The sequence below is a fragment of the Haematobia irritans genome, chromosome 3 (genome assembly GCF_050003625.1).
Source record: "Haematobia irritans isolate KBUSLIRL chromosome 3, ASM5000362v1, whole genome shotgun sequence".
Classification (NCBI taxonomy): domain Eukaryota; kingdom Metazoa; phylum Arthropoda; class Insecta; order Diptera; family Muscidae; genus Haematobia; species Haematobia irritans.
The window spans coordinates 141,293,486-141,365,574 of record NC_134399.1 but is presented as its reverse complement, the minus strand read 5'-3'; the positions used below and the strand labels follow the sequence as shown (position 1 = coordinate 141,365,574).

General features: G+C 31.9%; 1 protein-coding gene across 3 annotated transcripts; it reads left to right on the top strand.

Moving 5' to 3' along the window:
- Positions 1 to 12,461: 12,461 nt before the first annotated feature.
- LOC142230090 (uncharacterized) lies at positions 12,462 to 49,887 on the top strand. Of its 3 annotated transcripts, none has more exons than XM_075300724.1 (4): positions 12,462 to 12,569; positions 39,439 to 40,172; positions 40,245 to 40,391; positions 48,526 to 49,887. In XM_075300724.1, coding segments are annotated over exons 1-4 (1,437 nt in total). In that variant the 5' UTR covers positions 12,462 to 12,568; the 3' UTR covers positions 49,081 to 49,887. The 3 variants fall into 3 exon arrangements, with proteins under 3 accessions (XP_075156839.1, XP_075156841.1, XP_075156840.1); XM_075300726.1 differs by lacking the exon at positions 12,462 to 12,569 and adding an exon at positions 34,725 to 35,029; XM_075300725.1 differs by lacking the exon at positions 12,462 to 12,569 and adding an exon at positions 34,725 to 35,241 and having other exon boundaries at positions 48,526 to 49,886.
- Positions 49,888 to 72,089: the final 22,202 nt, after the last annotated feature.

The window sequence follows — 72,089 nt, the reverse complement described above, 5'->3', positions numbered from 1 at the left end:
ACGCCGTTTGGACTCTGCTATAACAAGTATATACGGCCGTAAGTTCGGCCAGGCCGAATCTCCACCATGGATTGCATAGAAACTTGTACTAAAGACTGTCATCCACAATCGAATTACTTGGGTTGCGATAACACTTGCCGCTGGCAAGGTATCTTAAAACTTCTTAACACCGTCTTCTCAATTGTAAGTTAGTCCATAAGGCGTATATATTAAACAAAACAAGTATATACGGCCGTATGTTCGGCCAGGCCAAATCTTATGTACCCTCCACCATGGATTGCGTAGAAACTTCTACGAAAGACTGTCATCCACAATCGAATTACTTGGGTAAATACGTATATCATTTAGGTTGACAAAATTTTCAATAGAAAAAAAAATTGACAACATTTTCTATAGATGTAAAATTTGGACAAAATTTTTTATAGAAATAAGATTTTAACAAAATTTTCTATAGAAATAACATTTTGACAAAATTTTCTATAGAAATAAAATTTTGACAAAATTTCCAAAAGATTTAAAATTTTGACAACATTTTCTATAGAAATAAAATTTTGCCAAAATTTTCTATAGAAATAAAATTTGACAAAATTTTCTATGGGAATAAAATTTTGACAAAATTTTCTATAGAAATAAAAGTTTGCTAGATTATTTTTGACTCGATTGGCAACCATGATTATGAACCGATATGGACCAATTTTTGTGTGATTGGCGATCGGCTATATATAACTATAGACCGATATGGACCAATTTTAGCATGGTTATTAGCGGCCATATACTAACACCACGTTGCAAACCTGAACCGGATCGGATGAATTTTGCTCCTCCAAGAGGCTCCGGAGTTCAAATCTGGGGATCGGTTTATATGGGGGCTATATATAATTATGGACTGATATTGGACAAATTTTTGAATGGTAGTTAGAGACTATATACTAATACCTTGTACCAAATTTCAGCCGGATCGGATGAAATTTGCTTCTCTTAGAGGATCCGCAAACCAAATCTGGGAATCGGTTTATATGGGGGCTATATATAATTATGGACCAATATGGACCAATTTTTACATGGTTGTTGGAGACCATATACTAACACCACGTACCAAATTTCAACCGAATCGGATGAATTTTGCTCGTCTAAGAGGCTCCGGAGTTCAAATCTGGGGATCGGTTTATATGGGGGCTATATATAATTATGGACCGATATGGACCAATTTTTGAATGGTTGTTAGAGACCATATACTTATACCATGTACCAAATTTCAGCCGTATCGGATGAAATTGCTTCTTTTTGAGGCTTCGCAAGCCAAATCTGGGGATCGGTTTATATGGGGGCTATATATAATTAAGGACCGATGTGGACCAATTTTTGCAAGGTCATTAGAGACCATATACTAACACCATGTGCCAAATTTCAGCCGGATCGTATGAAATTTGCTTCTCTTTGAGGCTCAACAAGCCAAATCGGGGGATCGGTTTATATGGGGGCCATTAGCGTAGCTAGACAATTTTCCTAGGGGGGGCTATAGCCCCCCTAGCTAAAAATTTATATTTCATTTATTTATATTTCAATTAATGATTTATTTCATAAAAATGAATAAAAAAATTAGACATCAAAATAACTCGAAAATTAATTTATAATAAAGCAAGTAAAAGTAGTTACACACATTTCCCAGCAAAAAAAATTTGAAGTTCTTCCAAAGGCACAACTTTAAAAGCACTTCCAGAAGATGTACTCCCAATGATGTTCTTTATTTTAACTACTCAGGAAGTTCTTTAAATTCAATTTTTTATAACTTGGTTTTTTCATACTTTGAACCGGGAAATTTTAATTTTTTTGTTTCAAATACCTTAAAAACGAAGTAAGAATTCATAAAATGCTACAAATAATATAAATTTTGTCGAAAAAGTTTTTAAATCCAATCTGAAAAACTTGTGAATTTTTGAAAATATTTGAGGTCAAACGTTTCCGACAAGCATTAGAATCCATTAAAAATTATAAAAATTATTTATTTGACAAAATATAACAGAATTTTATAATTTACATTCAAAATATTGAATTCGGATCACACCTAAAGAAGTAATGCAAATTGAGTGCAACGGCTGTTGAAATGGAGGACTTCCGTCCTATGACAAGCCCATGTTAAATTCATCGCTTCTTCGCCAATTTTGCACCACTTCCGGATCCAAAAATATAATTTTCATTACTTTTTTGGCGACGCTTATTTGGCTGGGTTTGTTTATTTTTATAAAAATGGAAAATCGTAAATAGGTTTTCAAATCCTGGGGGGGCTAAAATTTTTCTGGGGGGGTCTAAGCCCCCTCCCCAGAGGCCTTCCTACGCTTATGATGGGGGCTACATATAATTATTGACCGATATGGACCAATTTTTGCATGAGTGTTAGAGACCATATACCAACACCATGTTCCAAATTTCAGCCGGATCGGATGAAATATGCTGCTCTTATAGGCTCTGCAAGCCAAATTTGGGGGTCCTTTTATATGGGGGTTATACGTAAAAGTGGACCGATATGGCCCATTTGCAATACCAACCGACCTACGTCAATAACAACTACTTGTGCCAAGTTTCAAGTCGAAAGCTTGTTTCGTTCGGAAGTTAGCGTGATTTCAACAGACGGACGGACGGACGGACATGCTCAGATCAAATCAGAATTTCACCACGATCCGGAATTTATATACTTTATGGGGTCTTAGAGCAATATTTCGATGTGTTACAAACGGAATGACAAAGTTAATATACCCCCCATCCTATGGTGGAGGGTATAAAAAGGCCAATTAAATACGTATATAATGCAGTTTGACAAAACTTTCTATTGAAATAAAAATTTGACAAATTTTGATAAAATGTTGACAAAATTTTCTAAGAAATAAAATTTTGGCAAAATTTTGTATAGTATTAAAATTTTGACAAAATTTTTATAGTAAGAAAATTTTGACAAAATTTTGTATAGTATTAAAATTTTGACAAAATTTTTTATAGTAAGAAAATTTTGACAAAATTTTTTATAGAAATAAAATTTTGACAATTTTTGCATGGTTGTTTGAGACCATGTACTAACACCACGTACCAAATTTCAACCGGATCGGCTGAATTTTGCTTTTCCAAGGGGCTCCGGAGGTCAAATCTGGGGATCGGTTTATATGGGGACTATATATAATTATGGACTGATATGGATCAATTCCTGCATGGTTGTTAGAGACCATATACTAAAACCACGTACCAAATTTCAACCGAATCGGATGAATTTTGCTCATCCATGAGGCTCCGGAGGTCAAATCTGGGCATCGCTTTTTATTGGGGCCATATATAATAATATAGCTCCCACTAACACCACGTACCAAACTTCAGCCGGATCGGATGATATTTGCTTCTCTTAGACGCTCCGCAAGCCAAATCGGGGGATCGATTTATATGGGGGCTTTATATAATTATGAACTGATGTGGACCAATTTTTGCATGGTTGTTAGAGACCATATACCAACACCCTGTACAAAATTTCAGCCGGATCGGATGAAATATGCTTCTGTTAGAGGCTCCGCAAGCCAAATCTGAGGGTCCGTTTATATGGGTGCTATACGTAAAAGTGGACCGATATGGCCCATTCGCAATACCATCCGACCTACATCAATAACAACTACTTATGCCAAGTTTCAAGTCGATAGCTTGTTTCGTTCGGAAGTTAGCGAGATTTCAACAGACGGACGGACGGACATGCTTAGATCGACTCAGAATTTCACCACGACCCAGAATATATATACTCTATGGGGTCTTGGAGCAATATTTCGATGTGTTACAAACGGAATGACAAAGTTAATATACCCCCATCCTATGGTGGAGGGTATAAAAAGGAGCTTAAGGTAGAATCGGGCAGTGATTCGTTGTTTCCTTATCTCGGAAACAACGAATTCTATGAATGGCTCTCCTTTTCGCTCAATCACTCTCAAGATACTTAATAAACTGTAGACCAAAAAACCTCGGGCATCTCTTCGAATCAATAACCGCCACATCACCAAAGATCACGAATGATGGGGTATCATCCTTTGTAGCATCGTACAAGTGAACTCCTACCTGTGTCTGTGCCTGCGCCTAGGGTCCATTGCTTCCGATGCTCTAACTATATATTCATCTAGTGCTCCCTAGATTCAGTTCCCTGATTCTAGGATCAACACTGTTAGCATGACAATGTTCATCATATTCGTCTACAAGTCCCACAGCTTTTGTTGCGCAGTTAGGTGCCACATGAGCAATTTAACCACGATTATGGTAGTCAATTTTTAGGAAGGAACTTGGAAACCTGACCTGAAAGGCGACCTCCTAATGAATCTAAATCTTTAAGAATTCTCCAATCACAATTGTTTCAAAATCAACCAAGTCCAATCATGATCTGAAAAGTGATTAGCGAATGAATCTAAATCTTTCAAAATGTTGTCTGACGATGACCCATTTTCCTAATAAAACTGACCATAACCCAATTTCAGGTTTAACGCTTTCAGTACTAACCAAGTCTTAGTTGTGATTCAACTTTGCCATCCTTCATACTAATTGTTATCTGTATTATAGTTCATGGATAACTTTGTCTTTTGCAATGGCAAAACGGAAACACGATGTATGTTTGAATCATTCTTAGAGTATGACTTAAATATAATTCTTTGAATTTTCCTTCAGGTTCTGTACAAACAATCTGTATTTTCTTAGTGATGACGTCCGGCTATGCTGATGACGTAAGATTCACGTCATAAAAGAAGGGTTGGAACACTTTATGTGTGTGTCCATACATCCTGAAGGGGAATGTGCTTGTATCACTTTGTAGTCTTTTTGCATAAAATGTATTTCGTAAACAAAAACATTCTAAAGCAAAGTATTATCCGACTTATAAACCACTTTCAGAAAGAGATATTGAAAATATATAATATGCGTTCAAAAGTGTTTTAATAAACGAGAAATTTACCTTTTTTCTTTTAATGAATATTAATATGTTTATTATTACTTTTTCTTTTATGGTGGTACATATACAAAATCCACAAACTAATGTTTGGACATATTGGTAAAATCAATTTACTATTAATGGGATCAAGCTTCAAAACCACAGCAGGACTAAGGTGTAAACATTCTTTTATTTTCCAAGTACGCCAATTAAGTATAAAGCCGTTCTGCATTCTCGCGAAGCTCGGGAATGGACCAGAATATTGACACTTATTTTGTTGTACCAACCTAACTCTTCAAAAAGCCTCAGGAGCAAAACTCCAGCAGATTGAGATCCGGAGATTTTGGTGGTCATTGTGCGGTAGAAAAGAAGCGACAACTGAATTGTATGACGCATGCTGAGTGCGATGATGGTGAGTCCTGTTGGATTGTCCATACATGCGGCCGAAATGCTTGTTACCACAGGGCTTCAATATTGTATTTACCGATAATATTGGTCATTTATTTTGATCCCACGATCAAAAGTGAAAATATTCAGCAAACCTCTTGGGCAAGTAACAACCCGATCATTTTGTATGTTCACGAACTGCTCCTTGGCCCTTGCAGTCTAACTGTTTTTGCATGCGCGAGCTCTTTGCACTTTTTGAAACTTCAATGGCTTTAGCCCATTTTTCAATATGTGTGCATCCGTTCTCACATTATGTTCAATTCACTAACAAGTTTTTTGCCACTGTGGCGTGGATTTCACTCAAATCTGGCCTCCACTTTTCGGATCATTGCTGGTGTTGTTACTTTTCTTCGTCCACTTTTGGAAGCAATGCAACACCGTAACGGGCAATGGTACGATTTATTCACTTTTAAATCCTGGAGGGCTCTAACGATAACACACTATTACGATTGATTTCCATCACACTTTTTTCTGAATGCTATATGTTAGATCAAAATCGTTTGTATGTTAGGTTAGGTGGCAGCCCGATGTATCAGGCTCACTTTGACTATTCAGTCCATGGTGATACCACGATGGTGAACTTCTCTCTTATCACTGAGTGCTGCCCGATACCATGTTAAGCTCAATGACAAGGCACCTCCTTTTTATAGCAGAGTCCGAATGGCGTTTCACATTCCAGTGAAACTACTTAGGGTGTGCACGTGAGTAATAGTTTACTAACGCTCACGCACATTCACGACTGAAAAATCATACTCACGCACGATATTTTTTGGTAGGACTCACGCTCACGCACGAAAACGTCGTGACTCACGAAAAATACCGTGACTCACGAAAAATACCGTGACTCATGAAAAATATCGTGACTCACGAATAATTGTATGATTCATTTACCTTACCGAAGTGTTTGAAAACATGAGCATTATTAAAATCGAGAGTGTTATTAAACTCTTAACATCCCAGGTGTCACTAAAATTGTAATTGAATTTAACTCTTAAGCGTTTTATGTTGGTGGGCAGGAATATTTTCGTGAGTGTAATTCGTTACTTACGCACACTCACGAAGATATTATTTTCGTGACTCACACTCACGCACGACATTTTGGTTTGTTAATCACGCTCACGCACACTCACGCTGTTGTCATGAGCGTGACTCACGAACATTTTTGTCATGAGCGTGACTCACGACTCACGCACGAATCACAAAAATTTTCGTGAGTAACGACAATTTCGTGTCACGTGCACACCTCTACATTTCTGAGTGTTTCAAAGGCATAAAGGGAGGTGGGATAATCCACCGCTGAAAAACTTTTTGGTGTTCGGTCGAAGCAGGAATCGAACCCACGACCTTGTGTATGTAAGGGGGCCATGCTAACCATTGCACCACGGTGGCTCCCAAATTCGCTTGTAAACTTGTAAACAATAAAACGAACTGTTACTCAACTCCGCACACAGAAAATAATATTATAATTTTTGAGCTAACAATAAATTGTTGTTACAGAAAATTTTTAAGTTCAACAAAATTTTTGTAGATATAACAAAATGTTTGTTCATATAACAAAATTGGTTGCTAAAGTGACTAAAATCGTAATTGTATTTACAAATTACGTTGTTAGCTCAAATTTAAACATAATTTTAATTGTATTGACAATCAAATTAATTGATATTTTTTTGTGTGCAGTCACACTATTTAATTTGGAAATATTTATAGGAATTTGTCTCCTTCATGTTGGTATTCTCCAAATACGTACGCAGAACCAAATTCGGAGTAAATTCTCAATGTTCCACTAGCAAAGTTGTGAATGTAACGATGAACAAATAATACCACTTTGGAGGATAATTCCTTTCGATAACTTTAAACTTAAGTTACTTAGAAAAAAAGTCCCCTATCAAACACTTGAAGGCATGGGCCTACAAACACATTAAGATTTTATAAAATGCATTTCAAAATATTTGTTTGCTTAATACAAATTAGCTTTTGGACACTAGGGTGTTGTATTTTTATTGGTCATGGTGAAGTATTGAGAAATTAGTCTTTAAATATATAAAACGAAAACTTTAAATAAAAAAGCATATCATTGGTATAGGTTATTTGAGAACATTAAGGGGTACATGTTTATGGGAGTTTTATCACAATTTGATCAGAAATGTCTGATATTAGGGGTTATAATTGATTTTTTACCTACTGAGTTAGTATATCACTAATATTGTTAAAAAAAGAGGAAATCTCACAATTAGTGTGGGTAATAAATCCAAGTTTGTTAAAATCGGGAATTATATTTATGTAAGAGTTACATGTAAGTCTAAATACCATCGGCTAATACATTAACATTTGAAATTTAAGTAACATTAGTTAATAAGAATATTATGGAATTGCGAAAATCGAGCTTTTTGGATGATATCGATTAGGATGATATTTTGCAAGTTTGGTTGATAAAGGTTATAAATAAAGGTGATAAATTTGAGTAAGATCGGTTAATAAATAAGGCTATTACACAGAAAAAATATCACCAAAATATTTCCAATTAAAAAGTCGATTGAAGTTAAAAAATTTTCCAATTAATAAATTAATTGGTACAATTAACTTTTTAATCAAAATAGAAACCTTAAACTAATTAATTCAATGATTGAAAATTTTTAAATTTGTAATTAAAAAATTAATTGATAGAATTAACTTTTTAATCAAACTCGGACTGAGTCAGCTAAAAATGTAATAGATTTTTTTAATTTTTAAATAAAAATTTATTTCAAACAATACATTTTTTAATCAAAGTAAAAACTGAAAGTCAGATAAGAAAGTAATTGAAAATAATAAAAAAATAATGAGTTTTGCAATCAACATCAGTTAATTTTTTTATTGAATCAATTGAAAAATTAATTGAAATTTTCAAATTAAATCAATTAATTTTTTAATCAAATATTTATTATTTCCAATTAAAATTGTACTTTAGAAGACTAAATCTAGCCAACTTTGAGTACGATCGGGTAATATTTAAATAAGGGTTTTATGGACAAATTTGGGAAAGTCGGGCGATACACATCTATGTGTGCTATATTTAACTACACACAAAAAAATTTTTTCTGAATCAATCACGAAATTAATTGATCCAATTAATTTTTTAATTGAAATGTTTTCAATCACAGAAATTAAAAAATTAATTGACAGTCAATTAAAAAATTAATTGATCCAATTAAAAAATTAATTGATACTATTAATTTGTGTAATTGATTTTTTTGATTGATTATAAAATTTGTTGATTCAATTAAATTTTTAATTGAATATTTTTTAAAACTCAATTAAGATTTTAATTGGAAAAATGTTCGTGAAATTTTTTTCTGTGTATGAACCGATTTCGATGAAATGTTGCACACTTGAAGAATGGTGAATTATATTACTTTGTGCCAAATTTGAGGACAAGCGGTTAGAAAAAGCGCAACGTGACCCCATTTGTCGAAATTGGGCGATACATATATATGGGAGCTATATCTAAATTTGATCCCATTTTTTATACCCTCCACCATAGGATGGGGGGTGTAATAACTTTGTCATTCCGTTTGTAACAAATCGAAATATTGCTCTAAGACCCCATAAAGTATATATATTCTGGGTCGTGGTGAAATTCTGAGTCGATCTGAGCATGTCCGTCCATCCGTCCGTCTGTTGAAATCACGCTAACTTCCGAACAAAACAAGCTATCGACTTGAAACTTGGCACAATTAGTTGTTATTGATGTAGGTCGGATGGTATTGCAAATGGGCCATATCGGTCCACTTTTACGTATAGCCCCCATATAAACGGACACCCAAATTTGGCTTGCGAATCCTCTAAGAGAAGCAAATTTCATCCGATCCGGTTGAAATTTGGTACGTGGTGTTAGTATATGGTTTCTAACAACCATACAAAAATTGGTCCACATCGGTCTATACTTATATATAGCCCCCATATAAACTGATACCCAGATTTGGCTTCCGGAGCCTCAAAGAGAAGCAAATGTCATCCGATCCGGCTGGTCTCTAACAACCATGCAAAACTTGGTCCACATCTGTCCATAATTATATATAGCCCCCATATAAACCGATCCCCCGATTTGGCTTGCGGAGCCTCTAAGAGAAGCAAATGTCATCCGATCCGGCTGAAATTTGGTACATGGTGTTGGTATATGGTCTCTAACAACCGTGCAAAAATTGGTCAACATCGGTTCATAATTATATATAGCCGCCATATAAACCGATCACCAGATTTGACCTCCGGAGCCTCTTGGAAGACCAAAATTCATCTGATTCAGTTCAAATTTGGTACGTGGTGTTAGTAAATGGCCTCAAACACCCATGCAAAAATTGGTTGAAATCGGTGCATAATTATATATAGTCCCCATATAAACCGATCCCCAGATTTGACCTCCGGTGCCTTATGGAGAAGCAAAATTCATCCGATCTGGTTGAAATTTAGTACATGGTGGTAGTATATGATATTTAACAACCATGCCAAAAGTGGTCCATATCAGTCCATAATCATATATAGCCCCCATATAAACCTATCCCGAGATTTGGTTTTGGAGCCTCTTGGAGGAGCAAATTTCATCCGAGTCAGTTGAAATTTGGTACATTGTGCTAATATATGGCCGTTAACAACCATGCCTAACCAGGTCCATATCGGTCTATATATATAGCCCTCAGATAAATCGATCCCCAATCACACAAAAATTGGTCCATATCAAGTTCATAATTGTGTATAGCCTCCACATAAGCGACCCCCATTTCAATTCTGCTCTCTACGTATCTTGCAAAAAGTCCATATCGATTCGTAATTATTTGTAGACTTACTTATACATAACTTTTTTGTCTAATATATACCACGTATGGACTAATTCACAATTTAGAAAACGATGTTAAGAAGTTTTAAGATACCGCAACCCAAGTAATTCGATTGTGGATGACATTCTTTCGTAGAAGTTTCTACGCAATGGTGGAGGGTACATAAGATTCGGAATCCTGTGAACAGCAAATACATGGACGGTCACCAAGGACTAGATCGACTCAGGAAATGAGTTTGAGCCGATCGGTATATGTCTAGGTTAGGTGGTAAACCGATGTATCAGGCTCACTTAGACTATTCAGTCCAATGCACTATGGGCGGAAATCGCAAAACAGCGGCAAAAAGTCAAATTTTCAAAATGAAAAATTATTGGATATTCCAATTGAAATTACTATAGAACATCTTGGATAGTAAAAATCGAAAGTTAATTTAAAACTTGGCAACCCTGTTCAGGAGAAAAAGGCTGCCAATGTCTACCAAAATTTATGCCAGTTGCGTTTAATCAAGGCGAACAAAAATTGACAAGTTTCGTGCTTAATTTTTTTCGCAATAAAAGTGAACTTTTAAATGTAGATTCTAAGAGGAGGTTTAGTAGTTCAAAATGTTGTAAAGACTTTACAAAATATTTTTGTTTTTGAACTTGAATTTATGGATTCAAAAGTGCGGTTTATATGTGAAAATTGTAACACATACGTATATTTGGGAGGAATAGAACTAGAAATATTAACGATTGTTAATGAACATTTTTGCTTATTATTGTTCGTGAGGAAGTATAATTTTACGTGCTATAAAGTTTGTCTGCCCAAACTTGCCCATACTAAAATAAATGTAAGGGTTTTATAGTCAAATTTGGGAAAGTCGGGCAATACATATATAAGGTAGCTATATCTAAATCTGAACCGAATTTGATGAAATTTTGCACACTTTAAGGGTACTATAAAAAATTACTTTGTATTGAATTTGAAGACAATCGGGTGGTAAATAAGCGCAGTATGGTCCAATTTGTCGAAATCGGGCGATACATATATATGGGGGTTATATGTAACTTTGATCCATTTTTTTTTTCAAATCCAACCGTGTTTGTCCTTTGACCAAGAAAACATGTTGTACCAAATTTTATCAAAATCGGTTAATAATTGCCACCGGAATCCTGCGAACAACAAACACAGAGGGACGGAATTAGAGTTAGATACCGAAGAATGTGATTTTGATGGTTAATATTTGTTTAATTTTAATTAACAAAATTAATTTAATAAAATGACAATTGGTTTATACTATTTACATCAAGTTCTGGGGATATGGCGCTTTCTTAATAAGGAAAATAAGCAAATATAAATTAAACTCCATCTAAGAGTATTCTATAGTATTCCAAGTGGGATTACAATTTCGACCCCTCTATAGTAACGCACCTGGAATAAAGGGGATTGACTCCCTTTTTGTTGGTAACATTTGATAAGATATATCGATATACCATGTTTGGCGATACTAGATTGATTGTAAATAATTTTTGCCGCAAATTTTCAATTTCCGCCCATAGTGCAATGTGATACCACAGTGGTGAACTTATCTCTTTTCACTGAGTGTTGCCCGATTCCATGTTAAACACAATGACAAGGGACCTCTTTTTTATAGCTGAGTCCGAAGGCGTTCCACATTGCAGTGAAGCTACTTAGAGAAGTTTTGAAACATTCAGAAATGTCACCAGTACTACTGAAGTAAGGGCAAGTTTTTTTTCAGTGCAATCAAAATTTTGTTAGCTCAATTTTAATGATATATTTTTTTCTTCTGTAAAAAAATAGGAAGCCATTTAGCAGAAAAACACATACATTTCAAAATCATAAAATCAATAGACCTAATATCCATCCATATTAATTTATAATACGTCACAAATGGTTAATATATCATGATGGTTGTGCTCCCCCATATATGAGTGTTCTTCTCTGCTACTGCAGAGGATGTCCCCTTACGTTAGGCCTTATCTTGCTCGCTCTGATTTTGATAAGGCTCATAGTTTGATGATACCTTTAATTATATCTAATAAAGCACATTATGGAAGATATCAATAGATCGATCGATTGGTTGCATTGGATAGGATTGAATTGGAATATAAATTCGGCATCAAATGTTGAATTGACAATCAGTTAGCAATCGAACACAGAAGTATTGAATTGTCATCACCAGAGTGAACATATTTATATCTCTAACAAATTCTATATTAAAATCAACAAAGTATTGTAGTTATACTGGGAAATAAAAATATACGAAAAAAAACAAAACAAAAACATATAAAGAAATATACTTAAAGTGAAAAATTCAACATTCTAAATATTTTTAAATAAACGTGATACAAATACATAAATATTATAAAAAAGTAAGTAAAGAAAATTAATTTTAAAAAATTAAAGACGATATTATTGCAATAAAATATTCAAGTACAGTGAAACCTCTGAGATGTGGACAACCACGGTCGCCGAAATGTTGTCCACTTTTGAGAGGATGAGAGGTTAAATTTAATGTATTCATATGTCCGATTTTCAGAGTGTCCAAGTTTAAGAGGTTCGCTGTATATACATAATAGCATCTAATAAAATAGAAGAACCATTAATATTCCAGTCATATATACTCGAAAAAAAAATCACTAAGGCCAATTTATTTACCCTACTTAACATTAATAATTTTTTTTCCTGTTTTTGTGTCGACCGGATCTACGCAGACTGGTTTAATGTCCAAAATACTTATATGTTACTATCTGTTATTATAATATTTATTTCTAAATTATATGACAAGAAGATGAAAGTAAATTGATACACAGAAAAATAAATAAACTATATTATGGGAAAAATTATCCATCTCGTGCGAAAATTTAACTAAATTTTGAGAAGAATTTAATTAACGAAAATTGTTTGATATTTTTGGATTTTTAATTAACATTTACGAAATGCATCCTTTAGGGAAAGCAACTTGGCCTTAGGAATTCTGAAAATTTCTTTAAAATTAATGAAATTGTCTTTAAATTTGTTGTCTTTTTGCATCTTGACTACAAAACAAACAAGCATTCAAAATCAGGAAATGTCTATCAGCAATTTATTTTAAAGACAATATTTACTGGAAACAATACAAACTTTCTACTTGAAGTCGAATCTGAATTAAGCAAATTAAATTTTCCTTAAAACCTTTTAAAGGATTTTAATATCACATAAAGAAAACAGCAGAAAAAACGAATAAATTCAATATTTTCTAATATAAAGTACGCGAAACTAAAATTTAAAGCTTAATTTTGTCTTAAATGTATCATTACTTGAATTTTCAGATTCTTTGTCTCGGAATCTTGGTATTGATCATTAATCATTAATATGAGGACAAAATTTTTGTAACCGGACAAGCTTTCAGTGTATTTAACTCGGAATCAATCTCTAAGGCTACGGCAAATATTTGACAAAAATGAATGTCAAACATTTTTCCCGAACCATTTTCCAAATTTCTGGATACGGTTTTGGGAAAATAATCCTACAAAGATGGCAGATATTCAATATGAGCTAAATGGATGTGGCGACGGATTCTTTTTTATTTGTGTCAAATATTTGCCCAGTGTGACCATAGGGAAGTTCAAAATCTTTGCATCCCATTAAACTTTTTTAAGTGTATTTATCACCTAACTTTCACAATATATCACAATGGACTGAATAGTCTAAGTGAGCCTGAATCTTAATCGGGCTGCCACTTTAACCTTCACAGTATAATCCTACAATGATGTCAGATATTCAATATCAGCTAAATGGCTGTGGCGACGGATTCTTTTTTTATTTCTGTCAAATATTTGCCCAGTGTGACCATAGCGTAAGGCATATTCAAAATCTTTGCATCCAAATAAACTATATTTAAGTGTATTTATCACCCGACTTTCACATAGGGACTTTATTTCTAATCCGACCAGTGTTGCCCGTATTGGGGATATTTTGTCGTGGATGGGGACAAAATGTTTGTGTTGGGGAGTTGTTGGGAAATTTCCACAAATTTGGGGATTTTTGTGGGGAAATTTCGAAATCTATTCAGTATAATAAATCAGATTAAGAATTATGATTTGGATGAAATTCTTTACTTCTACATACTTCTAAACGCTTAAAGAAAGACAGAGAATCTCCAAGATATATAAAAAAAAAATTTCCTCTTCTTTATTCCATGGCATTTATTTGGGGGACCCAAGAGCTACTTTACAATTTACTTTGTTTCCTAAGAAATTATGTACTAACGCGAAATTATTTCGTAAGGACTCATTTGCGTACATCACTGGTTTGGAAAATATATCCCATATATATAGAATAGAGTTCATATCGTCACAAACACGCCTTTGGATCGATAACCTAATTTTATTTCGTGACTATTTACAACTAAGTTTTGATCCATAAATACCATTTTTATTTCTCGAGCATTTACAATATGATTTGCATACGAAAAATTCGATGATTGAGCACCCGCTTTCTGGTTTTGTGTTTTGAAATCTTCATCTGTTTATAACTCACAAACTGGTATAACAAAAATTGCACATTTTTAAAATTTTTAATTTTTTACGGATTTTCTACAACAGAGTCTATTCCATTTTTTGTTTTTTTTCAAAAAACTTTCCAAAAATGTGTTGGGGATTTGTGTGGGGAATTTAAAATTAAATTGGGGATTTTTGGGGGATGAAATCGTTCCATTTTGGGGTAGCAATGAATCCGATCGATTGTTGGCGCCATCTAGTGGCATTGCTGGGTGAAAGCTTAAAACTACATAAAACCTATCCAATTAAATTGTCACATAAACAAAATAAAATTTAAGTTGAAACATATAATTTTTGTTTTGTTTTTTTTTTTTTTTATAAAAAAAAAATCAACCGCACTTTATCTCAAAGTGATAATTCACCCAGAGTTACAATTTCTGTGACCACAAAAGGAAGGCCACAGAATACCGATTTCTGCTGCTGTCGGTCAATTTTAGATTTATAGAACCTACATGTAAAGCTGGGAGCCACCGTGGTGCAATGGTTAGCATGCCCGCCTTGCATACACAAGGTCGCGGGTTCGATACCTGCTTCGACCGAACACCAAAAAGTTTTTCAGCGGTGGATTATCCCACCTCAGTAATGCTGGTTACATTTCTGAGGGTTTCAAAGCTTCTCTAAGTGGTTTCACTGCAATGTAGAACGCCGTTCGGACTCGGCTATAAAAAGGAGGTCCCTTGTCATTGAGCTTAAAATGGAATCGGGCAGCACTCAGTGATAAGAGAGAAGTTCACCAATGTGGTATCACAATGGACTGAATAATCAAAGTGAGCCTGATACATTGGGCTGCCACCTAACCTAACCTAAATGTAAAGCTCAGTTATTTCGTAAAGAAATATGTTTTAAAGTAGATGCATCTTTGGCTCGTAAGCAATACCAAACTCCTTAAAAAGCCAAAATGGATACGAATAAACTTTGTTTTTTAGTGCAGAGCTCACGTTCTTCAAGTACACTTGATATCGCTACAATGTAGGGCTAAATACCGGGGACAACAATTGCAATGTTTAAAGCATGTGCCATTTCATCAACATAAACTCTATTGGATATTGGACAAATAAATAAATAGTTTTTTTTTGGTTACAGACGCGATACAGCAAAGTTATCATATTTCAAGCTTAATAAACATATATAAACATAACATATATTCGATGGCTTTGCTGTGCTCTCTGCTAAAAACAAACCAATAATTATGGCGGGGCTCACTGACCTACGACAAGAGTAAATTTGTTGGGCATGCTCTACTCAATGCACACGCACACACAAAGCACTGTAGTCGTATATTAACACTCGTATTCGTATACTCAATGGGGCAACAGAATAACGAAAACGCCACGATTTACCCAAAACAATACGAATAAACAAAATATACTACAACGATTTTGATTACACTTTGAAAACGAAAATCAAATGAAAATACTAACAACAAATAATGATAAATTACACTGGTCAACGAAATTAAAAATAAGACCGTAAGGGTTCTAGACCGTAAACTTGAACATTATATAAAGAAATGTACATGGATACCTAGCAAGTAAATTAACGGGGGTGTTATTCGTCTGCACGCCGTTGATGGCGCCTTTTCTTTCGTAATATTATAATTTTTTATTTGTTTTTTTTTTTTTGAATTTTGTTTTTAATTTCTACCAACGATTTTTTTTTAATTTCAAATTCAATTTTGATAAAACGTACGAAATTTTTCATAAAAAGTACAAAACATTTCCATAAAAAGTACGAAGGATTTTCATAAAATATATGGAGATGCAATTTCGCCAAAAGAATTTTACTAGGGTTCCAAATAACCGTTTTTAACGGCATTTTGTTTATCCGAATGTCCGATTTTAGTTTTGCCCAAATTTTTCATAAAAAGTACAAAACATTTCCATAAAAAGTACGAAAGATTTTCATAAAATATATGAGTATGCAATTTCGCCAAAAGAATTTTACTAGGGTTCCAAATAACCGTTTTTAACGGCATTTTGTTTATCCGAATGTCCGATTTTAGTTTTGCCAAAACCGGTAAAAAATCAAAAAATAAAATCATTGAAAATTAGCTTTAAACACTTATTTTTTAAATAACAATTCATTATAATAATACAAAAATTTGGTAATAAACTAAAAATTAACTCATGCTGTAATTTTAGTATTTTTAATGTTATTATTTTTTTTTAAGTAAGAGAGCAGTTTTATTGCCTTAGGAAAATTAAAAAAAAATCATATAAATTCAGAAAAATGCATGAAATTGAATCAAAAGTAACGTCCAAATAATTTAATTTTTAAATGAAGTTTTATGCAAATGTTGACCGCGATTGCACCTCAAATGATACAACCGCTTAGTCCAATTTTGGCATTCTCTTTCCAACATTTATGCGGGTATCACAAATAAATTCAAGTCAATTTTGTCTTCCAATTCGTCAATTTAACAAAGTTGTCTGTATGGACATGAACTTGAAAATAGGTCCACAAAAAATAGTCAAAAGGCACGATATAGGCGGCCAGTTCATCGGACCGGAACGTGAAATAACTTCATGGTTATACGTGCTGTGTGGTACACACAAAACAACATTTTTCTGATTCAATCACGAAATTAATTGATCCAATTAATTTTTTAATTGAAATGTTTTCAATCACAGAAATGATAGCATCAATTCAAATATTAGTTGAAAGTCAATTAAAAAATTATTTGATTGAATTAAATAATTAATTTATACAATTAATTTTTGTGATTATTTTTGTTTCAATTAAAAAATTGTTGAATCAATTAAATTTTTAATTGAATATTTTTTAAAACTCAATTAAAATTTTAATTGGAAAATTTTTCGTCAAATTTTTATTTTTTTTGTGTATTTGGCAACGTTTTGCCGAGACCACTGGCTATACAAGTTAAGCTCTTGCATTTAGGATAGAAGAAAAAAAGTATGATCAAGTCGCATAATCTTTGCAGAAGTGCAACCCGTAAACTGCATCAAACTTTGACTTTTCTGCATGCATTGATAGCTTCTGCAATGCTTCTGGCTGATCTTTACTCCAGAATCGACAACAAAATGGACACCCTAAACGTTCTGTAAAACAATGACATATTTCATAGTTTATACTCATTTTGTAACACCTCAAAATATTGATTTCCGACAATATCCGTCTGTGTGTCTTAAATATTAAAAATTTTTAATTACATTTAAAATTAAAACTACTAGAAAAATTTATTTGTGTTGACTACTGTAACTTTGAGAACATTTGTATTTTTAAATAAAAATAAAATAAATCGACATCAGTAAATGTAAATTTAAAATAAATTAAATTTAAGTATAAAATAAATAAATTAACTACTTTAAAACATAATTTGTGTTGACTACTGTTACCACTTTGAGAACATTTGTATTTTTAAAATCCTACATACTTTAAGCAACAAACAAACAAAAAATATCTGATACCAAACAAAAATATGACGTTGATTATTTATGTTATGGATTCCAAGATATGAATGAAGAAAACTTGGTCCTAAAATTAGTCAACAATTTTTAAGAGAAATCATATCAAATTAAATGGCGCCAAAAAACACCCACATTAATGACAAATATCCAACTTCAATGGTCATAGGATGAGCTAAACATTTCACAAATGCTTCCAAATAAACGAAGACATAAACTTCAAGCCATCGAAAATGACAAGATTATGAATAAGAATGTGCATCATTCTCACAAACAATCTCACATATTTTTGTGTCATATATGGGGTTCCTAAAGATTATTCATCAGTAGAGCGGTTGCAAAAGTTTAGTTTGTCGAATAATATTAAATCCTTTTAAAATTTGGATAAATTGTTTGACTAAAGTCTGACATTAAAAAAATTTAATAATAATTTAAAATTTTTTTGTTTAACAGAAGCATTGTTTGTTTTTCTTTAACAACATCCTCAAGTTACAATTTCCCACAACTGCTTAATCATCATCATGATATCGTATTAGTTTGTCTTGCTTGGATCACCCTCGTATCTGACACGTAATTCCGTAATGTTTAGACGTGCCGAAAAATATATCTTCTTTCAATTGTACACACTTGTCTTCTTACAATGTTTTGATGACATTGTAGTCTTGTTTTCTTTTTTTTTTTTTTTTTTTTCAACCATCATCCATTGTAGTCTAAGATTTCATTCATCCATTTATTTGGCAGTAGCATGGTATAGTCAGAGTGCTCGTTTAGTAATTGATATGAACCATGGTTGGTGGAGGCAACCATTGGATTTTGGCGCAAGCCTTCTAAAATTACTCTAGTGACTAATCGCTGTTTCTTGTGAAATTCACCAAATAACAACACAAATTCGTATCGTAATTTATTCGACCGACTGCCAAAGACCAGACACAAGCGTGCATGAATTGTATCGGCAATGAGTGTGTGTGTGTGTGGGGGGGGATGGCGGGTGGGTGTGAATATTATTACGAATGTGAATACGAGCAATTAAGGCATGGGAAATTTTATAGTGTCTGCAAGATAGGAGAAACTTATAATAGATCAAACACTAACCAATATTCATTGGTTTTAGTGCAAACATTACGATAATATGATTTTGTAAACATCGTTAGAATAAACTACCTCGATTTAGCTGTTGTCAGTTTAACCATGCCAGTGTATACCAGGGATGGAAAATACAATTTTTAAGAAAGTACAAAAAAGGTAATTTTTTGCGCGAAAAAGTAATTTTCACTAAATTTTAACAAAAATTCCATTGGAAGATTATTGTCAAGAGCACCTTTAGAGTGAATTTTGTTTGTCAACTCCTCAATTTTAATTATTATATTTTTTTTTTCGTTTTATATCCACTTACAAAGATTACAGTAGTATTGTAATCACGGTTTGGTAGATTGGTAGAATCCATGGTATTTCATAAATTTTCGTTAGATTAATAAAAAAAATTTTTGACGAAATTTTCTGTAGAAAAAAAAATTTGACAAAACTTTCTATAGATATAAAATTTTGACAAAATATTCTATAAAAATAAAATTTAACAAAATTTTCAACAGAAATAAAAGTTTGACTAAATATTATATAGAAATAAAATTTTGACAAAATTTTCATCAGAAATAAAATTTAAAGAAAAATTCTATAAAAATAAAATTTTGACAAAATTTTCTATAGAAATAAAATGTTGGCAAATTTTTTATAGAACTAAAATTTTGACAAAAGTTTCTGTAGAAATACAATTTTGACAAAATTTTTTATAGAAATAAAATTTTGACAAAATTTTCTACCGAAATAAAGTTTTGACAAAATTTTTTATAGATATAAAATTTTGATAAAATTTTCTATAAAAATAAAATTTAACAAAATTTTCAACAGGAATAAAAGATTGACTAAATATTCTATAGAAATAAAATTTAAACAAAAATTCTATAAAAATAAAATGTTGACAAAATTTTCTATAGAAATAAAATTTTGACAAAATATTTTATAGAAATAAAATTTTGACAAAATTTTCTAGAGAAATAAAATGCTGACAAAATTTTCTATAGAAATAAAATTCTGACAAAATTTTCTATAGAATTAAAATTTTGACAAAATTTTCTATAGAAATAAAATTTTGACAAAATTTTCTATAGAAATAAAATGTTGACAAAATTTTCTATAGAAATAACATTTTGACACAATTTTCTATAGAAATAAAATGTTGACAAAATGTTCTATTTTGACAAAATGTTCTATAGATATAAAATTTTGACAAAAAAAAAAAATAAAATTTTGACAAAATTTTCCAAAAGAAAATAAATTAACTAAATTTTCTGTAGAAATAAAAGTTTAACAACATTTTTGCTAAATAAAATTTTTGTAGTTTTAATAAGTCGGTTAAAGACTTTTTTCAAAATATTAAAATATTTTGTCAAAACTAGTGTACAATAAATCTGATATTGGCACAAAAATGTCTACACAAAAGGTACTAAATCATTTGCGGGGGTACTACGGTACTGACCAGGGTGTAAAAGTATTGAAAAAAAGTACTATAGTACTGCATTTTCCATCCCTGGTGTATACCCTCCACCATAACATAAGATGGGTGGTATACCAACTTTTTCATTCCGTTTGTAAAACATTGAAATATCAGTGTCAGACCCCATAAAAAAGTTTGACAAACATTTCTATAGATATAAAATTTTTACACAATTTTCTATAGAAATAAAATTTTGACAAAATTTTCTATAGAAATAAAATTTTGATAAAATTTTCTATAGAAATAAAATATTGGCAAAATTTTCTAGAAATAAAGTTTTGGCAAAATTTTCTATAAAAACAAAATTTTGACCAAATTTTCTATAGCAATAAAATTTTGACCATATTTTCTATGGAAATAAAATATTGATAATATTTTCTATAGAAATAAAATTTTGAAAAATTTTTCTATAGAAATAAAATTTTGACAAAATTTTCTACAGAAATAAAACTTTGACAAAATTGTCTATAGAAATAACATTTTGACCAAATTTTGTATAGAAATAAAATTTTGACAAAATTTCCCATTGAAATAAAATTTTGTGAAATTTTCCATTGGAATAAAATTTGCCATTCCGTTTGTAAAAAAATTAAACATCGGTCTCAGACTCCATCAAAAATTTTTCGACCAAATTTCTATAGAAATAAAATTTTCAATAGAAATAAAATTTTGACAAAATTTTCTATATAAATAAAATTTTGACAAAATTTTCTATAGAAATAAAATTTTGACCAAATTTTGTATAGAAATAAAATTTTGAGAAAATTTTCCATTGAAATAAAATTTTGAGAAAATTTTCCATTGGAATAAAATTTGTCATTCCGTTTGTAAAAAATTTAAACAGCGGTCTCAGACTCCATAATTTTTCTATAGAAATAAAATTTTGACAAAATTTTCTATAGAAATAAAATTTTGACAAAATTTTCTATATAAATAAAACGTTGACAAAATTTTCTATAGAAATAAAATGTTGATAATATTTTCCATATAAATAAAATTCTAAAGAAATAAAATTTTGACCAAAATTTTCTATAGAAATAAAATTTTGATAAAATTTTCCATACAAATAAAATTTTGACAAAATTTTCTATAGAAATACAATTTTGACAAATTTTTCTATAGAAATAACATTTTGGCAAAATTTTCTATAGAAATAAAGTTTTGACCAAATTCTCTTTAAAAATAAAATTTTAACAAAATTTTCTATAGAAAAAAATTTTGACAAAATTTCCTATAGAAATAAAATTTTTACAAAATTCTGTATAGAAATAAAATTTTGACAAAATCTTCCATTGAATTAAAATTTTGACAAAATTTTCCATTGGAATTAAAATGTTAACAAAATTTTCTTTAGAAATAAAACTTTGACAAAATTTTCTATAGAAATAAAATTTTTACAAAATTTTCTATAGAAATAAAATTTTGACACAATTTTCTATAGAAATAAAATGTTGACAAAATTTTCTATTTTGACAAAATGTTCTATAGATATAAAATTTTGACAAAAAAAAAAAAATAAAATTTTGACAAAATTTTCCAAAAGAAAAAAATTAACTAAATTTTCTGTAGAAATAAAATTTTAACAACATTTTTGCTAAATAAAATTTTTGTAGTTTTAATAAGTCGGTTAAAGACTTTTTTCAAAATATTAAAATATTTTGTCAAAACTAGTGTACAATAAATCTGATATTGGCACAAAAATGTCTACACGAAAGGTACTAAATCATTTGCGGGGTACTACGGTACTGACCAGGGTGTAAAAGTATTGAAAAAAAGTACTATAGTACTGCATTTTCCATCCCTGGTGTATACCCTCCACCATAACATAAGATGGGTGGTATACCAACTTTTTCATTCCGTTTGTAAAACATTGAAATATCAGTCTCAGACCTCATAAAAAAGTTTGACAAAAATTTCTATAGATATAAAGTTTTTCCACAATTTTCTATAGAAATAAAATTTTGACAAAAAAAAAAATTTTTTTTTGACCAAATTTTGTATAGAAATAAAATTTTGAGAAAATTTTCCATTGAAATAAAATTTTGAGAAAATTTTCCATTGGAATAAAATTTGTCATTCCGTTTGTAAAAAATTTAAACATCGGTCTCAGACTCCATAATTTTTCTATAGAAATAAAATTTTGACAAAATTTTCTATAGAAATAAAATTTTGACAACATTTTCTATATAAATAAAACGTTGACAAAATTTTCTATAGAAATAAAATGTTGATAATATTTTCCGTATAAATAAAATTCTAAAGAAATAAAATTTTGACCAAAATTTTCTATAGAAATAAAATTTTGATAAAATTTTCCATACAAATAAAATTTTGACAAAATTTTCTATAGAAATACAATTTTGACAAATTTTTCTATAGAAATAACATTTTGCCAAATTTTCTATAGAAATAAAGTTTTGACCAAATTCTCTTTAAAAATAAAATTTTAACAAAATTTTCTATAGAAAAAAATTTTGACAAAATTTTCTATAGATATAAAATTTTTACAAAATTCTGTATAGAATAAAATTTTGACAAAATCTTCCATTGAATTTTCCATTGGAATTAAAATGTTAACAAAATTTTCTTTAGAAATAAAACTTTGACAAAATTTTCTATAGAAATAAAATTTTTACAAAATTTTCTATAGAATAAAATTTTGACAAAATTTTCTATAGAAATAAAATTTTGACCAAATTTTCTGTAGAAATAAAATTTTGACCAAATTTTCTATATAAATAAAATTTTAACAAAATTTTCTCTAGAAATTAAACTTTGACAAAATTTTCTATAGAACTAAAATCTGGACAAAATTTTCTATAGAAATAAAATTTTGACAAAATTTTCTATAGAAATAAAATTTTGACAAAATTTTCTATAGAAATAAAATTTTGACACAATTTTCTATATAAATAAAATTTTGACAAAATTTTCTATAGAAATAAAATGTTGATAATATTTTCCATAGAAATAAAATTTTGAAAAAAATGTCTAAGAAAATAAAATTTTGACCAAATTTTTCTATAGAAATAAAATTTTGACCAAATTTTCTATATAAACAAAATTTTAACAAAATTTTCAATAGAAATAATATTTTGACAATATTTTCTATTGAAATAAAATTTTGAAAAAAAAAAATCTATAGAAAAAATTTTTGAAAAATTGTTTCTATAAATTTTCTAATTTAATTTAGCTTTATGTAGAAGTAGTAACTTTCCCTTATTAGTGCAAGGTAAAATCGTTAATAATATCATAATATATAATAAAATTAAATAATACAATATTTCATTCGAAGAAAAATCATTTTTTTACACTGGCCACTAAAATTTGATCAACAACTTCAAAATAAGTGTTTTTAATTTTATAAAGTGTGGAATAAAATTTAGTTCAATTTTCGCACGAGGTTGTTCATTCCTTCTAGAAGACAGTTTTGTGTAATTTCATCATAAAAATAGGATAAATTAAACAGAAAAAATAAATATTGGCGATATTTTAAAATAAATTCAAAAAATATGAAAAGTTTAATCAAAAAATATTTTTAATACCAACTTCTACTTCGGTCACATATAAAATAAAAAGCGAAATACTTGTACCAATGCATTCATATACTCATTCATAAAATTGGCAGACATCAAGAAAGCTTTCGCTCTCACTTTTCACACCAAACCACTTGCTGATAAAGCTTTCGCAAAGTCTCGTGTTTGCAAATTCAATTACTCCCAGCAAATGTTAATACACAACCCCATATACGTACATCATTGACCAACATTTAGAAATAATAATAACTGTATTTACAAACATATCATAACCACAAGTCAACCATCGTATAGAGGTACAAAGTCAATGAACTTTTTGTTGAGTATTTAAGCAATCTACTCATTGTACTTTTGCTCTCATCGGAAGTATACAGAAGCTTTTACCACCCACTTATGGGCGAGAAAATAAGATACGAACATGGAAGTAGAATTGTGTATACGCATACATATGCGTTGTGAGCGAGAGGCCTATTTTAATTTATGTTTTCTATGAACTTGAACTTAATTTTTTTTCTCGTAATGGTGATATCGACTGAATTGTATTTGTGTGGACGGGAGGAGAAACTATGACGTATAGTGACTACGAAATATTTGCTATGAATGAGTAATCATGTATAGCTTGGGTGATGCTCTCATTTTAACGATCGTTGGGGCACAAAAATGCATTTACTAATTGATTGTTTGTTATTCTTACAGTTAATGATAGGCAATGGTGTCGCGTGGATCTCAGGCAAGTGCTTAAATGATATCATATTGTCAGAGTTCACTATACCCTCGAAAAAAGTCATTTTTTTAGTTGATTTTAGTTAAATGCTGCCAAATATGAGAAAATTTTCATTTTAATTCCACTTTAATGACGTGAACTAAAAATGAGAAATAAAAATGTGTATACAAATTAAGTACAAAATTTTACTTCAATTGAAAAAATATATAGTGAACGTTTTACAGAAACACTAAACAAGCTGCAAATCATTTTCATGTTTACTAATTCTTATCATCGTAAATAGTGGCTTTGGATCAAGAATTTTTAAGGCAGTTTATTGGCTAGAAAAGAAATAAAAATTTCATTTGATAAAGGAGGTTTCCAATATTATTTATAAGAACGCGATTAATCAAAAATATCGGTTTAAATCAGAACAATTTATAAATATTTGTCACAAACTCTGCCGAAATTTTGAACCTTTCGCCCGCAATCAATTAGTTTCAAGCTTCTCTAACAATTTTGAACCAATTTTACTCAGAAAGTTTGAATGAAATCTAAATTTGATTGTAAGATTGGTTGTACAACTAATCTCATTACCATTCGAATAACTTCAAATTGATTTTATAATGGATAATTGTCCTCCGCCGAAGAGACATATTTGTATAGGATTAGCTGTCCAGCAGCCATCGCCGAAGGCAAAGATTTAGTGTGTTAGCCGCCGCCGGAGGCAAACATTCAGTGTTAGCCGCCTCCGACAAAAATGGGTCGGCTTCATTCTCTGATATCGAGTATATGTTATTCTTGATTTTTTTATAATAAAAAAATATTAATAAATAGTGTTAAAACCACATTCTCTGATGAAAAGATTTTTTCTTTATTGATTTTGGTAATTTTATCCTGTTATTCAAATCGCTAATTAGCTTCATACTTTTTATTACAATTCCACCAGACAAATTAACCAAAAATTAATATAAAATTTTCTATAATAATCCTACTACAATGATCATGTGCTTAGCGTACTTTTATAAAATTATGATTATTGTGTAAATTATTCAGTTATTCATTACATAGACATGAAATTTCTTTACAAAAATAATTAAACCTAGAAATATATAAAATACAAAATGTCTCTGGATTTAGATAATGTGAAATTTAATTAACGCATGACAAATTGGTTCATTAGTTCTATAATTTGAAAATTTGTTAACACCTTTAAGACTAAATGATAGAAATCTACGATAAATCTAGCTTATTGTGTATTTCTGCCGTAATTTCACCATGTAAGTAAATTAGTAGTTATGTGTAGTGAAAATTTTGAAAAACAAACAGCCAACCATTTTCTTGTTTACAAATCCTATCATTATTAATAATGGTTTTGAATCAAAAAATTCCATGGTTTTTAACAGCACGTTTAAACAATTATACGGCAGTTAATTGGCTAGTAAAGAAATAAAAATTGCAATTTTAAAGAATTTATTGACATAATGAACGTATTAAATAGCCAAATCAAATTCTAGCGATTACAAATATCTGAACATGGGGCTTTGGTCATTTTCAATATTACTTTAATATATTGAAAATGAATATCGAATCATGAATCATTTGAAATTTAAGAATTTGAGTATCATTTTCCACAGATTTTATATCAAGTATATAGTTTATATTTTGCAAATAAATAAATATTTATTTCTTTTTCTTTTTGAGTTAAAACCCACATTTTCTAATGCAAAGCAATATTCACATGTTTTCTTAATAGACTTTGGTAATTTTTTTATTCTTTACATTAAATTTGCTATTAAAAAATATTTTTCTGTAATCAGTTTACTATGAAGATCATGTGGTTACATAAAGTTACGAATATTGTATAAATTGCAATTTTAAGATTAATACCCATATACAAAAAACATTTATTGACAGTTTATCAAACGAATTTGTATGGGGGTAAATGGTAGGAAGCTAAATATTAATTTCACCACATAAGTAAATGTTTAGGTTTCCGTAGTGAAATTTTTGCAGAAAACTAAACAAACTGCATTCCATTTTCTTGTTTACAATTCTTATCATTATTAATAATGGTTTTTAATCAAGAAATTATATGGTTTTTAACTGCACGTTTAAACAAGCAAACGTCAGTTAATTGGCTAGTAAATAAATAAAAATTGCTTTAAAAAGTGAAATTTACAAAATTTACAAAAAAAATATCAATTCAATCTGTACGTAGATCAATTCCAAACCATATCTAAATGTAGGATATGTTAGGTATAGGTGGTAGTCCGATATTTCAAGTTCAATCAAACTATTCAGTCAATTGTGTAATTTTCTCTGCTGCCCGATTCCATACAAAAAGAATCGACTCTCTGGGAGATATTAATCGGAAATATACTTAACGATGGTAAATTGACCTTTCATTAAGTACTTACGGGACCACCCTCGTATAAAAGAGGTGGCGTCAAAGATATTTACCTCTTTGTTTTTAATTTTCTATGAAAATAAAACCCAAGAAATGCCCATTCTCCCATTAATGATATCAAAACATCAGTTACTTTATATTCACCACTGGAAAAGTATATAGGTTCACTCAAACTTTTGTATGAATTTCCTAAATTTTTCTAGAAAACATGCTAAACATTCTTACAAAATAATTATGTTAATCATTGAAAAGGGAGCCACCATAGTGCAATGGTTAGCATGCCCGCCTTGCATACACAAGGTCGTGGGTTCGATTCCTGCTTCGACCGAACACCAAAAAGTTTTACAGCGGTGGATTATCCCACCTCAGTAATGCTGGTGACATTTCTGAGGGTTTCAAAGCTTCTCTAAGTGGTTTCACTGCAATGTGGAACGCCGTTCGGACTCGGCTATAAAAAGGAGGTCCCTTGTCATTGAGCTTAACATGGAATCGGGCAGCACTCAGTGATAAGAGAGAAGTTCACCAATGTGGTATCACCATGGACTGAATAGTCTAAGTGAGCCTGATACATCGGGCTGCCACCTAACCTAATAACCTAACCTATAATCATTGAAAATAAAAAAAGGTAGAAATTCCAAATACCAAGCAGTGAAGTATCGAGCTTACATCGGAAGTCTATTCTTTCGATCCAGGATATTTAGGAAAACTTAAATCTATTTTTAAGGTTCCTCATTCTTTTCAAACATCCAAAAGGTTTTCATGACCGTATTTGCAGGTGTCCTAAAATTTTTATTTAAATCTGAGAAATTAAATTTGTATAAATAACTTAAGCTAAAATCGGCAAGTGACCCCTTTGGCCCCAATCCAAATATCAAAAACATTTTTGTTTTACCACCGTAATCTATGTTCTTTGTAATTATACCGTGTGCCACACTGTGGAACAGGGTATTATAAGTTAGTGCATATGTTTGCAACACCCAGAAGGAGACGAGATAGACACATGGTGTCTTTGGCAAAAATGCTCAGGGTGGGCTCTTGAGTCGATATAGCCATGTCCGTCTGTCAGTCTGTCCGTCTGTCCGTGAACACATTTTTGTAATCTGTCCGTGAACACATTTTGTAATCTAGGTCGCAGTTTTAGTCCAATCGGCTTCAAATTTGGCACAAGTATGTGTTTTGGCTCATAATAGAACCCTATTGATTTTGGAAGAAATCGGTTCAGATTTAGATATAGCTCCCATATATATTTCGCCCGATATGGACTTATATGGCCCCAGAAGCCAGAGTTTTACGTTAATTTGCTTAAAATTTTGCACAAGAAGAACAATTATTACTACAGTCAAGTGTGCCAAATTTTATTGAAATCAGATTCAGATTTAGATATAGCTCCCATATATATCTTTCGTCCGAGATGGACTAATACGGTCCCAGAAGCCAGAGTTTTACCCCAATTTGGTTGAAGTTTTGCACTAGGAGTACAATTGGTAGTGTAGTCAAGTGTGCCAAATTTTATTTAAATCGGTTCAGATTTAGATATAATTCCCATATATAGCTTTTGCCCGATTTACACTCCTATGACCACAGTGACCAATCTTTTACTCCGATTTAATTGAAATTGTGCACAGGGAATAGAATTAGCATTGTAGTCAAGTGTGTCAAATTTTATCGAAATCCGTTCAGATTTAGATATAGCTCCCATATATAGCTTTCGCCGGATTTACACTCATAAGACCACAGTGGCCAATCTTTTACTCCGGTTTAATTGAAATTTTGCACAGGGAGTAGAATTAGCATTGTAGCTATGCGTGCCAAATTTGGTTGAAATCGGTTCAGATTTAGATATAGCTCCCATATAGCTTTCGACCGATTTACACTCATATGGCCACAGAGGCCAATTTTTTGCACCGATTTAGTTGAAATTCTGCACAGGGAGTAGAATTAGCATTGTAGTCAAGTGTGTCAAATTTTATTGAATTCGGTTCAGATTTAGATATAGCTCCCATATATAGCTTTTGCCCGATTTACACTCATATGGCCGCAGTGGCCAATATTTAACTCCGATTTAATTGAAATTGTGCACAGGGAGTAGAATTAGCATTGTAGCTATGCGTACCAAATTTGGTTGAAATCGGTTCAGATTTATATATAGCTCCCATATATAGCTTTCGCCCGATTTACATTCATATGACCACAGAGGCCAATTGTTTGCTCCGATTTAGTTGAAATTTTGCACTGGGAGTAGAATTAGCATTGTAGCTATGCGCGCCAAATTTGGTTGAAATCGGTTCAGATTTAGATATAGCTCAAAATACCAAAATTTCCCTTGTAAAATCGCCACTGCTTAGTCGAAAAGTTGTAAAAATGACTCTAATTTTCCTAAACTTCTAATACTTATATATCGAGCGATAAATCATAAATAAACTTTTCCGAAGTTTCCTTAAAATTGCTTCAGATTTAAATGTTCCCAATATGTTTTTACTTTTGCGAAGATTCCTTAAAAATGCTTCAGATTTAAATGTTTCCCATATTTTTTTACTAACATTGTGTTCCACCCTAGTGCATTAGCCGACTTAAATTTTGAGTCTATAGATTTTGTAGAAGTTTATCAACTTCTGTCTAGATCGAGTGATATTTAAATGTATGTATTTGGGACAAACCTCTATATATAGCCCCCAACACATTTGACGGATGTAATATGGTATCGAAAATTTAGATCTACAAAGTGGTGCAGGGTATAATATAGTCGGCCCTGCCCGACTTTAGATTTTCCTTACTTGTTTTTTAGTAAGTTGAGGAACATGAACTGCATTTCCATGAGGTATTAGAAAATCTCAACCAATTCAATAAATCGTAAAATTGATCTATTTAGATATATTTTAAAAAGAACGAAAAAGAGCAGATATCCCTTTTAAGCCTTGTATTATGTACCAGCAAAAAAAATTGGAAGTTTTTTTATAGGAACAATTTTAAAAACACTTCCAAAAATGTCCTCCCAAATAAGTTCTTTAGTTTAACTACAGAGGAAGTTCTTTTAATTCAATTTTTTATAAATCGCCTTTTTTATAAACTTTGTTTGTTTGAAATAAGTTAAAAACTGAGACAAATTATTAAAATTTTGTCGAAAAAAAATTCAATATCCATTCTAGAAATATTACGAATTTTTGTAAATTTTTGAAGTCACGCGTTTCAGACAAGCGTTAGAATGCATAAAAAATAATTAAAAATTAAATAAATTATTTATTTAGCAAAATATCACAAATATTTTTAATTCACATCCAAAACACTGAATTCGGATCACACCTTAAGAAGTGATGCAAATTCAGTGCAACAGCTGTTTAAATGGTGGGCATCCATACTATGACAAGCCCATGTTAAATTCATCCCTTCTGCGCCAATTTTGCACCACTTCCGGATCCAAAAAGAACATTTTCACTGCTTTTTGGTAACACTTTTTTTTGGTGGAGTGTAGTAGTGGTGTTGAATTATTGATACTGTATAAAAATCTCTTACAGTTTTGATCTGCTAAATAAGTATTCAGTCCATTGTGATACAACAGTGGTGAACTTCTCTCTTATCACTGAGTGCTGCCCGATTCCATGTTAAGGGACCAAACCCAAAGAGCGATCCAATATGGTATCACAATGGACTGAATAGTCTAAGTGAGCCTGATACATCGGGCTGCCACCTAACCTAACCCACCAATTTATTGTAAACTCCAATAAATACTTGCAGTTTATTTTGGGATTTATTAGTTATCAATCGACAGCTCAATTGATTTAGAGGGGATTTTTCCCACTTTGAATTGCAGCGAGTATTGCTAGTTTATATTCACCAACCACTCTGGGATGAACCATTTGTTATCTTATCACATGTTGCAAGTCAACTAGGAGCACCTGGACTCAAAATCATATCGATGACATTTATATGTAGATAAAGAAATGAAACGTGAATTGTTCTGCCATCATAATACATTGCAAAAATAAATAATATTTTTTATATATATATCTTATAAAATAATTATTTTATGACTACCTGCAATTTAATGAGATCAAATAATTATTTATAGCTAATGTTAACATTTTATACGCAACTAAATTGTTCAAAGTTCAAAACTCCTTGTACTATACTAAAATCTTGATAATGGATTGGGAAATTTTGTTTTGCTAACTATCCAACTACCATGTTATTTATTACCCCCTTAAGGAGCATACGAGATAGATCAGAGTCCAATTAATAAATAATTAGATCATAACTTAAATACGAATATATTGATAGGTTCTTCGAGCCTTCGTAATCACAAATGTCCCAAAAAAATATTGATAAAGCGAATAACAAAAGTGTAATTTTTTTTCAGTTACTTTATTATTTAATGGGCAAATATTTATTAGCTCGTATGAAGAAAGTATTAGTATTAGAAAATTTGTACTATTTATATAGAAAATATTAAATATAATAGATTAACTAATTTTGATAATATGTTTATAATCGAATGGGTATATATTCGGCCATTGCAGTAAAAATAAATTATGACAGTTTTTAATCAACGATAATGCATTTTATAAACTCCGTTATGATATGGGAATATAGTAGAAACACATTTTTTTCTGTGAGCTAAAAGTGGTGACCTTCGTTTGATACACCCCAAAAAAAATGGAATGAATCCTATTGTTATACCCTGCGCCACACTGTGGAACAGGATATTACAAGTTAGTGCATATGTTTGTAACATCCAGCAGGAGACGAGATAGACACATGGTGTCTTTGGCAATAATGCTCAGGGTGGGTCCCTGAGTCGATATAACCATGTCCGTCTGTCCGTCCGTCCGTCTGTCTGTGAACACATTTTTGTGATCAAAGTCTAGGTCGCAATTCAAGTCCAATCGCCTTCAAATTTGGCACATGTTCCTAATTTGGGTCAGAATAGAACCCTATTGATTTTGGAAGAAATCGGTTCAGATTTCGATATATCTCCCATATATATCTCCCATATATATCTTTCGCCCGATATGCACTAATATGGACCCAGCAGTCAGAGTTTTATACCGATTTGCTTGAAATTTTGTACAAACATAACACTTATTCGTATAGTCAAGTGTGCAAAATTTGATTGAAATCGGTTCAGATTTAGATATAGCTCCCATATATATCTTTCGACCGATATGGACTTATATGGCCCCAGAAGCCAGATTTTTGGCCGAATTTGGTTGAAATTTTGCACTAGGAGTACAATTAGGAGTATAGTCAAGTGTGCAAAATTTGATTGAAATCGGTTCAGATTTAGATATAGCTCCCATATATATCTTTCGACCGATATGGACTAATATGGTCCTAAAAGCCAGAGTTTTGGCCCAAATTTGGTTGAAATTTTGCACAGGGAGTATATTTGGCATTGTAGCTATGCGTGCCAAATTTGATTGAAATCGATTCAGATTTATATATAGCTCCCATATATATGTTTTTCTGATTTCGACAAAAAAGGTCAAAATACCAACATTTTCCTTGCTAAATCGCCACTGCTTAGTCGAAAAGTTGTAAAAATGACTCTAATTTTCCTAAACTTCTAATACATATATATCGAGCGATAAATCATAAATAAACTTTTGCGAAGTTTCCTTAAAACTGCTTCAGATTTAAATGTTTCCCATATTTTTTTACTAAAATTTTGTTCCGCCCTAGTGCATTAGCCAACTTAAATTTTGAGTCTATAGATTTTGTAAAAGTCTATCAAATTCTGTCCAAATCGAGTGATATTTAAATGTATGTATGTGGGACAAACCTTTATATATAGCACCCAACACATTTGACGGATGTGATATGGTATCGAAAATTTAGATCTACAAAGTGGTGCAGGGTATAATATAGTCGGCCCCGCCCGACTTTAGACTTTCCTTACTTGTTTTTGCCTATAAGATGATAAACCTTTCTTTGAATGTGTTTTGTCCTTTTAGATTATTCATTTTTGAATTGTTTGTCTTTAAATAAAAGAAAATTCCCTTGAAATGAGGCCAATTTGCCTTTAAAAAATCTTTCTAAATACTATAGAAATCGTTCTTAAATTCGATCTTTTTTGTATCTTGTTTATAAAGATACAAATCATTCAAAATAGGAGATTCTTTTCAAGGTTTTCAGAATAGACTATATTAAATTCAAATTTATTTGTTATAACTCTCCTATTTCAATTTCTTCTAATTTCTTCCAAATATCTATTATATTTATTATGAATATAAATTAATGTGTACGGAAGTTTATAAAATTCAAGTGTCATCAACAAACACCTCAAATATCCCCAATATGTATATCGTAAACAATTCTCTTCAATGGAAAATAAATCTACGCATGATGACTCGTTTAATTGGTAAAATACCAAAAAACCAAAAACAATTTGAGTTTCCACTCGAATATAAACAAAGCAAGAACACCTACAACTACACATCTCAAAAAAGGGGAAATTTTGGAAAATGTCTATAAACAATTGAAATTCATAGAAAAATATTTCCTTTTGGAATTACACTCACGAAAAAAACCTCTTTCATGGTAACTCAAACAGAGTACTATAGATACTTTTGGCAAAAATTGAAATATTTCCTATATGGTTCAATAGAATCTACATTCCATTGAGAAGAGTAACAGAAATCGAGTAAATCTTTGAAATGCGTAGGTTTAAAATAAATCGCCCAATGATGACGACCCCATAAAGACAAGCCTCCGAAACGAAAACAATGAGTATTTAGTTTGGTTGCTATGTAGTTTTATAATAATCACGCATAGTAAATTCATATATGGGTGGCTGGCAAGCATTTGCGCATGAGCATTACAACTCACACTCTTCTACATGCATTTACATTTAGCTCACTCTCACAGTTTTGGTTGAAGAAGAGATGCAAACAAATCTATACCCACCCCACACACATACTCACTCTTGTAAATTCAGTCACATCTCAATGTAATGAGTATTGAGTGAATATTACACATAGGCATACTTACATGGATTTACGAAATCACGTGAAAGGGAGTTTTGTGAGTGTGTTAGTTTTTGTTTTTGGGAGATTTCTCCTTGGCTTCAGTACGAGTATTTCTCGTACTCATACTAACTTTTAAATGGCTGGTGTATAATGTTCATGTACTCCATGCCAATGATGACGTATCATCGATGACTATCGCTCGATAATTATGGTGATCTGGTTGGTGTGGTGTGTGGGTATATATTGAGGTGGTTAAGGCTTACTTGTGTGTATGCCACAAATCAACCACAATACCAAACAACAAGTGAGCACTGACGGCATTTATCTCTCACGCGGCTGCGAATACAACAACTCGGCAAGCATTGGCAATTATGGGAAAAAAAGTTTACTTTTATCATCGTTTCGCTTGGCAAAAGTTAGTTTAGTTTAAACAAGCGTATTGTGAACAACAACGCTTAACGAAAATCCAACGAACAACAATTATCTATCTTTTTTTTAGTTAATTTTAAATCATAAAAATTTGTATTTCTTTATCACCGATCGAACGACATTTTCTCACCTGCCGATTAAAATAATACCAACAACAACAATAATTAACAAGTGTGCGATAGTATAAAGTGATTAAATATCGATCAAAATCAAACACGTTGTTATACGTTATCGGAGAACAACAACAACAACAACGACAAAAAGCGAAAACATATGTTAGTTAAAACTAAATTGATATTTAAACGATTGAAATTAACCACGATCAAACATTAACCACAAAATCACCATTAACTATAGAAGTTAATTGCGCGTGCTATCTCGTGACTAATTGTGTGAATAATTTTAAATTAATATTTAACAAGCAATTGATTAATATTATCATAGACAAATTGGATTATTTTCATTTTAATAATTTAAGGAAAAAAAGGTAAATATTTGGAATTTATGATAGATTTTTTTTTTAATTGGGAGAGTGTTATTTACTTTTTTTTGTGATTGATTTTTGTATAATATTTTCTGTGGAAATAAGGGTTTTTTAAATTCGAATGCAATAATATCGTTTGAATTATATTTGTCATATTATGTTATAATATACAATTTAAGTTACATATTATTACAAATATAATATATAATTAATATTGAATTGTGATAAATTATCATACAAAAATAAACCTCTAGCAATAATATCCGCTTAATTACACTTAAAACAATATTATACATCGACATAAGAAATATTGAATTTTAATAGTTGTTATCAAAATTTATAATTAAAAAAAAAAAAGATTAAATCAATGACTTATTTCCACACCAAATGATGGACATTATAGAAAGTTTGTCCTTATGTTTTCATACAAGTTTCCAATCCAGCATACAGAAAAGTGAACCCACCACTAAAAACATTTAGGTTTATTTTAGAAAAGTTTAGCTACAATATTTTACTAATTGATGCAAATTGAAGAAAATTTATTAGAAATATTTATTATTTATTACAAGATTTACAATCATAATAAATTATGAAAATAAATACAAAAAAAAAAAAAAAAATAAATTAGGTGACATATTATTGGAAATATTTTTTTCCTGTTATTTAAGAAAATTTAATAATTTGCAGGAAACAAATTGGAGTTACAAATTGGTTTTTTTTAGCATAAATAAATTAATTAAAATTTACTCCTTTTAGAAACTTATGAATGCAATTTCAAACCCGTTTTAGAAAAATATAATTATTTTGTGTAAATTTCTAATTTAGTAAAATTTTGTAGTTAATTTCTGATTTTTCATTCACGTCAAAACATAATAACAAGAAGGAGAATTTTCTAACAATTGGAAAAATTTAACTTAAATCGAATCAATTTTTATGGGATAAAAAAATATTAAATCAGCCATACAAATGTTTGTTAACTTTTTCCTAAAGGACTACACTGAAAAAAAAAAATATTTACGTAATATTAAAGATTATGCAACCTACATTTTAGTATGCGAAATTTACAAAATATTAAGGACAAATTTCTTTAAAATAATGAATTTTTAATTAAAATAAAGTTTATAATGTTTGCTTCAAAAAATTTTTTCATTAAATTTAGGACACAAATTTTGTCAATTTGCGTCCTTCCGTTAAAATCGCATGTCTTTGAACTAAGACAAATTTTTCTTAAAGTAAAGAAACACATTTTTGACTTAAAGAAATTGTCCTTAAATTAACTGAAATATTGAAACTTTAGATTTAAGATAAAAACGCTTCATATATAGGCTAAGACTTATTTTGAGGATTTAGCGTCTTTGGTTTAAAGTTTTTTTTTTTTGAATTAAGAAAACATTTTTTACTTTGAACTATCCGTTATAATTTTGGATTTTTAAACTGGCATTTGTTTGTACGTGAGTAATTTTATTAATAATCCGCGAAAAGAGAATGAAAATTTGATAAATGAGATCTGTATCCTAATTTTAATTTTATTGGTCCTAGATTTAAAGTCAGATAGGTCGCTAAAAAAAGGTCTTTATTTTAAAGAAGCCGCATCTTTGGCTCGGAATCAATACCAAAATCCTTAAGGGAAGGTAAAAATCTTTGTATCCAAGTAAACTGTTTTTTTGAGTGTATGTTTAAATTATAATTGCAAAAATATATGTGAAAACGATTATGGTTGCAAAAGATCCAGGGTATTAATTGAGAAAGCATTTAAAATCTCCATATTATTTGATTCAAAAAAGTAACCGTGAAAATAATCTTGTTTTCACGTTTTCAGCTTGAAAACTGAATACATAGTACTAACCTTAAGGATGAAAAGGAGACAAAGACGATCCCCTCTGTTCGTCTATTGTAATCACGTTATACCCTATAATTATTTAGCCTTCCAAATACAATTTATTGTTTTCTCCATGCTTTATTGCTTTCCTATTTTATTATTGATCCTTGGACCAAGTTACAGACTTTTTAAAGAAAGTAATGCCATGTGCTGAATACAGGATCTTAATTGGGGCAATTTTGCCGTGAGGAGGTGGGAGGTATAACCCCCTTTTTTATCATGGTAAAAAATAGTTTTCTCTTTGGCAAGTGGTTTTTATTTTCTTCGGTCCCATATTTCGGCATACACTGATAAACAGATTATGCAATACAAATTTTAGGATGTGCAATTTACAAAACATTAAGGACAAATTTCTTTAGAATAATGAAATTTTAGTTAAAAAAGTTTATAATATTTGCTTCAATTTTTATACCCTGCGCCACACTGTGGAACAGGGTATTATAAGTTAGTGCATATGTTTGTAACACCCAGAAGGAGACGAGATAGACACATGGTGTTTTTGGCAAAAATGCTCATGGTGGGCTCCAGAGTCGATATAGCCATGTCCGTCTGTCCGTGAACACATTTTTGTAATCAAAGTCTAAGTCGCAGTTTTAGTCCAATCGACTTCAAATTTGGCACAAGTATGTGTTTTTGTTCAGAATAGAACCCTATTGATTTTGGAAGAAATCGGTTCAGATTTAGATATAGCTCCCATATATATCTTTCGCCCGATATAGACTAATACGGTCCCAGAAGCCAGAATTTTACCCCGATTTGGTTGAAATTTTGCACTAGGAGTACAATTAGTAGTGTAGTCAAGTGTTCCAAATTTTATTGAAATCAGTTCAGATTTAGATATAGCTCCCATATATATCGTTCGCCCGATTTACACTCATATGACCACAGTGGCCAATCCTTTACTCCGATTTAATTGAAATTGCTTCAGATTTAAATGTTTCCAATATTTTTTGTACTAGCATTGTGTTCCACCCTAGTGCATTAGGCGACTTAAATTTTGAGTCTATAGATTTTGTAGAAGTCTATCAAATTCTGTCCAGATCGAGTGATATTTAAATGTAGGTATTTGGGACAAACCTTTATATATAGCCCCAAACATATTTGACGGATGTGATATGGTATCGAAAATTTAGATATACAAAGTGGTGCAGGGTATAATATAGTCGGCCCCGCCCGACTTTAGACTTTCCTTACTTGTTTTTTATTAAATTTAGGACATAAGTTTTGGAAATTTGCGTCCCTCTGTTAAAGTCGTATGTCTTTGAACTGAGGCAGAATTTCTTTAAAGTAAAGAAACACATTTTTGATTTACAGAAATTGTCCCTAAATTAACTATACTATTGAATTTTTAAATTTAAGATAAAAACGCATCAAATATAGTCCTATACTTATATTGAGGATTTAGCTTTTAAGTAGCCTTAGTGCTCCATTATGATCTCACTGTTGGGTTATACCGAAGTGGACCGTTTGTGGACCTTCGATCTACATATAAAAAATCTTGAAAATCTAATTGGTAACTGTTACTTCAAAGTAATATTTTTTCTTAATTAGAGAAAAAATGTAAACCAAAGACATAAGATCTTTCACCTAAATTTTTGGCCTATACGAGTATTCTATATTTCAGTTAGTTTAAAGCCTAGTTCTTTAAATCAAACATGTTTTCATTAATTTAATCTTAAAGTAAGTAAGGTAGTCTCCTTTTTTCATGATTCCTTATCACTAACCAACCGCCAAGTGTGTCACCATCCCCATACCATGAAGCTTCCCCCGCTATGTTTTACGGTGTCTTTGATGTGGTGTTTTTGGAGACTTTGTCATTACCAGTAATGTTCGGAGGTTGTTACCAGTAATGTTCTATTGCATCAGATTAAAAAACGGTTTATTTTTATTTCATCTGACCATTTAACTTATTTCGAGTCATCAACGACCCCATCTATGTGGCCCTTTCTAGACATTTTCTATTTAATAAAGATTGCACAAAGTGAAAACAGGCACTCGGTTTTGCTCCCCACTGTATATGCCGAACACACAAATATTAAAATAATCTATTGTTCAAGATATTCCATAAGAATTTACTTTCAATTGAGATTCGGGTGTTCAAAATTAAATAGGTTCTTAAAAAGTTGTCCAAGACTGGTTCATGGGGATCTATTTATGGATGGTCCTACCAAACTCTCCCAGGACATGTACTTTAAACTTAAATCAGCTTGAATGTAAATTTCAATAAAATTTCAATTGTTTTCATAACCATTTTCCTAAGTTTCATTCTAATACATACATTTCTTAACCACAACCTATCCTTTTTTTTTCTTTCTTTGTAGTGGCTTGCATGGCAGGACTAGAATTTCCAGAACAAAAGGCTACATTGACTAACTGCAAAACAAGCGAAAAAGTCAACTACGCCAATAAACATTGTTGTTCCATCACCAGCTCAAGTAACTCAACATCGGAACAACACTTGAAGAGTCAAAGTGAAGTTAATAATTACAAGAGCATAAAATCGTCACACCCCTTAACACTTTGGCTGGTTGTAATAATGGCTTCCATAGTGACAATGCCCGACACCATTGAAGCGGCCGCCATGAGAAAACATTTAAGTACATCCGCTGCGGGCCAACCAACCTCAAGCTCATCATCTTCATCATCGTCTTCGTCGTCATCTTCGCATACCTCTGCTAAAGTGGAAAAATTATTATTAATTTCTTCGGCCATAGAGAAATTGGCCGAAGACTATATAGATGAAGAAAACTCATTGGAGACAAAATTGGAGGAATTACATCTACAAGAAGAAGAGTCCTCATCATCATCCTCATCGTCATTAGCTTCTTCAAATTCCGAGTCTTATGATATTTTATCCCCATTGGAAGTGGAAAAACATAGATTACGTAAACAGGACCATCAAACAGATCGTAGAAGGAGTTTGCGCAAGCGTCATGCGAATCTAAATAATCAGGCTCATTTTGATGGTAGCTCCAATAAGTTAGTATGGCATAATCCTTGTAATACAGCGGGTCAGCCACAGACAATTGTCAATATGCCAAGACGTCTGTATTATGTAAGTTTAAAATGCTTTCATTTGTTTTCGTGTCTTTTTGTTGTTAATATTATTTATTTTGTATATTTTTAGCATTTGAAAAAATTCCGTGATGTTGTTCGCAATGAATACAATACCCGGGCAGCAAGTTCTCAACATATTAAAATCGATGATATTGCATCGTGGCGTCTGCACAGCGATTCTTATACATTCTTACCAAAAGTGAAACAAAACTCTAATGTAAGTATCATATTTAAATCACTTTTTTTTTTTGGTTTTTACAAACTTAAAATGGTAATACAATTCCCCCTCGGGTAATATGTGACTAGATCTTGAACGTGATATAATCCAAGATGACACATTTTAGGGGCTATCAAAGCCACACAAATGATTGTATACTGGGTGTTTCTTCTACAAATGATTTAAGATGACTATAATGAATATTCCATAGAGCTACAATGTCATACCATTTGTGGTTTTGAATATTAAGATGAAATTCTGTTCAAAAAAAACAAAAAATATATAAATATTTTGCTATTCAATACATTTTTATTATGTATGATATACGCGAAGAGTGAATGCTTGTATGACTGAATGCGAAAGGATTAAAAAGAAAACTTAAATTATTATCTGCCACCATGAAGTTATTTTGGGCTTAAAAAATTTAAAATTTGCCTAGCTTCTAACACTTGTGGTTAAAACACACTTGTAAAGCTAACTATCTTAGTGATAATAAAATTAAAATAAGAAACAAAACAAACTAATTGTCGCCTAAAATGTCTATTTTCCAATTCTATGACACCATGTGATTAGTAGCAACATCTAGAGACATCATTTCGCTCTATTTACACTCTGTATAAATGCAATTACCTATTTCACGGATATGAAAATGTGAATGAACGATGATGAATTTATTCAAAACTGTGAATGAAAACACAAAAAATTAAAATTCCTTTCCATGAGCCAAATATTTATGTTATTTGGCCAGATTTAACTTGCCTGCTATTTTGAGTGTACATCATTAACAACTTCTTTGCCATAAATTATGGAATGACAAAGAGAGACAAAGATTTAAGTCATAGTTTCAATGCACGATCATGTTTAGACCATAGTTTAGTAGATCTTTTGTTTACTTAAAATCCCATTTGGTTTATTTTATTTTTTTTTTTGTATTGTCGTTGCTATTAAACTTAAGCACTTACAGAAGTTTTGCCGCCTTTTTACAAAGCTCTCTTTTTCTAGATGGGTTCAGTTGATTTTATCACGTGTTTTTGCATTTATACTTTTCTGTTGAGTAGTTGGTGTCAAAGAATAGAGAAAGATAAAAGTGAAGTTTTATGCAAAAAATAGAAATAAATGTTTTAGTTCCAATTTTTCATTCATTAAGAAAAAAGAAAAAAAAAATAAAATTTTGTAACAAGTGTAGAAATTAGAAAAAAAAACTATCTTTCGCAATTAAATTAAGAAAATTTAAAATAAAAAAAAAATAATTTTTTTCTTTTATTTTAAAATTTTATAAAAAATACAGTTTGTCAAACAATGTTTAGAAAAATAGTTAAACAATGCATTGTGGAAATATTATTATTGATTTTCTTTCCTATTTGTGAATTTTTCAAAGGAATTTATTTTCATCTCTCAATTTATACTTAAAAAAAAATACATTACAAAAATAAATTAACAAAATTTCTTATGCCTAAAATACATATTAATGCGAACTTTTTTTCAATTATTAACAACGTATTCCAAAAAATTATTTATTCTACACAACTATTTGACAAATTGTATGTAACTACTGAAACCCAATTTCATCAACAGAACAAGAAATATATCCCCATCGTCCACCACAGGATGGGGATATATTAACTTTGCCATTTCGTTTGTAACACATCGAAATATTGCTCTAAGACCCCATAAAGTATATATATATATATATATATATATATATATATATATATATATATATATATATATATATATATATATATATATATATATATATATATATATATATATATATATATATATATATATATATATATATATATATATATATATATATATATATATATATATATATATATATATATATATTCTGGGTCGTGGTGAAAGCACTCTGACTTCCGAACGAAACAAGCTATCGACTTGAAACTTGGCACAAGTAAGTAGTTGTTATTGATGTAGGTCGGATGGTATTGCAAATGGGCCACCAAATTTGGCTTGCAGACCCTCTAAGAGAAGCAAACTTCATCCGATCCGGCTGAAATTTGGTACATGGTGTTAGTATATGGCCTCTAACAAGCATGAAAAAATTGGTCCACATCGGTCCATAATTATATATAGCCCCCATATAAACCGATCTCCCGATTTGACTTTCGGAGCCTCTAAGAGAAGCAAACTTCATCCGATCCGGCTGAAATTTGGTACATGGTGTTAGTATATGGTCTCTAACAACAATGAAAAAATTGGTCCACATCGGTCCATAATTATATATAGCCCCACATAAACCGATCCCCCGATTTGACTTTTGGAGCCTCTAAGAAAAGCAAATTTCATCCGATCCGGCTGAAATTTGGTACGTGGTGTTAGTATATGGTCTCTAACAACTGTGCAAAAATTGGTCCACATCGGTCAATAATTATATATAGTCCTCATATAAACCGATCACCAGATTTGACCTCAGGAGCCTCTTGGAAGACCAAAATTAATCTGATTCAATTGATATTTGGTACGTGGTGTTAATATATGGTCTCACACACCAATGCAAAAATTGGTCGAAATCGGTCCATAATTATATATAGCCCCCATATAAACCGATCACCAGATTTGACCTCCGGAGCCGCTTGGAAGACCAAAATTCATCTGATTCGGTTGAAATTTGGTACGTGTTGTTAATATATGGCCTCAAACACCCATGCGAAAATTGGTCCATAATTATGTATAGCCCCCATAAAAACTGATCACCAGATTTGACCTCCGGAGCCGCTTAGAAGACCAAAATTCATCTGATTCAGTTGAAATTTGGTACGTGGTGTTAATATATGACCTCAAACACCCATGCAAAAATTGGTCCATAATTATATATAGCCCCCATATAAGCCGATCCCCAGATTTGACCTCCGGAGCCCCTTGGAAGAGCAAAATTCATCCGATTCGGTGGAAATTTGGTACGTGATGTTAGTATATGGTATCCAATAATCATGCAGTAATTGGTCCATGTCAGTCCATAATTATATATAACCCCCATGTAAACCGATCCCCAGATTTGACCTCCGGTGCCTTTTGGAGAAGCGTAATTCATCCGATCTGGTTTAAATTTGGTACGTGGTCGTAGTATATGATATTTAACAACCATGCCAAAAGTGGTCCATATCAGTCCGTAATCATATATAGCCCCCATATAAACCGATCCCCAGATTTGACCTCCGGAGCCCCTTGGAAGAGCAAAATTTATCCGATTCGGTTGAAATTTGGTATGTGATGTTAGTATATGGTATCCAATAACCATGCAGGAATTGGTCCGTGTCAGTCTATAATTATATATAACCCCCATATAAACCGGTCCCCAGATTTGACCTCCGGTGCCTTTTGGAGAAGCAAAATTCATCCGATCTGGTTTAAATTTGGTACGTGGTCGTAGTATATGATATTTAACAACCATGCCAAAAGTGGTCCATATCAGTCCGTAATCATATATAGCCCCCATATAAACCGATCCCGAGCTATGTTTTGGGAGCCTCTTGGTACATTGTGCTAGTATATGGCCGTTAACAACCATGTCTAACTAGGTCCATATTGGTCTATAATTATATATAGCCCTCAGATAAATCGATCCCCAATCGCACAAAAATTGGTCCATATCAAGTTCATAATTGTATATAGCCCCCATATAAGCGACCCCCATATTTCAATTCTGGCTCCCTACGTACCGTGCAAAAGTCCATATCGATTCGTAATTATTTGTAGACTTACCTACACATAGCTTTTTTGTCGAATATATACCGCGTGTGGACTAACTCACAATTTAGAAAACGATTTAAGATACCACAACCCAAGTAATTCGATTCGGGATGACAGTCTTTCGTAGAAGTTTTTTACGCTAGGAGGGTACATAAGATTCGGCCTGGCCGAACTTACGGCCATATATACTTGTTAAAATTTAAAGTAATATAATCTTAACGGAGCATCCCAGCAAAAAACTTGCTGAATTTTCAGCAGCACTTACTCTTTCAAGGAATTCATCAATGGATTTATAAATAAATGTCCCACTTAAAACAGCTTCTTCTATATATGAATTTCAACACTTTCGGATGTGGAGAGCATGAAATCGTAACTTGCAACATAGCTCGTACGATGTCGTGATACAATACACAAAAAAAAAAACTCTTCTTTACAGGAGTGCAACTTTGTAAGCGAGAGACGAAGCTAATTTCAGCACCACCATTATTTACATGTTTTAAGTACGTTGTTCGTCTTATATGTGTAGAATGAAGTGCTGTATTCTGCACTGAAAACGTAATGAGGAAAATTAGTGCCTACAGTATGGACCCTATAATATTACAATTTTTTTGCTGGGCAAGGAAATTAAATGGAAGTGAAATGGAAATGAAATGGTTCAGAATTTATTGACAGTTAAAAATTTTGCGTTTTGCAAATTCGTAAACCAGAACATGGGGGTATAATTTTACTGCTTCCTAATTTACAATTATTTTTTGCTGGGTTATTATTAAAGTTTTTTTATTTGCGAATTATTTAAGAATTTTATTATTTATTATTTAATAATTTTAATTATTTAAAATTTCAATAAAAATCTGATTACTGATCAAACTTTATCAACAGAACTGTAAATATTTTCCTTGCGGTTAGTATACACAAAATTAAAATAATATATCCTAAATAGAGAATATTATTTTATTTATTTTTTTTATTTTCGAATTATTTAAGAATATTATAAGAAAAATTATGATCACTGATAGAAACCCAATATCATCAACAGAATTGTAGAGATTTTCGTATAACCAATTTTTTGTTAAAAAGAGATAGTGTGTGTATGTGTGTGATTATTAACACATCCTTTCCCCCCAAACACGTATTTTTGGAAAATCGTAAACCCTTCTCTCTCGCTTAACACCAAAGATTAATGAGGTTTTTTACACTGATCACCGAGTGGCAGCGACCCATTTATTTCATACGATAATTAGGCCTTGGGCTGAACATGAAGTTATATTTTACAAAAAAAAAAAAATACATTGCAAGCCTTCTATATAACTTACAAAAGTTAAGTTCTGCAAACCAAGTAGTCCAGATTTTGTTTTGTTTTATCATGTTTGCTCAGCACTGCGATTTTTCTTTTTTTGTTGGTACTAATAAATATGCGTTAACTTGACAATCACCACCCTTAGGGCTTAATAAAGCATAACAACAACATGATGAACAAGTATCAGTAGTTTTTTTTTTTTTTTTTTTTTTTTTTTTTTTTGAGGACTTTACTTCATCGATATGAATGAGTGATGCCTTTTTCCTTCACATCTGTATGCATGGATATTGTGTCGCAGGGCTTCCTTTCTAAATATTGTTTGGTAGTTTATTACAGTATTCCCATAAGAAAATTATGGACCATTACACCATTGACGCAGTTCATCAAATTGACATAGAGTGAGACTAAAAATGTATTAAATATAAAGTTAAGAAAAATTCTAAACAGAAAAATGTCTATATTATATGATTTTAAATTAAATAAAATTAGTAAAAAGTCTTAAATTAAATAATCCCAAAACAAAAGGGAACAATTCAATGCATCTCGCTTCAACTCGGTTTTAATTCAAGTAAATTAAAGCAATTTGATTAAAGTTAAATTTAAAATAAATTAGTTTAATAACAGAAATTTCACTAAGAGACACTATGACAATGGACCCCATAAAAATTAGCCCCAAAAATTATATGGAAAACAACGCAACGACGCAAACAATCTAAATTTTTATGTTTTTTTTTTGCGTTGGTGGGGGGTTACTTCATGTTAATTTGGGGCCCATTTGGCATTATGAAAATTTACCCCGATATTTCAAGAGGTTCCTTTCTCCTATGGATAGAGTCCATAGTAGGCTAACGCGATTCCCGAAGGTAACACACATGTAATTTTTTCTTACAACTCCAAATTTATTCCCTGCGCCACACTGAGGATCAAGGTATTCTAAGTTAGTGTATATGATTGCAAGACTAAGTAGGAGACGAAATGAACACATAGTGTCTTTGGCTATAATGCTCAGGGCCGAACCCGAGTCGATCCAGCCATGTGCGTTTCTCTGTGAAAAAATGTCTGTGATCAAAGTCTGGGTAGCAGTTGTAGTGTAATCAACATCAAATTTGTCATAAGTAGTTTTTTTGAGTTAGAATATAACTCTATTGATTTTGGAAGAAATCGGTTCAGCTCTCATATACATATATCTTTCGACCGATATGCGCTTATATATACCTAGTATCCAGAGTTTTACCCTGATATGCTTAAAATTTTACACAAGGTGTACAATTAATAGTATCGTAATATGTGCCAAAGGTGGTGGACATCGGTTCAGATTTAGATATAGCTCCCATTTATATCTTTCAGCCGATTTCAAGGTCAAGGGTTTTCTCAGATTTACGTAAAATTTTACACAGAGTGTAGAATTGCCATTCTAGCTATGTATGCCGAAGTAGGTAAAAATCGCTTCAGAAAAAATTACGTTCCAAAATCGTGAACGGAACGGTAACAAAATGAAACGGAAACGTTGACGAAAAATCAAAACGGAATATTCAGGGTTTCGTCCACGGACGTTCACGATTTCATGAACGGCTTTCATTTTTATTTAGCCATGAAAAGTATTAAATGATTCATTACACGTTCTTATGGCAACTCCGTCGATGGTGCAATGTGCTATTTGCGTATGGTGCAGGCGACCCTGGTTCGAGACACGTTAAATTCGTAACCATTAACTTTCATGCATGGATCGTTTTGAAATTAGCATACCTTTCAAAAAAAGCTGAGAAGGCGAAAACTTAAACTTTGCTTCCTAGAAGCAAGTACACAGAACCCAAAGTTAAAAGAGAATTGTGTCTTAAAAATATCCTTACTTGTATTCTCCGCTTCTTTAGTTCGGAATCAATACCATTTTTTTTTTTAAAGTAAAGACAAAATCTTTGGAACCGGGTATGCTTTTTTTCAGTGCATGTTTTCTTCCAATTTGGGTAAATATGGCTAAAATAGTCACATTGTCCTTGTAAAATTACCACTGCTAAGTGGAAAACTTGTAAAACTGACTAAAATTTTTTTTATTCATATAACACATATGTGTCGATCGATAAATCATAAATGCGAAATTTTTCATAAAAATAATTTATAGAATTTCTTATTTATTTATTTTTTTTTTTATTTTGGTTACCTATTTTTGAAAAGTCGTAACATATTTTTATTCTCAGAATTTTTTTTATTAAACGAAACATAAAATATCACCTTTCCAACACCATATGGTATAATACAATGTGATTGGTAGCACTGATCGATTGACTCCAACGACATCTATTGAAGATTTTTTCGATTACCCATTATAATAAAATCGCCCCATTATAATAAAATAAAATAACTTTCAGGAGCGAAGTAATCATTTTTGTACCAGAAAAATATGAATAACAAAAACTTTATAAAGCTTAATGAATAACGAATTGTATAATATTTTGCTTTTATTTACATATGCGTTTTATATTTATAGAATTTCTTTCTTTATAGAATTTCTTATTTACTTATTTATTATTTTAACTTATTGTTGAAATCTGTAGCAATAGTTTAACGTCTTCAAATTTATGTTTTTGGTTAAGCGAAACTGAAAATGTCATTTTTTTCAACACCATATCGTATGATACAATGTGATTGGCAGCACTGATAGATATAAACGACTCTAACGACATCTATTGACAAAATATGGAAAGACTGTTTCGATTATCCAATATTAAAATAAAAATAATTCTAGTTAAACTAAAATAAAATATAATAAAACGATTTAAATAAATTAAATTTAAAATGTTATTCACTATGTGAACTTATATTCTTTTAAATATTTCGGAAAGAAATATGACCAGCTTCTACAAAGAAAAGGTGTAAAATGTTGAAAACGTAGCACTGTGAAAATTTGCATATTTAAAAACAAAACATAGCCAGACTCTTAACAAAGCCAACTGGGCTATTTTCAGGCAAAAAGAAAAAAATCAAAGGATATATCAATCAATCATTAAACTGTTGATTCGATATATGATCGAAGAGGGGGAATTTCTAATCTCTGTCATATATTCTCCATACATTTTTCGAATTCTATTAATATCATATTTTTGTTTTTATTTTTCTTTACAGATCACTCTTAGCCGTTGGTATAGTAATATGCAAATCTATGTAGCCTCCTTTGCCTATTTGGGACGTGCTCAATACCAATGGGACATGACCAAATTGCAATATGTTAGTGATACAACTAAAGAACTGGATCAATTATTAACCAGTGCCCGTTTAATTCTATGCGAATTAGAATTCACCATTAATGGAGCACATCCAAAGAAGGCCACCAAAATGATTAGAACGATTCGCAAGGAAGTTATGGAAAGCAAGCTGTCATTTAAAACTAAGGAACAACAAAAGAATAGCATTGAAGTGGTAGAACCTTCAACGATCGATATGAAATTCACAAAAAATGGTTATATGAAATTCTTATCGGGTATGCGTAAAATCCTGCGACAATATTTGAGAAAAGAAGCTTCAACCAGTTCAAAGGAGAAAAATACCCAAGACTCGGAAGATTCCAGGGATATATCTGGGGTATCACATCACAACAGTGGTGTAGATGTAAACAGTGATTTTAATAATAGTTTCGATGAAAGTTGGCAAAATTATGCCAATTCCCAACAACAATCATAAAAAGAATTTATTTATCCAGAAAAAAAAAACATTGAAAGAAAAAATTTCTTTTCTTCTGTAGCAAAAAATATAACAAATTGGAGGTACTTCGTTTGCCATAAATTTCTTGCCCTTAAAGCAAATATCTTACATTAAAATAGAATTTCGTTTGTATAAAATTTAGTTCCGGAAGAAATTATTTTTTCGTTGGGTGTACAACTCTTTGTAAATTCATAGAAGCTAAGCCACAAGAAGAGCTAATGTTCTTTGTATACATGCCACTATTTTAGTTCCTAAAAGTATTATCTACTATTTCCTTATACGAATATTTGTACTTATATCTAGGCTATCTAACGAAACTTTCCATTTCTAAACAAAACAACAGTATTTGTCATCAGCATTTGCCATTTGAAATTATTTATTACATTCCATATTAAGTATTATATTTATTTATTTTCGAATCGTCTTCATTCGAAAGGGTCAAGGTATAATCAAAAATCTCGATCTGGAATATTTTTGTTGAGTTGCTCTCTTTTCCATCCAATTTAGTTATTTGATTATACCTTTTCGCCTTTTTATCTCATTGCACTCCATTGTTCATGTGCACTCCTTCTCGCTCTCTCTCTCTATTTCTCCAATGTTAGTTTTAAGTATTTATGTCTTAGTATTTAAGAATTGTGTACATTTGTACATAAATTTTAACTGTGATCTTTTTTAAAAATATTTATAAATCCATAATAATAATAATAATAATTTATTTATTTTTTGTATGAATATTTGAAAACGAAAAACAAAAACGAAACAAAATATTTTAATCATTTCTAATGAATATTTAGTGAATGTTTGTAATTGTCAATGTAATTGCAAATAAAACCACTAAGCAAAAAATATTTAGTCTTTTATTTATTTATTTATAAATAATACTAGATTTATAGTAAATACAAAATTGGTATAAAACAAGTATATCCGCCCGCAAGTTCGTCCGGTTTGAATCTTATGTACTCTATACCATGGATTGCATAGAAACTTCTACTAAAGGCTGTAATCCACAATCGAATTACTTGGGTTATGGTAAAACTTGCCGAAGGAAAGGTATCTTTAAGAAAGGAGAGTCTATAAATAATTACGATCCGATATGAATCAATTTTTGCGCGGTTTATATGGGGGCTATACATAATTATGGACCGATATTAACCAATTTATACATGGCCATATACTAACTCAATGTATTAAATTGTAATGGAATCGAATGAAATTTGCTCCTCCAAGAGGTTTATGAGGTCAAATCTAGGGATCGATTTATATGGCGTGAATGTTAGGAGCCATATACTAGTATCAAATTTCAATCGGATCGGATAAAATTTGTTTCTCTAAGAGGCTGGGAGTTCGTTTATATGGGGGCTGTGCGTAAAAGTGATATCAACCATTTGCAATACCATCCGACCTACATCAGTAACACGGGAGCCACCGTGGTGCAATGGTTAGCATGCCCGCCTTGCATACATAAGATCGTGATCGTTCAAGACCATTTTCGACTAAACAACAAAAAGTTTTTCAGCGGTGGTTTATCCCACCTCAGTAATGCTGGTGACATTTCTGAGAGTTTCAAAACTTCTCTAAGTGTTAGTATATGCCATCTAAAAGTTGTGCCTAAATTGGACCATATCGGTCCATAATTATAACAGGTTAGCTGATAAGTCCCCGGTCTAACAAAGAAAAACACATTTTTTTGTCAAAATTCGTTTTTATTATTCAACATAGTTCCCTTCAAGAGCGATACAACGATTATAATGACCTTCCAATTTTTTCATACCATTTTGGTAGTACTCCTTCGGTTTTGCCTCAGTTTCGGCGATCACCTCTTCATTGCAGCCAAATTTTTTCCCTGCGAGCATCCTTTTGAGGTCTGAGAACAAGAAAAAGTCGCTGGGGGCCAGATCTGGAGAATACGGTGGGTAGGGAAGCAATTCGTAGCCCAATTCATGAATTTTTGCCATCGTTCTCAATGACTTGTGGCACGGTACGTTGTCTTGGTAGAACTACACTTTTTTCTTCTTCATATGCGGCCGTTTTGCCGCAATTTCGACCTTCAAACGCTCCAATAACGCCATATAATAGTCACTGTTGATGGTTTTTCCCTTCTCAAGATAATCGATAAAATATACCATTACTTTGCCAGCGGATTTTTGAGTCTTTCCACGCTTCGGAGACGTTTCACCGGTCGCTGTCCAATCAGCCGACTGTCGATTGGATTCAGGAGTGTAGTGATGGAGCCATGTTTAATCCCTTGTCACATATCGACAAAATTTCAACCGGATCGGATGAATTTTGCTCCTCTAAGAGGCTCCAGAGGTCAAATCTGGGGATTGGTTTATAGGGGGCCATATATAATTATGGACCGATATGGACCAATTTTTGCGTGGTTGCTAGAGACCATATATTTACAACACGTACCAAATTTCAACCGGATCGGATGAATTTTGCTCCTCTAAGAGGCTCCGGAGATCTAATCTGGGGAACGGTTTTATAGCCCCCATACATAATTATGGACCGATATGGTCCCATTTTTTATACCCACCACCATAGGATGGGGGGTATATTAACTTTGTCATTCCGTTTGTAACACATCGAAATATTGCTCTAAGACCCCATAAAGTATATATATTCTGGGTCGTGGTGAAATACTGAGTCGATCTGAGCATGTCCGTCCGTCCGTCCGTCTGTTGAAATCACGCTAACTTCCGAACGAAACAAGCTATCGACTTGAAACTTGGCACAAGTAGTTGTTATTGATGTAGGTCGGATGGTATTGCAAATGGGCCATATCGGTCCACTTTTACGTATAGCCCCCATATAAACGGACCCCAAAATTTGGCTTGCGAGGCCTCTAAGAGAAGCAAATTTCATCCGATCCGGCTGAAATTTGGTACATGGTGTTAGTATATGGTCTCTAACAACCATGCAAAAATTGGTCCACATCGGTCCATAATTATATATAGCCCCCATATAAACCGATCCCCCGATTTGGCTTGCGAGGCCCCTAAGAGAAGCAAATTTCATCCGATCCGGCTGAAATTTGGTACATGGTGTTAGTATATGGTCTCTAACAACCATGCAAAAATTGGTCGACATCGGTCCATAATTATATATAGCCCCATATAAACCGATCCCCCGATTTGGCTTGCGAGGCCGCTAAGAGAAGCAAATTTCATCCGATCCGGCTGAAATTTTGTACGTGATATTAGTATATGGTCTATAACAACCACGCAAAAATTGGTCCACATCGGTTCATAATTATATATAACCCCCATATAAACCGATCACCAGATTTGACCTCCGGAACCTATTGGAAGACCAAAATTCATCTGATTCAGTGAAATTTGGTATGTGGTGTTAATATATGGCCTCAAACTCCCATGCAAAAATTGGTCCATATCGGTCCATAATTATATATAGGCCCCATATAAACCGATCCCCAGATTTGACCTCCAGAGCCCCTTGGAAGAGCAAAATTCTTGCCGTTTGGTACGTGATGTTAGTATATGGTATCCAACAAACCATGCAGGAATTGGTTCCTATCAGTCCATAATTATATATAGCTCCCATATAAACCGATCCCCAGATTTGACCTCCGGTGCCTTTTGGAGAAGCAAAATTCATCCGATCTGGTTGAAATTTGGTACGTGGTGGTAGTATATGATATTTAACAACTATGCCAAAAGTGGTCCATATCAGTCCATAATCATATATAGCCCTCATATAAACCGATCCCGAGATTTGGTTTTGGAACCTCTTGGAGGAGCAAATTTCATCTAGTATATGGTCGTTAACAACCATGCCTAACTAGGTCCATATCGGTCTATAGTTATATATGGCCCTCAGATAAATCGATCCCCAATCACACAAAAATTGGTCCATATCAAGTTCATAATTGTATATAGCCCCCATATAAGCGACCCCCATATTTCAATTCTTGCTCTCTACGTACAAAAAGTCCATATCGATTCGTAATTATTTGTAGACTTAACTATACATAACTTTATTGTCTAATATATACCATGTATGGACTAAATCACAGTCTTTCGTAGAAGTTTCTACGCAATCCATGGTGGTGGGTACATAAGATTCGGCCTGGCCGAACTTGCGAACTTGTTCATGGTTGTTAAAGAACATATACCAACACCATGTACCAAATTTCAACCGGATCGGATGAATTTTGCTTCTGCAAAGGCTCGGGATGTCAAATCTGGGGATCGGTTTATATGGGGGCTATATATAATTATAGACCGATATGGACCAATTTTTCCATGGTTGTTAAAGAACATATACCAACACCATGTACCAAATTTCAACGGGATCGGATGAATTTTGCTCCATTAAGAGGCTTCGAAGGTCAAATCTGGGGATCGGTTTATATGGGGGACCGATGTGGATCAATTTTCGTATGATTGTTAGAGACGATATACTAATACCATGTACCAAATTTCAGCCAGATCGGATGAAATATGTTACTCTTAGAGGCTCCGCAAGCCTCTAAGAGTAACATATTTCATATTTGCTATACGTAAAAATGGGGGTCCATTTTTACGTATAGCAAAAGTGGACCGATATGGCTCGTTGCAATACCATCCGACCTACATCAATAACAACTACTTTTGTCAAGTTTCAAGTCGATAGCTTGTTTCGTTCGGAACTTAGCGTGATTTCAACAGACGGACGGACGGACATGCTTAGATCGACTCAGAATTTCACCACGACCCAGAATATATATACTTTATGGGGTCCTAGAGTAATATTTCGATGTGTTACAAACGGAATGACAAAGTTAATTTTGTGTTTTCTTTTCTCAAGTGGCGTCCTTTTATCAATGGCGAAAAAAGTTTTTTCATAAAGATCAAAACATTTTAGGTTGTGACCATGTTCTTTTAACTGGAAGAAAAACATTTTTGACGAATACCATAACATTTTAGATCGTGACCATTGCTTTTTGATTCAAACACAATTCTTTTTATCAATATAATAACATTTTAGATGAGGACAATTTTATTTTTCTTAGAACCATGTTCACTGAGCCAACATGGTTGCAATTGAAAATGTTACATGGCAGCCGCAAAAATAGCTCCTATCATATTATTTTGCTCTTCGAATATGATTGTGACAATCATGTTTCTTCTCTGCACGTGTTTAAGGTTCCATGTGATGTAAGTCTTTATGTCTCTTGAGTGGAATCCCAGTAGAAAAACGAACTTACAAAACAATCAATTTGCATCCCCAACTTGTGATTCGGAAGTAGTCTAAATTTAGATCACCTCCAATGAGATTTACATGGTAATTCTTAGCCTATATTTGAAACGTTCTAATCTTTAATCTAAAAATTCAATATTTTAATAAATTTAAGTTTCTTTACTTTAAGGACAATTTGCCTTAGTTCAAAGAAATACAACATTAAGGGAGGGAAGCAAATTTCCAAAATTTGTGTCCTAAATTAAAAAAAAAACATTGAAGCAAAGATTACATTCTTTTAATTAAAATTTTATAATTAAAAAAATTGTCCTTAATTGTGTGTAATTTGCGTATCCTAAAATTGTTCAGTGTAGTAAAACTTTGAACGCACTCTTTTGTAGAGGGTTCATGAAATTAGCCAAACTTTCGACCGCATACACGTGTCCTTTGTCAGTGCTATCATTGTTTCCATCTTCCGAAATCTATTTTAATTATATAATCTATATATTTCGGAAAGTATTAACACATTATTATAAAGCGAAAAATAAAAAAATAAAACCAATAGTAATTAAGTATTTTCCGAGAAGAATTTACTTATGCAATATTCTAGTCTACATTGGTCAAATTGTGATGTGATACTTCTTCAATAGTTGCACTTAAGAGAACAAGACATTTCAGTAGCGACTCCTTTGTAATTTTTCTATATCATCACCCTTGATAGATGTTCAATTGTGCGATTATTCATACGGTGTGGTATTTAGGTGGAGGTGTGTCATATTAAGATAATGCAGCTTATCAAGTGGCCGAGTAAAAGTATTTCAATTTTAAGTTGTAAACGCGTATTGCATCGATTAAATTGTCACATATAATATAACGAATATGAGAGGCACTTAAACTAATGTTCAAAGAAAATAAAAATAGATTTTTTACCCAACACCATAGGATGGATGCAGAAATTCGCGGCCACCAAAATGTCAGGATTTCAATCCGTTGGACTTTTACATCTGGAGCATATATTTTCTCTGTGTTTGCATGCAGTTGAAAAAGGATACTTAAATTTCCGCTATGTTTACAAGAGGGATACCTCCCTTAAAAATTCACAGAAAATGTGGAGGATGGTTGAATGAATTGAATACACTATATAACTTTGGTAAAAAGGGACCACCTTGGCCTCTACTTATGGTAAAGAATATTAACAAAAGCTTTTCAAATATTTTGGATGTGGTTAAAACGGACAATTTTATACGTTCATATTCACCGTACACTCCTTTATACTTATCCCAAAAAGGAATCCAGTGGGGGGACCCTGTGGTGAAAAAAGAGTACTTTCTTTTTTGCCAGGAAGGTGAGTTCCCCTGGCCACACTCTTTAAAAGAGTTCTTCCGTTTTAGTTTTTGGTTTAACGAGGATTTTTTTTTCTTATTCTGACCTAACGCAAAATGCTCCTTCGAAATTCAATTCGAGATAAATGTGTTATTTTTTTAACAAATATTCTCCCAGTTAAAAAACAAAATCAGGAGAGTACAGAGCAGCGAAGAGGGTCGGATTCAGTTTATATTTTATGCAACCGGCAATAAAAAATACAAAGAAATTGTTTTCCATGTTGCTATGAAACGCTTGAGATCATACAAAGTAATTTTCTTCTTTATAAAACATGTAAGGAAAGTCTAAAGTCGGGCGGAGCCGACTATATTAGACCCTGCACCACTTTGTAGATCTAAATTTTCGATACCATATCACATCCGTCAAATGTGTTGGGGCTATACATAAAGGTTTGTCTCAAATACATACAGTTAAATATCACACGAGCTTGACAGAATTTGATAGACTTCTACAAAATCTATAGACTCAAAATTTAAGTCGGCTAATGCACTAGGGTGGTACACAATGTTAGTAAAAAACAATTAAGGAAAGTCTAAAGTCGGGCGGGACCGACTATATTATACCCTGCACCACTTAGTAGATCTAAATTTTCGATACCATATCATATTCGTCAAACGTGTTGGGGGCTATATATAAAGGTTTGTACCAAATACATACATTTAAATACCACTCGATCTGGACAGAATTTGATAGACTTCTACAAAATCTATAGACTCAAAATTTGTGTCGGCTAATGCACTAGGGTGGAACACAATGTTAGTACAAAAAATATGGGAAACATTTAAATCTAGAGCAATTTTAAGGAAACTTCGCAAAAGGTTATTTATGATTGATCGCTCGATATATATGTATTAGAAGTTTAGGAAAATTAGAGTCATTTTTACAACTTTACGACTAAGCAGTGGCGATTTAACAAGCAAAATGTTGGTATTTTGACCATTTTTGTCGAAATCAGAAAAACATATATATATATGGGAGCTACATCTAAATCTGAACCGATTTCAATAAAATTTGGCACACTTGACTACACTACTCACTGTACTTCTAGTGCAAAAATTCAACCAAATTGGGGTAAAACTCTGGCTTCTGGGACCATATTAGTCTATATCGGGCGAAAGATATATATAAGAGCTATAGCTAAATCTGAACCGATGTCAACCAAATTTGGCACGAATATTTACAATGCTAATTCTACTCCCTGTACAAAATTTCAACTAAATCGGAGCAAAAAATTGGCCTCTGTGGTCATATGAGTGTAAATCGGGCGAAAGATATATATAAGAGCTATAGCTAAATCTGAACCGATGTCAACCAAATTTGGCACGCATATCAACAATGCTAATTCTACTCTCTGTACAAAATTTCAACTAAATCGGAGCAAAAAATTGGCCTCTGTGGTCATATGAGTGTAAATCGAGCGAAAGCTATATATGGGAGCTATATCTAAATCTGAACCGATGTCAACCAAATTTGGCACGCATAGCTACAATGCTAATTCTACTCCCTGTGCAAAATTTCAATTAAATCGGAGCAAAAAATTGGCCTCTGTGGTCATATGAGTGTAAGTCGGGCGAAAGCTATATATGGGAGCTATATCTAAATCTGAACCGATTTCAATAAAATTTGGCACACTTGACTACACTACTAATTGTACTCCTAGTGCGAAATTTCAACCAAATGGGGGTAAAACTCTGGCTTCTGGGTCCGTATTAGTCCATATCGGGCGAAAGATATATATGGGAGCTATATCTAAATCTGAACCGATTTCAATAAAATTTGACACACTTAACTATAGTAGTAATTGTTCTTCTTGTGCAAAATTTTAGGCAAATTAGGGTAAAACTCAGGCCTCTGGGGTCATATAAGTTCATATCGGGCGAAATATATGTATGGGAGCTATATCAAAATCTGTACCGATTTCTTCCAAACTCAATAGGGTTCTATTCTGAGCCAAAACACATACTTGTACCAAATTTGAATACGATTGGACTAAAACTGCGACCTAGACTTTGATTACAAAATGTGTTCACGGACAGACGGACATGGCTATATCGACTCAGGAGCCCACCCTGAGCATTTTTGCCAAAGACACCATGTGTCTATCTCGTCTCCTTCTGGGTGTTGCAAACATATGCACTAACTTATAATACCCTGTTCCACAGTGTGGAGCAGGGTATAATGAAATTCTAACACTTTGAAAAACGGTGTTCGTAAGTAATGAAGTTAATGTGTTCAATAATAGGGTTCCTGATAAAACTCCATATAAATCAATCGCCTGATTTTATTCTTTGAAAAAATAAAGAATATACATTTTTTTCATACAATTAGAAGACGGTACAGGTTGAGTCATAAAATATTTCGAAGACCATAGTCAAACCGATCGATCAATTTAGATTGCTGTTATCGAAATTAGTTTCAAAAGATTTGTTGGCACAACAGTAGTTTTTGATAATTGTCCAGTAATAGAAGAGTAGTAATTAATTATCAAATAAACGAAAGCGCCTGATTCAATAGGCTCAAATAAAGAACGGTACTTTACAGAAAAATGGCCACTTCACAAAGTCGTTTTATTTATTTCAGCTTTATCGATTACAAATATATTGATTGAGTGCCAATATAACAATAAATAGGGTAATGTACATAAGAAAACAAGTAAGTTAACTATAAAGCCGGATGGGGCCGACTATATCATACCCTAAACCACCCCTACTGAATTAGTGAACCTAGGCATTTGTGCACTCAAAAAAAAGTTTACTTGGATCCAACGATTTTGACCTTCCCTTAAGGATTTTGATATTGATTCCGAGCCAAAGATGTGGCTTCTTTAAAATAAAGAAATATTTTAGCAACCTATCTGGCTTTAAATCTTGGACCAATAAAATTAAAATTAGGATTTATCAAATTTTCATTCTCTTTTCGAGGTTTATTAATAAAGGTACTCACGAATAAACAAATGCCAGTTTAAAAATCAAAGTAAAAAAATGTTTTCTTAATTCCAAAAAACTTTAAACCAAAGACGCTAAATCCTAAAAAAAGTCTTAGCCTATATTTGAAGTGTTTTTATCTTAAATCTTAAGTTTTAATAGTTCAGTTAATTTAAGGACAATTTCTTTAAATCAAAAACGTGTTTATCTACTTTAAGTCAACTTAGCCTTAGATCAAAGACATGCGACTTTAACAGAGGGACGCAAATTTATAAAATTTGTGTCCTAAATTTAATGAAAAAAACTTTGGAGCAAAGATTATAAACTTTATTTTAATTAAAATTTCATTATTTTAAATAAAGTTGTCCTTAATATTTTTTTAAACTTCGCATCCTAAAATTTAGGTTGCGTAATCTTTAATATCGCGTTAATATTTTTCAGTATGGGGTATCATTTTTTTATACCCTCCCCTAATAGGATGGGGGTATATTAACTTTGTCATTCCGTTTGTAACACATAGAAATATTGCTCTACGACCTCATAATGTATATATATTCTGCGTCGTGGTGAAATTCTGAGATATCCATCCGTCCGTCCGTCTGTTGAAATCACGATAACTTCCGAACGAAACAAGCTATCGACTTGAAACTTGGCATAAGCAGTTTTTATTGATGTAGGACGGATGGTATTGCAAATGGGCCATATCGTACCACTCACTTATGTATTACGTACTTACGTATAGCCCCCATATAAACTGACCCCTAGATTTGGCTTGCGGAGCCTCTTGGAGGAGCAAAATTCATCCGATCCGGTTGAAATTTGGTACGTGGTGTAACTATATGGTCACAATGGAATGTGGTATCACAATGGACTGAATAGTCTAAGTGAGCCTGATACATCGGGCTGCCACCTAACCGAACTATATGGTCTCTAACAACCATGCAAAAATTGGTCCATATCGGTCCATAATTATATATAGCCCCCTATAAACCTATCCCCAGATTTGACCTCCGGAGCCTTTTGGAGAAGCAAAATTCATCCGATACGGTTAAAATCTGGTACGTGGTGTAAATATATGGTCTCTTGCAACCACACACAAATTGGTCCATATCGGTCCATAATTATATATAAGCGATCCCCAGATTTGACCTTCGGAACCTCTAGGAGGAGCAAAATTCATCCGATCCGGTTGAAATTTGGTACGTGGTGTAAATATATGGTCTCTAGCAACCACGCCAAAAATGGTCCATATCGGTCCATAATTATATATAACCCCCTATAAACCGATCACCAGATTTGATCTTCGGAGCCTATGGGAGGAGCAAAATTCATCCAATCCGGTTGAAATTTTGTACGTGGTGTTAGTATATGGTCTCTAACAACCACGCAAATATTGGTCCATAGTTTTATATAATATATAAACCGATCACCAGATTTGACCTTCGGAGCCTATGGGAGGAACAAAATTCATCCGACCCGGTTGAAATTTGGTACGTGGTGTTAGTATATGGTCTCTTACAACCATACCAAAATCGGTCCATATCGATCCGTAATTATATAGGCCCCATATAAACCGATCCCCAGATTCCACCTCCAGAGCCTCTTGGAGGCTGAAATTTGGTACGTGGTCTAAGTATATAGTCTTTAACAACCATGCAAAAATTTGTCCATATCGGTCCATAATTATATATAGCCCCCATATAAACCGATCCCCAGATTTGACCTCCGCAGGCTGTTGGAGGAGTAAAATTCATCCGAATCGGTTGAAATTTTGTACATTGTGCTAGTATATGGCCGGGAACCACCGCGGTGCCATGGTTAGCATGCCCGCCTTACATACACAAAGACGTGTGTTCGATTCCTGCTTCAACCGAACACCAAAAAGTATTTCAGCGGTGGATTATCCTACCTCAGTAATGCTGGTGACATTGTGAGTGTTTAAAGCTTCTCTAAGTGGTTTCACTGCAATGTGGAACGCCGTTCGGACTCGGCTATAAAAAGGAGGTCCCTTGTCATTGAGCTTAACATAGAATCGGGCAGCACTCACTTAAAAGAGAAAAGTTCACCATTGTGGTATCACAATGGACTGAATAGTCTAAGGGATCCTGAAATATCAGTGTGTCGTAGGGTGTAAAAAAAGAAAACACCAAATAATATGTAATAAAAAAGTTAGCTTTAGAATTTTTTTCTGCGTAACGAGAGATTTTTCGTACAGATTTTCACCTTGTAAAAGTACGTTAGTCATAAAATAAATATCGTTCATAAATAAAAATGATCCTTCGCGAGTAAAATTTCACTCAGGTGTAAGCTAATAGTCCATTTCTTGCAAAGGGCTCAGCACTTATCTGAAATTATAGCAAACGTACTCCCAAAACGTTACATTTGTCTCCATCTACCGGTCGATAGTTGCAACTAAATAAACGCTAAGGTGATTGCCTTTACTGAACGAAATTTATACATATGTGGTTGTAATCGAAGATAAATTTTATTTTTGTTTCAGTTACTATAAACATTAGTACATATTAACAGTGGACGGATAAGTGTATTCAGCAACGAAACATGATTGGAGACTTATTCTTTGTGGTTGTTCTCTTGGATAAAATTGTATTCAATACATTCACCACCATAACGCTAAAATAATTTGGAGAGCTAGTCGTTGATAATTTTATTTAATATTTTATTTGCAATCTCCAAACCCTAAATTAGTGGTGTACACGTGACAATAATTTTTTTTGACTCACCAAATTTTTTGTGATTCACGCTTTACTCGTGAGTCACGATGATGGCAACGGCGTGAGCCACAAATTTTGGAAAATACGCTCACGAAAATAATTCTGCTAATGAACTTAATAATGCTTACGAATTGAATTCACTTACAATTTTAGTGACACTCTCGATTGTAATCATTCTCGCGTTTTCCTAGATAAATTACTAATAAATGTATTGGTGAGTCACGACATATCTGATCGTGAGTGTGAGTCCGAGAGAGTCGTGCGAGAGTGTGTATGAGTCGTACCAACAATATCGTATGTGAGTGAAATATTACGTGAACACCTCTACCCTAAATAACTACAATCATAGTTATTTAGGGTAGACGTCTCCTGCCCATTCACAATAGTTATTTGGCTTATTTTTTTATACCCTAACCACATAGTGGTCAATGTATAATAACTTTTATCTGCCAAAATATATGCCATCCAGAAATATTGATTTTAGACCCCATAAAATATATACCGATCGACTCAGAATCACCTCTTGAGTCGACCTAGCGGTTGGTGTCCGTCCGTCCATGTATTTGATGTTCGCAGGATTCCGTTTGCCGATTTTGATGAAATTCGGCACAGTGTTTTTTTTTTTGGTACAAGGACGAACGCTATAGAATTTTTTTTTTTTTTTAATAATGGACTAAATATTGGTGGTTTACTAACTCTGTAGGTAACTCCCATAAACATGTAGCCCGTAATGTTCTTAAATATGGAAATGCGATTTATCTCCCAAACCTATATAAATGATATCCCATAAATGCTTAGTTCACTAATTCAGTAGGGGTGGTTTATGGTATGGTATAGTCAGCCCCAGGGCTGTGGAGTCGAGCCAATTTTGCTCGACTCCGACTGCAGCATTTTTCATCAGCTCGACTCCGACTCCGACTCCGGAGTCGACTCCTGGTAATATAACTAAATCTCATCTTAATACCACTAATTTGTAGTTCTATTGTGGGGGTACCGTAAGTGGATCGATATCGTATTTATTTATGTGTGCAAAAAAAGGTCTTAATTTCACATTAGATGCCAATTGAACTCTATATTTCAAATTTGGGGCAATGTTTAATAAATAAAATAATGATATAAATACCCATCATAATATGAGAAGATACCAACAGTATATGTATTTGTGGACCAAAATTATTGATACTATCTCAAATCCTTTAAATTTGTTGCGAGCTATATAAAGGTTTATATTCCCATATGCATGAATTTGAATGTGAATCGATTTAGACAAAATTGTACATACTTCTACAAAATCTATGTACTTAAAATTTAAATCTAACGTTATGGGACGTAAAACAATTTTAACAAAAAATAAAAATGCAAGGAAAGTCTAAAGTCGGGCGGGCCGATTATAATATACTCTGCACAACTTTGTATTTAGATCTACATTTTGATAAAATCTCAAATCAGACTTCTACAAAATCTCGGGCAATATTTGGGAAATATTTATAATTGTTTAGACAATTTCGCAAAAATGCATTTACGATTCATTCATTGAAAAATTTGAGTCATTTCTACAAGTTTTCGACTAAGCAGTGAGTATCAGTGAGCATACAATTTTGGAAAAATTTTTGTCTAGTAAAAAGAAATTTGCAAAATTTTATTTAGAAATAAAATTTTGCAAAATTTTCTACAGAAACAAAATTTGACTAAATTTTCTAAGAAATAAAATTTTGGCAAAATTTTCTATAGAAATCAAATTTTGACCAAATATATAGAAATAAAATTTTGAATAAAATTTTTATAGAAATAAAATTTGGCAAAATTTTTTATAGAAATAAAAGTTTGAAAAAATTATCAATAGAAATACAATTAAAAAAAAAATTGTGTAGCAAACAAAATTTTGAAAAATTTTCTATAGAAATAAAAATTTGCAAAATATCCTATAGAAACAAAATTTTGACTAAATTTTCTATAGAAATAAAATGTTGACTAAATTTTATATAGAAAAAAATATTTCTATAGTAATAAAATTTTGAATGCACTTTTTTATAGCAGTGAGTATCAGTAATCATCAGTACACACAAAAAAATTTCACGAAAATTTTTCCAATTAAAATTTTAATTGAGTTTTAAAAATATTCAATTAAAAATTTAATTGATTCAACAAATTTTTTAATTGAAACAAAAATCAATCACAAAAATAATAGTATCAATTAATTTTTTAATTGACCTTCAATTAATTTTTTAATTGATACTATCATTTCTGTGATTGAAGGCATTTCAAATAAAAATTAATTGGATCAATTAATTTCGTGATTGAATCAGAAAATTTTTTTTTTGTGTGTAAGAAAAAAAAAATTTGCGAAAATTTGCTATAGAAATAAAATTTGACAATTTTTTCTTATAGAAATAAAATTTTGAAAAAATTATCAATAAAAATAAAATTTTAGAAAAATTTTTGTGTAGTAAATAAAATTCTGCAAAATATTCTACAGAAACAAAATTTCGACTAAATTTTCTATAGAAATAAAATTTTGACTAAATTTTCTATAGAAATAAAATTTTGACTAAATTTTCTATAGAAATAAAATTTTGACCAAATTTTCTAATAAAAACTTCTATTACTATAAAATTTTGACAATTTTTTCTTATAGAAATAAAATTTTGAAAAAATTATCAATAAAAATAAATTTTTAGAAAAATTTTTGTGTAGTAAATAAAATTCTGCAAAATATTCTATAGAAACAAAATTTTGACTCAATTTCTATAGAAATAACATTTTGACTAAATTTTCTATAGAAAAAAATATTTCTATAGTAATAAAATTTTGAATAAATTTTTTATAGAAATAAAATTTTGACAAAATTTGCTATAGAAATAAAATGCTGACAAAACTTTTTATAGAAATAACATATTGACAAAATTTTCTATAAAAAACAACTTTGAAAAAATTTCTGTCAATATTCCACATATGTATATGGCCTTAAAATAAAATTAAAAAAAAATAATTTCGATCGTTCGATGGGCTGGATCGTTCGAATGGATCGATCCAGCCCATCTGCTAGTCTAACATTCTAGGAAACATAAAAAGATAGCCGTAATTGAAAGTTGATTTTCATTTACAATCATGCTGTACATTGATCGAATGAATAACGCAATGGAAACAAATTTGCTTAAAAACTTGCTTAGTTACAAAAATGTGAAGTATTTTAAAAAATTTCGTTTAGCCGGAGTCGGAGTCGAGCAAAATTTTTACGACTCCGACTCCAGCAAAATCTTCAGGCTCCGACTCCAAGACTCCGGCTCCGCAGCCCTGGTCAGCCCAGCCCGACTTTAGCCTTTTTTTTTTTTTTTTTTTTTTGAGAACGAGAATCACATAATTTGCATTACAGCAAGTAAGGAATGTCTAAAGTCGGACGGGGCCGACTACATTATACCCTGCACCACTTTGTAGATACACATTCTCGATAGCATTTAAATCTGAACCAATTTTGAGACAACTTCGCAAAAGTGTATTTATGATTTATCGGTCGATAGATATGTGTTAGAAATAAGAAAAATTTGAGTTACTTTTACAAGTTTTCGAGATAACAGTGGCGATTTTATAAGGAAAATGTGGGTATTTTGGCCATTTTTGCCCAAATCGGAAAAACATGTATACGGAGGCTATATCGAAATCTGAACTGATTTCAATCTAATTTGGCATGCATGCTTAGTATTTTAATTCTAATTCCTGTGCAAAATTTCACGTAAATTGGACTACAACTTTGACCTCTGTGGTCCAATTTTCATGCAACATTGAATCTATGCTGCTGCCACTAATGCTGAAGGTTGCTTCAATCTCACGGAAGGTCACATGACAATCTTGCAATATCAGTTGGCGCACAGTTTCAATGGCTTCCGAAAGAATAACTGATTTTGGGCAACCGTCTGCCACCGCGGTTGAATTCACCATGCCATCGATATACAGGTCCTTGTCGCAGCTTCATCGTCAAAAATTAAATTAAGCTCATCGATGCATTGTTGTCCAAGTGGAAACTTGAAAAAAAAAAAAAAATAATCGCACTAAAATATTCACGTTTAATTCGATTGTTTTGGGCGAGATTAATGTTTTGAGTTACTGTAGGTCCTTAGAAATGTCAAGCTTTGCAATAGAGTTGTCAGTTGGCAGATTACAAGACTAGGGTTTCCCAATACCGAATTATAAAATACAACCTTCGTGTGGGAGCTATATTTAAATCTGAACCGATTTGGATAATATTTGGATATTTGAACCGATTTGGATAATATATTTGAATATATTTAAATCTGAACCGATTTGGAAGAATAGACGGTTTCAGTCTGACAACAATAAAATGATTCCATGCATTGTCAACACAACACCTTTCATGATGTGAAAACGTTATAGTTACGAACACGCGTTAACAGTCGTCTTAGCACATTGCACCTCTGCAGTTGTCAAAATAACGTCTAACGCATACTTTAAGACTTTTCGTGGTCAGAGAAAAACCAAACCCGTTCACGAAATCGTGGACGAAACCTGAACATTCCGTTTTGATTTTCGAACCTTAACGTTTCATTTGGTTACCTCCGTTAACGATTTTGGAACGTATTTTTATACCCTCCACCATAGGATGGGGGGTATATAAACTTTGTCATTCCGTTTGAAAAACATCGAAATATTGCTCTATATTCTGGGTCGTGGTAAAATTCTTAGTCGATCTAAGCATGTACATCTGTCGGTCCGTCCGTCCGTCTGTTGAAATCACGCAAACTTCCGAACAAACCAAGCTATCGACTTGAAACTTGGCATAAGTAGTTGTTATTGATGTAGGACAGGTGGTATTGCAAATGGGCCATATCGGACCACTTTTACGTATACCCCCATATAAACCGACCCCTCGATTTGGCTTGCGGATCCTCTTGGAGGAGCAAAATTCATCTGATCCGCTTGACATTTGGTACGTGGTGTAAGTATATGGTCTTTAACAACCATGCAAAAATTGGTCCATAATTATATATAGCCCCCATATAAACCGATTCCCAGATTTGACCTCCGGAGTCTCTTGGAGGAGCAAAATTCACAGATTCGGTTGAAATTTGGTACGTGGTGTAAGTATAGGGTCTCTAACAACCATGCAAAAATTGGTCCATATCGGCCCATAATTATATATAGCCTCCATATAAATCGATCCCCAGATTTGACCTCCAGAACCTCTTGGAGGTGCAAAATTGATCCGATTCGGTTGAAATTTGGTATATTACGCTAGTATATCTCCGCTAACAGACATGCAAAAATTAATCCATATGGCCAAAAATAATCTACTAATATTTTATTTCTATAGAAAATTTTATCAAAATTTTATTTCTATAGAAAATTTTGTCAAAATTTCATTTTTATAGAAAATTTTGTCAAAATTTTATTTCTATAGAAAATTTTTTCAAAATTTTATGTATAAAGAAAATTTTGTCAAAATTTTATTTCTATCGAAAATTTTGTCAAAATTGTATCTCTATAGAAAATGTTGTCAAAATTTTCTATAGAAAATTCTATAGAAAATTTTATCAAAATTTTATTTCTATAAAAAATTTTCTCAAATATACCCCGTATGGACTAACTTACAATTTAGAAGACGGTGTTAAGAAGTTTTAAGATACCTTGCCATCGGCAAGTGTTACCGCAACCCAGGTAATTCGATTGTGGTCTTTAGTAGAAGTTTCTACGCAATCCATGGTGGAGGGCAAGGCCGTATTCAGGGGGGGGGATGAGGGGGATCAAACCCCCCCCGAAATGAATGAATATTTTTATATAAATATATGTTTTTAGCTGCATAGAAAAATCTTATCGAAGATGTTGAAGAAAATCTGGAGGTTTTATTTTGAAAAACGCTTACCTATAAAACTTGCACAAATCATGGAATACTAGTTGAAAAGCCCGTCAAACGACGGTCGAAAAAAACAAATTGTTTTTGTCCTCGCACCACAAATTTTATTTTTGGAAAATGTATTTCTGCTTTTTATGTGTGTTTGTTGTTCTTTTTGTGAACATGACTCGCTTTGTTTGGCCATAGAACAACAACGAAACAGCCAAACACACGTGTGTAAATGAAATGGAGCAAAACCTGCGAAAAGAACCTGCCTAATTTAGCGATGGAAGCAATAAAGAGATATTTCCAAACGTGCATATTTTAAAAATTTTGGTCACTTTGCCAGTTACTCAGGGATGGAAAATACAATTTTTAAGAAAGTACAAAAAAGGTATTTTTTGATCGGAAAGGTACTTGTTACTAAATTTCAACAAAAATTTCACTTGAATATTATTGTAAAGAGACTGAATTTTAAAGAAAATAAAATTTTGACAAAATTTTCTATATAAATAAAATTTTGCAAACATTTTCTATAGAAATAAAATTTTTCATTCGTTTTGTTTTGTTATTGTTGGTTTTGATCTTTAAGCATTGTTGTTTTTTTGTTGCAGCTTAAAATCATACATTGACTAAACTACAAGTGTAGTTTAACCAAGAGAGGAAAATAATGTTTGTCAAATTTATTTGGGCAAAGACCTATAGACTGCAAGATGGTTGGATGGTTTCGGAATTACCACATTCCTTATCAGCATCCTCTATTTGCAGCAAAACTATCAACCAATTATCAGAATAAATTCAGGCAGTTCATTAAATCCAAGAATGAACCACACTTGAACCCTCCGAAAAAAGGTTTTGTATGATAGCCGGCTTATGCCGAAATAATTTTGCAAAAAAATTCTATAGAAAAAAAATTTGCAAAATTTTTTCTATAGAAATAAAATTTTGCAAAAATTTCCTATAGAAATAAAATTTTTACAAAATTTTCAATTGAAATAAAATTTTGAAAAAATTTTCTATAAAAATAAAATTTTACAAAAATTCTATATAGAAATAAAATGTTGGCAACATTTTCTACCGAAAAAAAAAATCGATAATATAGAATCGCATTCTTTTTTCGACTAAAACATTCTTGAAGTTCAATAAAATCCTGTTTTTGACTATGTCTTTTACAAAATCGAGATTTTCTTCCCACATGAACATGTCTGTTTTGCCATGTCTACACAAAAGGTACTAAATCATTCGCGGGGGTACTACGTTACTGACCGGGGTGAAAAAGTTTTGAAAAAAGTACTATAGTACTGCATTTTCCATCCCTGCAGTTACTACGTGCTCATCCAAACGTTCATTTTCAACAATGAAGAGATTCATGGCTGAACAAGAAGGTTAAATCATGGGGCCGTATGATTACAATTTTTTTATTTCGACCAAATTTTAAGATGTCAAAATCATATGTTTATGGTGATTGCAGCTCTCCAAATGACACTGCATAGCAAATGCATCTCAAACAAACTCGCGCATTCATAGCTGGAGAATTGTTCAAAGATGACTTGAGTATTTTGATAACATATTCCAGACCCAAAATACTACGCACATCAGTTTTTAAACTGCATCATAAACTGTTTTTGTTAATAGATGGTGAATATCCATTTGACTGACCTCGATTATTAACTTTGGTCTCATATCGGCGTTCCTTGGATGAATTATCCACTTCACAATAACTCATAGGTGACGCAATTAAATTTGAACCTTTATTTTTCTCTGGATTTGAATTATTTTTTCAGGACAATTGAAAGAATAAATAATTGCCACTTTTACCAATGCCATACGATTCTTTTATCAGCTGATTTTGACTTCTTAAAATTGTAAACAACATATTGAAATTTGTTGTTTTTGTTATCGTGATTCAACCTCCTTATTCAGCCATGGAAGAGATTAAATACGTATCTTAGAAATTCGACTAGCGAGAGTAGACTCAAAGGATTGGCATTAATGTCGGTTCATCGCCGAATAAATGTGCCGACTGAAGAAGTCATTGATTTATTTGCTGCCCAAAAAGCCCGTCGGTTCAATTTAATATTATAAAAATATTGTATACATACCTATGCATAATTAAAATTTTCTACACATGAGATTATATGAATATTTTTTTTTAAGTTGAACGCCCCCCCGAATTAAAATCCTGGCTACGGCCTTGGTGGAGGGTACATAAGATTCGGCCTGGCAGAAGTTACAGCCGTATATACTTGTTTTCTATTAGTGAATGGGCATTTAAAACAGGGGAATACATTCCTCTGGCCCATTAGTTCATCAATTTTCGGCACTCCTTCTCGAGGCCTCGATGTTCCCATGTATGATAATATAATCTAATGTTTTTATCTGTCTTCTTCATGTTCCTCCACGCTAGTGCTTAGAATCGGCTATATTACCTAAGTGATATCTCAATATGTTAAGGCAACTAATACATATAGTAATTAATTTCATCCATAGCTTACAAAAAATCCAACTATTTACAATGTAGTTTGTCTTCATAGTTTGTTCTTCGTACTGACATTCTTAGGAAATTTAATTTTTTACTTTCTTCCTAGTTTCATTGATAATTAAGGTTCCCATAAGGTACCTGTTACTGAAATTCAATCAAATGAAACAATTGACAAGAATTTTTTAATTAAAACTTAAGGCAAAACAATTTCTAAGGTCAATCAAAAAAAGAAAAAAAATGAATTAAGCTTAACGCTTAAGAAGCGACAACAAAACCGAAGTTTCCTACGAACTCTCACTCAAATGCTATAGAACACAAAATGTCTGTAATTTTTCTTCTGTATGACCTTTGAACTGAAAAGATGTCTTTACTTGATTTTCCAAGGCAAGCATAGGGAAGGCATAGTTATACAGTGTGGTAAATAGGAAGAGAAGAAATGAAAAATATTGGTAAACTAATTATTAGAAAAGCGAGAAGATTTAATAACAATTGAAGGCCAAAAATTAAAAATAAGGGACAAATATGGGATATTAAATTAAATACTTAAATTATTTTGTGTACTGGGTAACATACATAAAAAATGATGGTTTGATTAATCTAAGAATTGTCCTTCGCCAACCAAAACTTTTTCCCAATGGTTCGGATACCCCGACAAAATTATAGGAAATAAAATGTTGACAACATTTTCTATAGAAATTAAATGTTAACAAAATTTTCTATAGAAATAAAATATTAATAAAATGTTATATAGAAAAAAATTGACAACATTTTTTATTTAAGAAGCTATCTCTAAATTAACTGTGATGTTTAATCCTTGGATTAAAGATTAAAAACTCTTCAGAAATAGGATAATATTTATTTTGAGGATTTTGCATTTTTTGTTTAAAGTGTTTGTGAAATTAGGAAAAGAGTTTTGTCCTTTGAAGTATCTCTTATAATTTTGACTTTTAAAATGACATAAGAGAACGAAAATTCGACAAATGAGATCTGTATCTTAACTTTAAATTTATGGAGCCCAGATTTAAAGCTATAAATATTTTATTTTGTCAACATTTTATTTGTAGAGAAAATTTTGTCAAATTTGTATTTATATAGAAATTTTTATCAAAATTTTGTTTTGTATAGAAAATGTTATCAATTTTTTGTATATAAAATTTTATCAATATTTTATTTATTTAGAAAATTTCGTTAAAATTTTATTTCTATAGAAAATGTTGTCAACTTTTTATTGCTATAGGAAATTTTGCCAAACTTTTATAGCAATAGAGAATTTTGACAAAAAAAAAATTAAATATGTTTTTCTTCTAAATAATCCTGCAGTCAAAATTGAAAATCAAATTTTGACAAAAAATTCAAATACTTAAAATTGGAACTTAAATAATATCTACCAGAGATGAAAGAATTGTTGGCAAAAAAACGGGGTAATGTAAAAATATCTCTATTCTCTACTACAATCAAAGTGTTTATTTGTAAATAAAAACTTCGTTTAATGCGCACTGAATTTTTTAAGATACGATCACTATTCAAAAAAAAAAAAAAAAAAAAAACATCATTTTTTTGGGAGAAATCGGTGATCTTGTGGATTAAAGGGTTAACGCAAAGATTATGAACTTTGTTTTAATTTAAGTTTCTTAATTTGTTTTTAATATTGTAAATTAAAATATTTTGTGAATTTTTGCAAATAAATAATTTTCTTATTTTCAAAAATTTCCAATTTTTCTAGACTGGATTTAGCATTTTTTCAAAAAAAATAATTTTTACCATTTTATTAATTCTTTTATTAATTTAATATATTTGAAACAAAAAAAGTTAAAATAGTCTATTGAAAATATTAAACAATTATATACAGCAGTAAGTTCGGCCGGGCCGAATCTTAAATACCCACCACCATGAATCAAATATAATATTTTCCTTTAAAAGTTTCAGGGGGGTTCAATGACAGATATTTTTTCCAAGCAGATCAGTTCAACCAGTACGCTTCCCGAAGATAAATGTAAAGATTTTACCTTTGAGGACAACATCCGATTCTGGATTTATAAGAACAATTTTTTGTTTGAGTTTTAGAGCAATCATCTTGTAAGTGTGCAAGAAAATGATGAAAAACACCTTGATTCGACATCTAAAATCTGTAGATTTGTACCCCAATTATTTAAATGATTACGAGAAGTAAATTTTGGAAATTTTACATTCAATTTCAAGCAATTTTCATGATCTGTGCACCTTAAGTACCCTCAAGATCTGAAATTGATTTATATGGAGGTCTTACCAAATTAACCGATAAAAACTAAATCGTATACAATTTTTTGTGGGTCTAAAATGCCAAAATATTTTCAATTTGTGGCAAATCGGATAAAAACTACAATTTCAAGAAACCCTAGGAGTTAAATAGGGAGATCGGTCCAATGGGGTCTATGCCAATAAAATTGAGGGATACACAGCAC

Bases quoted from the DNA above. Each gene is read 5' to 3' on its own strand.
- LOC142230090 (XM_075300724.1), top strand. The intron at 40,173-40,244 runs GTAAGTTTAAAA...GTATATTTTTAG, and splicing joins TGCCAAGACGTCTGTATTAT to CATTTGAAAAAATTCCGTGA. The intron at 40,392-48,525 runs GTAAGTATCATA...TTTTCTTTACAG, and splicing joins AAGTGAAACAAAACTCTAAT to ATCACTCTTAGCCGTTGGTA.